Genomic DNA, 72040 nt, shown 5'->3' on the forward strand with positions numbered 1-72040 from the left:
TAATTGTCTTCATCAACTCACAGTAAACCACATCAATAATTATGAAATATTCGTTACTGTAACTTATAATACCCCTTCGAAAGCTGTGTAGCTACCAGCAAAGCGAGGGTCATTGGACACGTGTTTGACAACCACAGCGAGCCTATGAGAAGCCAAAGGACAACCCATGTGTAAGTTAAGCATAAAAAAACTAGCAGACAGACCATTTCCTTTTAACCAATTTTATTGTGAAACTTGCAAAATATATGACGCTGGCCTTAGTTTGAATTCTCAAGTAACGATCGCCCCCATCTATTTTTATATATGTTTCATATATTTCACTTTCTCCATGTGCTCAGCAACAGTGGAACATATGTATTTCGTTAGAGGAAACTTCTTAGGAGTCTCTAGACTAATCATTTTCAAAGCCACTCTGAATTCCTGGTCTCTAATCATTATTCTGTCTGATAAAATGACCTAGCAACCACTATATACTTTAGTTACTAACCGGCACTGGTTTTGATAACAATATCTTTTTTCTTTTTCTTTTTTCATTTTCTTTCTTTCTTTTTGTTATTTTTATTTTGTACACACCATAATTGATATTTTTATTTTCACATGTATAGTTGCTGCATGTGGTTGGTGTTGGAGAAATAATTTGTTAATATAATTGTTTAAGTAAATTAAAGAACAAAATTTGAATGTTGCAGATACTGATTAATGTGATCTTGGCAACTTTTGATTATATTAAGTTATCCCTAACACTAAGATCAAGTACTTCTGATCAGAAATTTACCTTCAAGATCTGATGGTGCATTGAGAGTTACAAGTCATTATTATTTTCAAACCCCATCTGCTTAATTTCCACATACATACGTACCATTGCTTGGTTTCAGCTTTATGGGAAATTCATGCGTTATGTCAATTTCAATTCCACAATATTTCACGCAAAGTGACAATTAATATATAGCTCCTAGCTAGTAAAGTGTAACCAATGACATACCCAATTCCCAAATGACAGCGACAGAGGGTGGTTCTAAATTTTTATTTCATATAAATAACATAAATGGATTCTAGATGTCCGAGTTTTATTATCAAAAATAAAAAATAAAAAGATGCCCGAGTTTTTGAATTCTCGCTTTTACTTGAGTGTTTGGAAATAGGGTCAACATAAATTAAGATGCATTTTTCTTATTCAAAGTTACACATGTATTATTCTCTCTAAAATTAAAGAAAAAAGTTACATATGTATAACACCTAGAAAGACATACGTGGTAGTTTGCATGGCAAGCAATCATATATGTCCATATTGTGGTTAGGATGGTCGTAGAAGTGGTTAAATGTCAACATTTAGTCACAGAAAATTAGATTAGATACCATTCATTCTCTCTGAGAAGACAGACTCCCACCTATATATTTAGACACCAGAACCTTTTTTTTGGGATTGTCTTTTCTTTTCCACACTTCTTTTCCTCGACATGCCCCATATTCCCCAAAAAGAATGGTGGTAAATAAATAGTTAATAATCATATAATGAATTCTAGTACAGTCTTTGGCAATAATTTGACATGATTTGATTGGATATATCAAATGAAATAAAATCAGCTGTTACTTTTGCAGCTATTCTGACGATGTAAAGTAAATTGCGAGCTCTAAATAATTTTTGGAATGACAAAATTCTTTTCTTTCGTAGGGTAGATTTTCCAAACCATGACTTAAAGCCATGAAAAAACTATCTTTTCAATTAATTTTATATTTAAAATTTTGACCCGTTATTCATCGGAATTCCTAATGGTTCTCAGAAAAGGTGTATAAAATAATCTTGCCTTTAGTAACGATAATTTAGGTGATATGCTATGAAAATAATTTGACACGATATGATTTTTTTTAATTTTTTAATTTTTGAATATTCCTTTGACACGATATGATTGGATAGGTCAAATAGGAGATATCGCATGTTTTACTGTTTTCAAGTTGAGAGTGTAGGTGAAATCTTGTTACAGTGTTTGAAATTGATTTTGGCTGTGACAAAGTATCTCCTCTTACTTGTTCTCTCTCTGAAAATAAAATAAAAAATAAAAAATAAAAAATAAAATAAAATAATGGAGAGAGAGAGAGAAAGATAGGTTGAACCCTTGGAACAGAGAGAGAGAGAGAGAGAGAGAAAGGCGGATTGAACCCCTGACATGGAAGAATTGAGAGCGGTAGGTGCTATTGGGTTAGACATCCATTCTTATTCTCTCTTTTTCAAAAACTTTGTTTATTTATATATTAAAAAAAAAAATTCAATAGGTAAAAGTAGGAGAATCTAAATTTTAAATATCTCTATTAAAATTATCAAAATATGCAAACTAATTAAACTACAATACTTTTAACTCTTTCTTCTACCTGCACTATAAATGAAAATCATGTGATAAAATTTTGACAAAAAACGTAGTCTCTACACACGTGAATTAAGTTGATGAAAAGTTTGATCAAACACAGTTGAAGAGAGTGAACATTTTTCTAATAGTCATTTAACTTTTACTATATCGTGTGATTAATCATCGCTTAATGCTTGCCAGGAACCAATACAATCAGGATAAAAGCTTGCCGTGAGTAACGTACTTTTGCAAAATAGATTGTAATGGTGAGACTGAGACACATGACGACTATGTGTGCCCTATCACATAGTGTGACTGATAATGATACTGAGGACTGAGGAGCATTCATAGCAGCTACCAAGAAGGTGCTCTCTTGGTAGCTTTTTGCCCTTTTCCTTTCTGGAATGGCACATTCTCCTAATTCTTACTTGAACTCTCTTTTCTTTTTTTCTTTTTCTTTAAATCAAAAACCTAGTCCATTGCTACGTACGGCTCACCTTTTTCTTTTCTTTCTAGTTTTGTGTTTTTTAACCCTTCTTTTATCAACTTTTTCATATAGAGATCTCCAAAATGAATGGAGAAACGTTTCAACGGATTAGAGTACTGTCGTATTCATGTTATGGTTTTTGAAATTTGGAATAAGACATTAAATTCTCCCAACTAATTACTCCTATGTAAATTGCTATTAATTTTAATTATTTATTAGGATCTGCCTTCTTCTTTTTGAGAAGGTGGGGGGGGGGGGGGGTGTTCTTTTTTGCTTAGTTTTTGTTTCTCTATTTTTTTTTTGTCAAACAATTAGTTTGGAATTGGTAGGTTAATTTGACTCTACTTACACCAACCAAAGTAACTGAGATTTAATTTGTCCAAAAGCTTTTGCCTCAACCAACACCTCTCCTAGCTCCCCAATTAGGAGAGATCAAGTTCGATCCAAAGGTAGGTTTTCTTTGCAAAACACCTACCTTTGGATGCATATACCAAATGAAGATGCTCAATATTCCTTCGAAAAATTAAAGGATGCCTTAAAAAAAATCATTTGATAAAAGGAAGTAGCTAGTGTATGCCTATTGGGGAAACACTTATATAAAATAAAATAAAATAAAAAGACTAAAGGACAATCAGAGCCCTGAGGATGAAATGGACAAATATACATGATCACATAAGTGCATTATAAATTTCCCATCAGGTGCTTTATAAATTTCAAATTTTTATGCTTAAAATGTGAATGCAGTCATTGTGGAGCATTTCCCATCTGGTGCTCTAAAATGTGTCTTTAGCTATTTTTCATTTTAATGTAACACCAATTGCTAAAAAAACCCCCTCTGTCGGTGCTTTAATGTTGTTGAGATGTTTATATATGTTGTTACAGTAACATCTAAAAACAAATGTCTACTGTAGAAACATCTATATCTTAAACACTATTATTTTATTCTACTCTTATTTATTTTAATATCACAAAAAAAGTATAAAATAAAATAAATTATATTTAAATAAAGTGGTAAAATAATAAAGTATTAGATATATGATGTATTTTTAAGACGGAAATATAAAATAGATGAAGTACTTTTTTGATTTTTTTATCTATTTTTCAGAAATTTTTCCGTACATAAATGCTCTAAATAGTAATTCAAAGAGGTCTAGCCGAGGCTATAAAACCACGTGGCCAGAGCACAAATGGTGACTAGGGTCTACGGAGTGGAAACACAGACTACTATCTAGATAGCAAATTAAGCTGTCCCCTTCAAGCAACAATACACCTAAAAGAAGGATTCCTCACGGCAATTATATATATAAAGTTCTTGCTACATGCAAGGGATATGATATGGTAGATGATATATTGGACATTTGTAACCACCTTTTAAAATAAACATGGATCTATGGATATATGCAACCACCTTCTCTCATAAAGACAAGTGATCTATTTTTATGTGAGAGAGTGGTTATATATTGATTCGCTCTATGTGTTTTAAGTGAATGGAAAAAAATATATTGAGAAAGACAAGATATAAATTTATATATTTACAAAGATGCAAATGTTAATAGTTAGTGTACACTCGGATATACTTATTTTATTGATTGTATTTTTTATTAATTTATATGTCTAAGTCTACCCAACCAAGAACTGTTGGTAGACTGGTACGTGCCAAACCTCTTCCCAATCAGCTCGCCCAAAGACGCACCACTTGTAAGGCTTCCTTCCCCAACACTTAAGTTGTTTGGGTAAGGAAAAACTCACAAGCATGACGTATCTCTTTCTTATTCCAATTATCATGATCTTTGTAGGGTATTCATTCCATATTAAGCATTACATTCCCATGCATCGTACTTCTTTTTTATTCTTTCTCTTTAAAGTTATTTTTCTTCTGATATGCTTGATCGGATTTGTTGTTTTTACCCTGTTTATACTACGTACATGCACTCAATATGTTTGTTCATGTTTCAAGAAAGACATGTGGTCCCAAGACTCTGTCTCTAGCATGGGTGTGGTTTCATAGACCTGCATAAATACTCGAGTCTGTATTAGGGTGTTTCGTCATGGAATTGCCCAATAGGGAGTTTATTAGGAAATTACATGGAAAAAAAAAAGTGTCATGTTTCTAGTTATTTGCTTTGTAATTTTTAAGGGGGTAACAGGGGTTCAAGATTGAAGCTTTTGTCCATTGTACAAGATTGAAGAACTCACTCGAGCGAATTCTAGGGCTCAAATGAGTGAAATTGAAATTCTGGTAAAAAATTTTGGCAATCACTTGCTCCATAGTTTATTGAGGGAAACATTTATGGAATATTACATACTTACCTTCTAGTGCAGATTATGTGGCAACCTCAATACTAAACCCTTCACATATAAAATCCTAATTCTAATCCTAATTTCTAGGGAGGAAGACAAAAGCAAAAAAGTAGAGAGAAAATTTTGAGAGAGATTGCAATTTTCTTCTCAACCTCACCATTAAATATACTTGAAAGTTATTTTTTCCAACCACCTTGATCACCCATATGTGTTTAGGACTTTGATCAATGGAACACATAGATGTTTTTGAATTGGGTCTACATGTGGCAATAATTTGTGAAGCAAATCACATAAAAGGAACAAGGTGGGAATTAGTAGTTGCTAGCAAGAATAAGGAGCTCAGGTATAATGTCTGTTTACATTTATGGCAATGTTGTGTGAGTATAGTTAGGCTTGTCCACAAGTCGGTCCAAATCGGGTTTGTGCCTAACCCAGAACCAACCTGCCAACTTCAGGTGGCAGAGAAGCTGACTCGTTGCCAACCGCTGCAAACCACAGGTCAAGTTGGTTTCAGTTCGGGTCAACAGTGATTTGTTTTGGGTCAAAACCAATGCAGAGCAACAATGGAGATCTCGACTAATCCCATCAACATTTGGCCGAATCTCAATGGATCTCGTCGAGGTTTGGCCTGATTTATTTTGGGTCAAAACCAATGCAGAGCAACAATGGAGATCTCGACTAATCCCATCAACATTTGGCCGAATCTCAATGGATCTCGTCGAGGTTTGGCCTGATTTGGCTGAATTTGTGTTTGGAGAGAAGAGGAGGCCGGTCGGGTTAGTTGGACTCGTTTTTTCATGTGAAGACCCACCAACCGACCTGCCAGTTTCAGTTCCAGAACATGAAGACACACCACCGACCGTTGCCGGCGTTAGCGTCGGATCGGACGGTTTCTAGTTTAGGCTAGGTGGTTTGGGCAGGTGGGTCAGTAGTGGGTTAGACTTGGACACCCCTAAGTATAGTATGTACCACAACAACCTTTTATAATGGATTTGCCTTTTGGGGTTCTACCCCCAAGTGTTTTTACAAGGGTTTTCATTTTGTGAACAAAATCTTCTCTCTCATGGGATTGTGATATTTATGCTTTAGTTGTGATTCAAACATTTTGCCTATTAACTATCTTAACTGATAAGTGGATCAATCGAATTAAAATTGGTAATTAAGCTGTCTGAGGTCTAAATTGTAATTTTCATAACACTGGATTTAACAACATGCCGACTTTGGAATTCGATTATACTATTATATTGTTTAGTGAGAGTGTGAGACGAAAAGATAGATGATGATTTATTCCAAAATTCGCAAAGAAATTACTTCATTTACAAAATTCACCACCTCAATCCGTTTGAATAGATTTGATGGTGGTGGAAAATTCTCGCTTAACCTTACATTCAAATTTAAGGAAAATTGCCTACATATAAGATTTTAACGAAAAAGGAAACTTCCCCAAAGAATAATCATCATAAAAAAAATACAAAGTAATGATGACCCTCACTAGAAGGCGCACTTGGGAGGAAGCCCCAAACATCACTAAAAAAGTAATTACAAAATATTAGAACTAACAACAATTGTTACTGGTAAATTAATGACAAACAACACGACCTCCTAGACTGACATAGACTTCAACTTAATGAATGATTACTTGAGCTTATTCGATGCAAGAATTTGACACAGGACACGCCAATCATGAGGTTTTGGTTGGGTTAATAGTGGAGGAAGTATTGGAATTTGGAAGCCATGAAGACCGAATGGTTTTGATACCAAATTGACACGCATGATTTGATTGAATAAATATTTTACTAACATTTTGGAGTACTGTTGTATACATTTGTATTTATAGATTGGAGAATACAAAATAAGATTTACATTACAAAAGTTCCAAAAATGCTAATGATTAAATATAAATACACAAGGGTTTGATCAATAAGAAGAAAGGAGATTCGCACGAGTTTGATCCACAATCCTGTGAGAGATAGAAATTCACTGTTAAATAATTTCAACAATTCTTATCTGCTTAAATTTTAGAGGGTGATAGCAATTTATTATGATAGTAAACTAGATGGTTTTGAATTTAAAGTTTTAAACCTTTACTCTAACTAGTACCTCCATTTTACACACACACACGTGTATAAATAAAGTCTTTACTCTAGGTTTTATAAGTAAAAGTCTTCACTTTACAACTTCCATTTTGAAAAAAATAAAAACTACATATATAACATGTATCAAGTAATTATTATTCTCAGGATACAATAACGTGATGCTTTCTTCTCTCACATTTATAATATATTTAAGTAGTTAAATTTATGATGGGATTCCTCATTAATGTGAGGAGGGGAAAAAAAAAAAGTATATATGGTTGATCCAATAAAGTATCTGGTGGAATCCTTACCATAAAAAAAAAAATAAAAAAAGATTATGGCATTTGTTTATATAAGGAAAATAACGCAGCCATACAATAGTATTGGTGATAAACTCAATGAATTTCCTATAAAATTGAAAGTCGTTGGTTGAAGCGAAAACATCGATCTGTGTTCCACAAGAGTTCAAAATCCATGCTTGTTGTTTTCTATTTCCCCATCTGAGAGCTGCTAATTGTTGTTAATTGAGTACCGATATACATTCATACTGTGACATCATCAGACAACGCAACATAAATAACGGCTTTGTTTCTAGCTTTAACGTGTATTGCATGTTGTAGGAGTTATTCATGAGATCTAATTTTATTTGGTTTTTATGTTCTAGATGCTTTGCCCTGTCAAGTGCTACACAAAATACTTGGCCTACAAAATTATCATCACGTACTTGTCAGTTGGTAACCATTGACCCAGTTCATTTCTTACGTAATAAAAAATTGAACACACATTTACTTCTTCATACTTGGAACAGATATTTACCGTTTTTAAAGAAACCAAGATTACAAGATCTAGTTGGGTGTAGACGAAGATGATGAAATTGAATTATGAAGAGAAAATGACTAATGAAAGCTACAATGCAACTTTGCTCTTTGAAATAGTTTAAACCATGAAGAGGAATATGTAATTTCACTAAGTTAATAATTAAACATATAATACTAAGAATCCTGTAACTCAATTAATTGACAACTTTCATGGTGTTTTTAACAAAAATATCTAAAATTCAAATCTACCATCTCTCAACTACCAAATTATCATATCTTTGCTTTATGGTTTTGTTTTCATCTTTACTTTACAAGAGAGAGCAGTCCAAATATATTTCTGTGAACTTTTCTACTTTAATTTTTAAACTTCTATATATTGAGTTTTGCCATGATGATAGTTTAAAATGCTGCTTCTTTATTGTAAGTTATTCAAGGAAAAATATTAAATTTATGCCCCCAGTTGGAGTGTAGGAGGCTTATAAAAAACTAGATTAAATTAAACTTAAATCATGACCTCAAAACCTTGTACGTTCACCTTTTTTGCAGAATAATAATCTTTTTGCTTTCTGTTCATAAGATTCGTTCCGATCCATTTGAAGGCATTTAATACTAGCATACAGACAGATAATTAATCTTTTCATATAGACAAAAGGCTTTGGAAGGAATATTGTCAAAGCAGCTTTCACAAAAGTGACTAATCTATCAATCTATCATCAGGAAATTATTCAACACTGATTTCTTTTACATTGTCATGCATTTGGAGAACATTTAGATTCAAAGGGCCAGTGGTAATTAAAGCTGAAATGAGTGATGATTCCCTTGGTTAGGTGAGAAAGCTTTCTTAGGTACTCAAAGTTTGACCACAGAATATTTCTGCTCTCTCAAGGTGTTCAAATCCTGCGGTTACTCCTAGATAATAAGTTATACCATGCTCTTTCTATTGTTTTCGGGACTGATGAGAGTTAATGCTGCATTCTATTGCAGACCTCAAAAAAAGGGGGGAATTTTCCTAATGAAAAACGAATCACTTTATGCATGCATTGCACATCATCAAATGGGAATTTCTTCAAATTTTCAAAAGCTTCTAATTTTGCAGGGTATATATGTAGTATACGTATGTGGTAAAATAAATAAACCAATTGTCAGTTGGTTTACACATTTGCCTTTCCTATCTAACACATTAATTGCATGGTAATGGTTTCCCATTTTTTGTTTTATTACATTTGTTTGTTTTCGTTTTTTTTTTTTTTTTGTTTTTAATAAAAAAAGTCAAGTATGAACGAATATTTGATGTTTTTCACCCGCAATTTTATCAGCATGTGGAAAAAATTTTATAATGTTGAAATTTTCTTAAATCGCTTAAATCTCAATCTTTTCTTTTGATAATAACGTCCTACCACGGAGAGAGAGAGAGAGAGAGAGAGAGAGAGAGAGAGAGAGAGAGAGAGGTCACACTTTGTTTCATAATCTTGAAAGCAGAAAAATAGAGTAATAAACGTAAGAAATTTTGTTTTATTACATTTGTTTGTTTTCGTTTTTTTTTTTTTTTTTTTAATAAAAAAAGTCAAGTATGAACGAATATTTGATGTTTTTCACCCGCAATTTTATCAGCATGTGGAAAAATTTTTATAATGTTGAAATTTTCTTAAATCGCTTAAATCTCAATCTTTTCTTTTGATAATAACGTCCTACGAGAGAGAGAGAGAGAGGTCACACTTTGTTTCATAATCTTGAAAGCAGAAAAATAGAGTAATAAACGGAAGAAAAAAAAAATGCTGCGTAATATAATTATTTTACAGTAAGATTTAAGAGTCTTGGAGGAATATTAGATGAATTATTGGAAGTCTCTCTTTGCATTGAACTAGACAGTTCAGTAATATTTACAATAGTTCAATGCTAAGTTGCTAACGTGCAACATTAATGAGACGGGACGGACCAAGCCATGTCCGTTCACATCCTTTCGGCTCATATTATTGTCCTTGATTTCTAATTTTAGCTACTCTTAAAATTTTATGATATTTTGTCTTGTTCTTCATTTCGCTGACAGTGCTAAGTTACCAAAAGTTGGTTAGGTTATTGATTTCAAACTAAAACAAACTCATATGTGAAAAAAAGTAAATCTAAATTTTGCTTTTAAAAAAAAATTACAATACCTTCTCATGCAACAAAGAACAAAGTGAGACAACCATGAGTTCAAAGTTAGCGCTGATTTTAATTGTTAAATTATTAGTTCTACCAAAAGTTTGAAATTTTAAATGAAAAGTAGAGTGGAAAAAACAAAAGTCGAACTCAGAACTTCTTATTTTGATACTATGTTAAATTATCGATTCTCTTAAAAATTTAAGCTATTAAGAAATTGTGAACTTAATCATTTTATCAAATAATTCTAACATAAATCATACTCCAAAGAAAATTAAATAATGCAAATTGTTTTTTGCTTGTGGAAAGAAGCAAATTTAGATAAAAAGAACAACAAAATGAGACAATTTCATGGAAGTTTTCCTGATATATTTATTTACAAGCATCACTATTTAATTTTAAACTTAACAAATCACACTTCACAAGTATAAAATAACCTATGCTGACGTGATGTTCGAGGGTTATTTGTTTCATTATCCTTTTGGCCTTTTATGGTTGGTATGATGCGATGGTAGGGGGCTCCCCTTGGATCTTTATGTGCCTATTGTTCAGATCTTGATTCGATTCTGTCATTTATTTAATCAGTCAATTTGATGGATCCATTCCCCCATTTAATTACTAATTATGCTGTTGAATATGTTATTACATTTATCAGACAACTACATTTTCTAGGAAATTTACACATAATATTGTTTTAATGCTTAAAACTTTGAATTGTATACTTTGAAACTACTAGATGGATCCAAATGGAGAGAGTTTGATTACTAATTCGCAAAGCAAAGTAGTCTCATCAATAGTGGGTGCAAGAGTTATATTTCAATATAATAATAGTAACTTTTGTGGTGCCTCATTCATATTTATAGTTTGAATCTTACATTTCTCTCACACACACACTATATACATTACAAAAAAACTGGTCTACAGCGGCGTTTTAAAAAAATGCGGCTGTAGCTCCTAAAAAATATAATCTTATCAATTATTTTTCTACAAAATATTCAATCTTATCAATTATTTTTTTTTACAAAATATTCATATAAAGCCATTGAATGGTAGGATACATGACAAGGGACAACTATTTGTTGATAAAAACATAAAATGAAATCTATGTTTCTTGGTATTATTGGAATTACAGTGAAATTATTTGCAGATGTTCATCATCAAGACATTAACAACTGTACGCCTTGCATCACAATGTTAATAATACAAATATGCAATACTCATTTTTAGCTACATTTTCTTGTCCCAAGAAATTAAGTCTTAGAGGTACCTTTTCATACACTAATAGTCCGTTTAGATTGAGGGGAGAGAGGGAGAGTAGAGTAGAGTATAGTAAATTGGCCTAAAATTAACTTATTTTCAGGCAACTCTACGCTATACACCTCCACTCTTCCTCTCTCCCTCTCTCCCCCCTCAATTCAAACAGGCTCTACGTGCTTGGATTGATCGAGCAATAGAGTTGCATGATAGTTTAGTAATTTCAAATTATTATTAAAAAAATAAAAAATAAAAACTAATTATTATTATTAATTAGATAATCAATATGCATGCGTGCGTGTAAACAGTAAAGACACTGCTAAGCTTTATGAATAGGACTTTTGAAAGTATTTGCATGTGCCTCATAGCACGACAAAATAAATTATATAAATACTGCCAAACGTTTTAACAGTGTCGTACTTATATTCTACCTATTCGATGATTAAGTTTGGACTATTCCAAACGTTTTAGTACGATTCCTTACTGACAAAAAGGAAAATTTGGTCTCCATTCAAAGAAAAATATTTGCACGCGTAGGCTGTATCCATCTACACATCAATGCATATCTATTTGTTGTATTTATTTATTGGTTAATGCGTAACGTGTTCAAAGTGGCAAATATTTATCTTTAGAGACACTGAAAAATAATCTTTAGGCCCTAGAACATGACAAGATCGATATGTTTTCTACCATCAATTTGGTGTTGCCAACAGATGGCCTAGTTTTTCATGTTTTATATATATAACCTGTAACTGTTACTTGTACAACATATTATTACTTTTTTATCTGCATAAAAACAAAACTACATGGAACGGAATCTCTACTTGCACAAAATTAGATTTGAACTTTGGAGGCCCAACAGAGCCCAAATTATATATGTTCACACAAAATGGAGGGCAAAAGGGTGTTAAAGCTTACCTGTTGACTACCAAAAATTGGTCCAAAATATAAGCTAACTTTGTCTTTGGGGAAATTGTGTTGAAGGATTCACCCACCAAGTTCGAGCCAATAGTTTCTCACAGTTCTCAACTTGAAAATTTTAAGGAGATAGAATAGAACTGTAAGAGATAGCTAACTTTCAGAATCTGTTTCAAGCCTAATGTTAACAATGACCCATGTGTCAATCGTCATGTCATTTGATGCCCACTGCCAACTGCTCAAATTTCCAATTGCAGGGTCATCCTAAATCCCGGACTCCCTAAGGCCCTAACCATCTTCCTGATGTATACCTAATTACTTTTCATATTTCATTTCACCTCAGAACTAATATATATTCATATCCATGTTTGTGTGTTTGTAACCATAAAAGAGGGAAAAAACAATAATATTAATAATCTACTAGCCTCGTCACACACGTACGAAGGCTTTTTTGTGTGGAGCAATTAGAGAAAGACAGGCAAAGATAAAGACAAATGGAAAGAGAAAACAATATAATGAAATTTATTAAAAATAAATAGTATTATATGCTCATGCCTTACTAATTGAGTTTTGAGAGATTGCCTTTGTTTGAAATTAGTGGAAACTTGGGAATAGATGTCCAGGATTGGATTTGGTTTTTAGAATTTGAAGAAGAAAGAAAAAATATGATAAAAATAAAGAGACATATAGAATGAAATAACTGCTTGTTATTGGGAGTATATAGTTGGTGGAAACGTGGGAGTAAATATGTTCAAGAGAACAAAGGAACATAACCTTTTTTTTTATAGGAAAAGCTATTTGTTAGTAAACTGCTTTTTTAAATTTATCCAAAATTTAGGAGCTCCAAAATTAGTAATAATTTTACATGTCTAGCCCTACTATTTAAACTTTCTAAATAAGAGAATTTGAAAGTATTTTGAGCATCAAAAAGTACAAGTCTATATAGGGTATGCCCCTTAATATATATAACCAAAAAGGTTGAGTTTTTTCGTTTTTGTTGATTGTAAGGACACAATTTGGCTCCCAAGCCCAAATGATGTATGAACTTAAGCCCAAAGAGCCTAATACGATAAATTTGTAGAGAGTGAGTTAGAAAACTAGACTTTAGTAAGTTAGATAATAAATAAAGTAGATCCAGATAACAAGAAAATGAAGATAAACTTGTTTAATTTAAAGAAAATCGTCCTCACACAATCCGAGGAGATTAGCTCTTATATATTTCTCTCAAGTTTGATTGCAAATTTAGCTCTTAATTGCTACAGTGTTTTTCTCTTAATTCTCTAATCCCTTTCCTTCAGGGTCTTCTTTCTGTTTTATACTATCTTCCTTCTTTCATCTCTACCCTCCACGTGTAGAGTAGATTGCTGGTGTTGATCCTTGTCCCATCAACACCTTCCTGAAATCTCTGGTAGTAGCTGTAAGGCTAAAAATTACTGTTCAAGTATCACTTCCTCATTAATGCGGCTAGAAAGTTAGCTATTGAGCATTCAATGTGGTAGTAGCAGCTTTCTCTTTAGATATTTTAGGACTTCCCTCTATCTTGCACCTTTGTGATGCTTATCCGTATTAATAGAATCTCCTAGAACGTTACCCTGGATGGCAAACCACCCCTTCGAACCTCAACTTTTCTCAGCCGAGGAGGCATTCATCCTCAAACCACCCTCATGGACCCTTATAAACAAAACTAACCTCTTCACTTACTAACACAGACTCCCCTAATAATGCTCACCCCTCCTCGGACTACTTCATGTACTTGGATTGGGCCCCTGGCTCAATAGATTCATAGATATATTGCTGGGCCCAACATCCCTAAAATAGCCCCTCGAAATTCTCATTTCTGGCTCCTTGGGAAGATATGAGGATTTCAATGTCACTACAATGACCCCGTACCTTATTACACATCATCCCTGTCTGTGCAGGTATCTTTTTAATTACCAAACGCGTGCTCCTAATGCTTCAGCATCCGAGATGTGCCTTCATTAAATTTCTGCAACTCTATGTTCCCCACGTTTTATAGCGCGATGCGGTTCCAACGGTTGAGGATTTTGTTGGAACTCGGGCAGGAATTTTCCCGCTTATCACTCTCTCCTTGATATAAATACTATCCAAACACTTCATTCACCTCACTTTAGCACTCATGCACTGAATTTGCATACTTATTCAATTTACTCGTGCCCTTACACATACCAAGAGCTAGTCCGAGGATAGTTTTCTTCTCCGTGTAAGTCTTTATAAATCTTTCCATTTACTTTCCTTTCTAATTTTCTTTTCTCCGTGTCCTTTTCTCCTCGGCCTCTCTATTTTCTCCTTATCTTCTTAGTCTCTTCAACCCTCCTTCAAGTATGGGTAGATTCGTTTATCTGGTAAACTCTAAGAAGGGTATAGAGAGCTTTAGAGATCAATATAGGATTCCACTAGGAGTGTTCATTAGGTATTGTAAGGAAGGAGAATGGCACAAGAAAAGGCAAGAGAGAGAAGTGGTAATCCCGATAATTGCCTTCATAAAGGGAGGGATGAAAATCCCTATAGGTACCTTCACTAGGGATTACCTTAGGGCTTACAGATTAGCTCCCACCCAATGTGCCTCAAACATGTTTAGGATTCTAGGTAGCGTCAATGCCCTCAATGAGAAAATGGGCTTAGGTTTTACCCATCACGATGTCAACTAGGTCTATAACCTTCAACACCTAAAAGGGAAGGGGTATTACTTAAAAACTAGGTACCCCGAAGTCAGACTTATCTCATGCTTTCCTAATTCTAACAAAGGCATGAACAAGGACTTCCTGATCGTTTTAGGGGAGTGGCACGATGGCCTCCCCTACCCAACGAGAGAGGGGAAACTAGGTGGGGTTAGTAGGTCTAGGTTTATTGCTCTAAAATCACCTTTCATTTTCCTTTAACACACTTTGTATCCGTTTTTCTCTGCCTATATTTGCAATTGAATCTTTCTTTAACTTGCGCCATTCTTTCTAACAAGGTTTTTTGTTTTCCTAATGGTTTTGCAAATAGGTGCGCCGCTGAACCAAACTTCAACCTTGTCAATAAGCAAAGTCTAGACAAAATACTCCAAGCCGAGGTGTTTTTACACAAAGACGGTCAACTACGAGTAGCACACCTGATCCTTGAATACAACCCGCTCTCATCAAGTTTCCAAATGCCGAAGTGCGTAATAAGAGCAAACGATCCTTACCTACACCTAATCAATGTCGCCGCATCGAGCTTCCTCAACCCAAGTCCGATACCAGAAGGTGTTCTGACAGTTAAACCTATCCTTCAATACAAAGCTGAGGACGAAGCCACCCCTTCACAGCCAGTTACAAAAGGGGAAGAAGAAGAAAAGGTGGTTGAAGTACTTGACTCTAAAGACGATTTTGAAGTCTTCAACTGACCTGAGTCTCCAGAGGCTCCCACCAGTGACTTCAATCACCTGCCCTCTACACAAGTGAGCTAGATACAAGAAGACATTTATGTCCCGGAAGCTATGGGCATACAACGCAAACCCAGGACTGGTCTCCTTGATGTTATGGAATCTCAGTCCGGGAGCAAAGCGCCTGAAAAGACTACTCAGGCCAAGCTCCCCCCTCTTCCATCCTCTCTGCCTCCCAGACTAGATCCTGTAAACCTCAAAAGAAAAAGGGATCAAAGAGGTCCTGACATAGTGGAAGGAGGGAAGGGCCCCCTCCCTAAAGAGGCCGAGCACCAAAAGGGAGGTAAACAGGCCAAGGTAGCCCAGACCTTGGTAGATAAAAGAGTTGAGTCTCAGATAGGGGTCCTTGCCTAGATGCCCGCTCTAGTGCTAGACGACGCCCCCTTGCCTGCTGATGCTTCAATCAGAAACTTCTAGTAAGGGAAGGCCGGCTACGTGGCCAATGCGATAGAGTAGGCCCTATTGCTACCTGAAGATATAGTCGATTTAAGGTCATTAAGGAAGCACGAGGCCTTCCTTAGTTTAAAAAGAGACCTCACTCTGGTAAGTCTACTGTCTACTCTCATTTTCTTTTATCATAGTAATAACCTTCTCTTTTTTCTTTTTTCTTTTTCTTTTTTTTATATACTTGTACTTATATTTTGCACTTTTTTTTCTATTCTTTTTTTTAAAAGGTTGTCCAAGTTGCCCACAGAACTGAGGAAATAGTCATTAGCTCTCACAAGGAGATGAAGGAGGAGGAGGGCAGGCGCGTTGCCACCATGAAAGCTTTTGAACTAGCAGAGAAGAAGTCTCAAGACCTTAATGTCAAGCTAGTTGAAACTGATCGAGACAAGAAAAGCGTCGAGGCCGCTCTGGACATGGTGGAGAGGCAGATAGAGGCTCAATGCAAGTAGCTCCGCCAAGTCAAGGACGAGCTCTCTGCCACCAGAAGCTAGATTAAAGTTCTAACAAAGAAGTTGGAGGAGGCAGAGAAGGCCAAGGAGCAGGCTGAGCAGGACGGCTACATCATGGGTGTGGTAGAGACCAAGGAGGCCCTCAGGTTTGAGGTCTCAGAGGTTTGCAGATTCTATTGCCTCCAAGTGTGGAATGAGGGCCTCAACCAAGCTGGGGTTGAGGCCTCCTTTGCCCTTAGGAGAGCAGAGAATGTGTTCTACCTTCCAATCATCCGTGCCTTGGGCTCCAAGGATGACTCGGTCTCTAAGAAGGCAGATAAAGGCAAGGAAAGCCCAAGCAAAGCTCTTCCCACAGCTGACATCTCCTTTGAGGTGGCAGAGCAATCTGAGGACGCTAAAAAGGCAGCAGACACCACCAAAGAAGTGGCCATGAATACCCACCTGCCTCCAAATGCCCCCAAAGAGCCCCCCAAGGAGAAAGAGGTTTCCCATAACATGGAGATCGTGCTGGCAACTCTCCCCATACCCTCCAAGGAAGATCTCAAAGGCAAAGGACCTACATCCACCACGGCAGCCTCCACCCAGCCTCCTAAGACCCAAAAGGATAAGCTTGTAATAAAGATGAAGCCTTAAGCTATCCTCCCTCTTTTTTTAAAAACTGTTGTTTTTGTTTTCAAGATTTGTAATCTATCTAATCCTTTGTAATTAATCTGCCTTTTTTTAAGGCTTAAATTAATGAAAGTTATGAACATTTTCTTTCTTTTTGTGATACTCACACAAGTGTTGATATAGTTTCTATTTTATTTAACACTTAGTGAACATGACAATGGGATACGACCACATTTATTTATCTGCATAAGTGGTAGCATAGTTATCACACCTCACATGATCATCAACATAATATGTAGAACCTACTAAATCCATAATCTCAGCAAAGTGTAACCTTAACCTCAAAAACATACATAATAGTAGAGCATCTATTCATATCAGACTCCCCCTAGTTCTCCACTTATCAGTAGGTCTAAGGAGCTGGGGATGATAATCAATTCTTAAACAAATCATAGATATATTTTCAAATGCTTTAAGTGATACTCATGAGTGTCCATTTGATCATGTCACTACAACAAAGATCTTTGCCATACAACATGGCTAGCTCTGTTTGATACTTAAATATATAATATAAAGCATTAACTTACTCAGGGCATGTGGTCCGAGGAACCAGATATAACTAAGGTTCTGTTTAGTACTTAGAAAAATGACTAAAAAAATATCAATTTACCCAAGGTATGTGGTTCAAGGAGCCAGGCACGACCAATGTTTTGTTTGATACTTAGGAAAATGTCATGAAGTATTAATTTACTCAAAGTAGATAGTCCGATGAACCAAACATAACGAGGTTTTGTTTAACACTTAGTAAAATGATTTAAAATATCAATTTACTCAAGGTATATGGTCCGAGAAGCCAAGCATGACCAAGGTTCTGTTTGATACTCAGAAAAATGATTTGAAATATTAATTTACCCAAAATAGGTGGTCTGAGGAACTAGACATAACTGAGGTTCTGTTTAACACTTAGAAAAATAATTTAAAATATCAATTTACCCAAAGTATGTGGTTCGAGGAGCCAGGCATGACCAATGTTTTATTTGATACTTAGAAAAATGATATAAAGTATTAATTTACCTAAAGTAGGTGGTTCAAGAAACCAAACATAATTGAGGTTTTGTTTAACACTTATAAAAATGATTTAAAAATATCAATTTACCCAAAATATATGGTTTGAGGAGCCAGGCATAGCCAATGTTTTATTTGATACTTAAAAAAAATTATATGAAGTATTAATTTACTCAAAATAGGTGGTCCGAGAAATCAGACATAACTGAGGTTCTGTTTAACACTTAGAAAAATGATTTAAAAATATCAATTTATCTAAGGTATGTGGTCCGAGGAGTCAGACATGACTAAGGTTCTGTTTAATATCTAACTAAGTAAGAGGTGCAAAAATAATATAATAAGTAAAAATTTGGCAGAAAAGAATTTTATTAATAATAATAGATTCACAAGTTATTTACATTCTAGAGGCGTGGTATAACATTTTCATCTAGGTCTTCAAGATAATAAACACCTATTTCAGCCACCGAGGTGATGCAATATGGTCCTTCCTAGTTGGGTCCTAATTTTCCCCATGCTAAGTTCTTTACAATACCCAAAACCTTTCTTAAAACCAAGTCCCTAGGCACTAGCGACCTTAACCTTATATTTGAATCATACCCTTACTTGAGCTTGTGTTGATAGTACGCTAGCTAAACCATCGCATTTTCTTTTCGTTCTTCAATCAAGTCTAAGCTCTTTTCTAACAAGCTATCATTGTTGCTCAGAGTGAAAAAGCTTGTCCTTAATGTTGGGAATCCGATCTCGAGAGGAATTACAGTCTCGGCCCCATAGGTCATTGAAAATAGGGTTTCCCCAGTGGACCTTCGAGGTGTAGTCCGATATGTCCAAAAACCGTCTTGGCCTGTCCATTCCTCTGTGGATATGTTGGGGTGGAATATCTATTTGTTATACCCAGGTTACACCAATTCCTCTTGAATGCTTTGCTATCAAACTGAAGACTATTATCCGAGATAGGCGTACAGGGGATTCTAAACAGAGTGAAAATATTTTTCCAAACAAACCTCTTAGCATCCCTTTTTCCTGATATTTGCTAGTGGTTCAGCTTCAACCAATTTGGTGTAGTAATCCTTGTCGACTAGCAACCATCTCTTATTCCCTGCTGCTTTAGGGAAAGACCCTATAATATCTAAGCCCCATGGAGCAAAAGGCCAAGGGCTGAACAGAGGATTGAGGACACCTTTTCCACCCGTTTTCCCTTTGCATCATCCAAAGAACGTATGACAACTCTTCTACCCATTTTCCTTTTACATCATTTAGCCTCTTCTTAAGCCCACTCACTATGAACTTATTCACAGTCTTAGCTTGCCCATTCCCCTATGGATATATCGAGGTGGAATATCTATTTGTTATGCCTAGGTCACAGCAATACCTCCTGAATGCTTTGCTATCAAACTAAAGATTATTGTCCGAGATGAGCGTACAGGGGGATTCTAAACCGAGTGATAATATTTTTCTAGGTAAATCTCTTAGCATCCCTATTCTTGATATTTGCTAGTGGTTCAGCTTCAACCCATCTGGTGAAATAATATGTGCCGACTAGCAACCATATCTTATTCCTTACTGCTTTAGAGAAAGACCCTACAATATCTAAGCCCCATTGAGCAAAAGGCCAAGGGTTGGACAGAGGATTGAGGACACTTCCTAATTGATGAATGTTTAGGCTAAATCTTTGGCATTGGCCTCATTTCTTCACATACTCTTTTGCCTCCCTCTGCATATTTGGCCACCAATATCCCTGAGTGAAGACCCTGTGAAACAAGGACCTGCCTCTTGTGTGCCTTCCACAAATCCATTCATATAACTCTTCTAGGAGTAGTTCAACTGCTTCAGTGTGTATGCATAGCAAATATGGTCCAAAAAAGAAGCATTTTTACAACTTTGGTCCTCTGACAGCCAAAACTGAAGAGCCTTTCTCCGTACTTTGTCAACCTTGAACTTACCGTTGGGCAAGATGTCCTCTTTAAGGAATAGCACAATAGAGTCCATCCAGTTAGGACCCACCCTAATCTGATGAATATGAACTATTTTTCTCTTTATTTCAGTAGATTTATACAAGTCTTCCACAAGGATCACCCAAGGTAAACTTTGTGCCGAGGAGTTTGCAAGCGTGGCAAGAGAGTTAGCATGTGTATTTCTACTTGTAGGGATTTGCAATAAAATGATATACTCAAATCCTGATTGCAAGTGTCTAACCTGATTCAAATATTCTTGCATTATGAGATCTCTGGCTTCCAACTCTCTCCCTACCTAGACTATAACCAACCTCGAATTTGAAAACATCTCCACTGCATTTCCTTCCATTCTCTAAACCATAGTCTTCCTACCAATAGAGCCTCATACTCGGCCTTATTATTGGTGGCCGAGAAGCCCAACCTTAAGGATTTATCAATAACGATCTTCTCAGGAGAAATTATAACTAGCCCCACCTTAGATCCTCTTTGATTTGCTGCACCATCAACGTGTAATTTCCAAAGTAAAGGCTCTTGTAAGGAGACCGTGCCAACTAATTTTCCATCCATGTTCTGTTTCTCAACTTTTTCTTCTAATGGGGATTCAGCAAACTCGGTAACCAAGTCTATGAGAACTTGACCCTTGATAGAGGTACGAGGCATGTACTTGATATCAAAAGCCCCTAGGATCGTATCCCATTTGGCAATCCTTCCAGTGTAATCAACACTCTGAAGTAGGAATCTAAGCAAAAGTTGGGTTAAAACCACAACTATGTGGGATTGAAAATAGTGAGGAAGCTTACGCGTAACATGCACCGCTTCCAAAATGGCATTTTCCAATGGTAAGTAACGAAACTCGGCCTCATGCATTGATTTGCTCACATAATAAACTAGCCTCTGCATACCACCATCAACCCATACAAGCACAAAGCTCACCACATTAGAAGTCATAGCAATGTAAGCAAACAAAACCTTATCCACCTCAGGTCTGGACATAATGGGTGGTCGAGAAAGATATTCCTTCAACTACTGAAAGGCCAAGACACACTCCTCAGTCCATTAAAATCACTTCCACTTATTTAACAACTGAAAGAAATGTCTACACCTATCTGCTGACTAAGAAATGAATCGGTTTATAGCAACAGTCATCCCTGTCAACTTCTGGACATCTTTGGGATTCTGAGGTGGCTATAAATTGTTAATTTCCCTAATTTGATCAAGATTGACTTCAATTCCACAGTAAGTAACCATGTACCCCAAGAACTTCTCTAATTCGACACCAAAAGAGCACTTAGAAGCATTAAGTCCCAACTTGTGTCTCCTCAAGATCTCAAAGATATTCGTGAGATCATTAACATGCTCAGATTCCAACATGCTCGGATTCCAACTTACTCTTGACCACCATGTCGTCTATATAAATTTTCAATATTTTTCCCTTGTTGTGACTCAAATATCCTAGTCATCATCCTCTGATAAGTAGACCCTGCATTCTTTAGACCAAAGGGCATCACCTTGTAGTGGTAATTCCTAATGGGGGTGACAAAAGCTATCTTCTCCTAATCATCCAAAGCTAAAGGTATCTAATGGTACCCTTGAAAGGCGTCCAGGAAGCTCATCCAATGATGGCCTACAGTGGCATCCACCAACTAGTTAATTCGAGGCATGGGAAAAGGGTTCTTGGGGCAAGCTTTATTTAAATCTATGAAGTCCACGCACACCTGCCACTTCTCATTCTTCTTTTTTACTACCACTGTATTAGCCAACCACTTAGGGTAGAACGCTTCCTTAATAGCCCTAGCTTCCTTAAGTTTGTTCACCTCCTCCTTGATAGTATCAGAATGCTCTTTAGATGAGTGCCAAGGTTGTTACTTCTCAGAGAGGACAGCTGGGTTGACATTCAAATGATAGCAAATGAAATTTGGATCCACCCTAGAAGCTTCATAAGCATTCCATGCGAACACATCAATATTCCTCCTTAGAAATGCTAGCAGCTCTTCCTTCTCACGAAGAGGCAGCTGAGTTCCGACCTAAAAAAACTTCTCCGAATCACCATCTATAACAATTTCTTCCAACTTCTCACACTTTGCTTGTTCTGACACCAAATTCGTAGATAGGACCGAAATCCTTGATTGCTATAAGCCCCTCTCAGCAGAGGCAGATGATTGAACTTTAAACTGATGCATAATTGTAGCCACCAAACACTGTCTAGCCATTAACTGGCTCCCAATCAACTTCTCAACCTGATCCCCGAATGGATACTTCACTTTCAAATGCAAGGTAGAAGAAACAGCCCTCAAGGCATGAAGCCAAGGCCTAGCTACAATGGCAGGGTAAGAGGAGTAAGCATCCACTACAATGAAATCTACCTCTATCACCTTTAAACCTGCTTGAACGAATAGTCTAATCTCGCCCCTTATAATAACAACTTTCCTATCAAAGCCTAACAAAGGTGAATTATAAGCTGCCAAATCCTTAAATTTCAAGTTTAGCCCCTTATACAAGTCAGGGTACATAATCTCTGCATTGCTGCTCTGGTCTACCAACACCTTCTTCACATCATACCCTCATATCCTAAGAGTGACCACTAAAGCATTATCGTATGGCTATATAATTCCAAATTTGTCTTCATCCGAAAAACTCAACGCCGGTCTGATCTTTACTCTAGCTTTCTTTGGCTCAATATTAGAGTTCTCAACAAGTGGCTGAGCTACAAACATCACCTTGGAGGGATGAGAACCAGTTCTCCTAGGAGCAACAAAGATGACATTAATTATGCCCAAAGGGGGCCATGAAGAACCATTCCTCTGAGCCCCCGACCTTGCTTGGTCTCATTGCCCATTAGGCCAATACAAAAACTATTTTAACCTTCCATCTCTAACCAATTACTCCAGATGATTCCACAAAGTTCTATAGTCCTTGGTGGTATGTCATCGTTCCTGGTGGTACTGGCAATGAAGACTTTGGTTATGCCTCATAGGGCCTCCTCCCATCTTGTTTGGCCATTTGAAGTATGGCTCATTCTTGATCTTTTCCAAGACTTGATGTACTAGCTCTCGGAATACCGTGTTAACTACCTGAGGAGCCATAGACCTAGATTGCCCAGTAAAATCCCTTCAGGATCTGTTATTATTGTATCTGTCTGACCTGAAATCCCTCTTATCCTAAGGGATAACCTTAGCATTTCCTTTCCCTTAGTACTGGTCTTCCTTAACCCGCTTGTATTCGTCAATATGGTCCATAAGCTAACGTACACTCCTTACCGGCTTCTTGGTCAAGGACTTTCTCAAATCATGCTCAGCAGGCAGACTAACCTTGAAAGTCCTTATAGCCACGTCATCAAAGTCCCCATCAATCTCATTAAACATCTCCTAGTATTTGTTCGAGTACGTTTTCAGGGTCTCCCTTTCTAGCATGGACATGGACAATAGGGAATCTTAGGGCCGAAGAACCCTATTGCATGTAATAAAACAAGATCCAAACGCCCAAGTAAGCTCCTTAAAGGAATCAATAGAACCTACACCTAAGCCATCAAACCACCTCATCGCCACAAGCCCCAAGTTAGATAGGAATACCTTACACATCAAGGTCTCATTCTTTGAGTGCACTACCATTCTCTGGTTGAAGTGGTTTACATATTCCACAAGGTATGTACGACCATTGTACATGGTAAACGTTGGCTGAGTGAAACGCCGAAGAAGTCTTCCTTCTTCAATCCTGCGTGTGAAAGGTGATTTGGAAATTTGGTTCAATGCTTTACTCATGGCGTCGTTTCCCAGACCTTTCCAAGATGGATTTTTACTTTTGTGCCTATGGTGGTAATCCTCATCACCTAAGAAAGACTCACTAGGGGGAGTCCTTGATCTGGGCCTATAACTGCCATCTCCTTCCTCACTAGAAGAAGAAACAGACCTTGAGGGAGGTTTCCTCCGACATTCGCGACACAACTTCCTCAGCAAATGATCAATCTTTAGTTGCATGTTCCTAGCATTTTCCTCATAAGAGATGTGAGTCCTAGTTTGAGATTGGCTTCTACTAGTATGGGTGGTATGCATACTTCCCTCCCGGTCCCTTCTTCGTTCAAGATGGAGTAAATGATCTTGACGTCGAAACCCTATAGATTCCTCCTGGTGTGGACCTGATCCTACCATATTTAAACATTAAACTCACCACAACACCAGAATTCCCCACAGATGGCGCCAATTGTAAAGACACAATTTGGCTCCCAAGCCCAAAGGATTGATGAACTTAGGCCCAAAGAGCCCAATACAATGAATTTGTAGAAAGTGGGTTGGAAAACTAGGTTTTAGTGAATTAGACAACAAATAAAGTGGACCAGATGACAAGAAAATGAAGATAGACTGATTTAATCTAAAGAAAATCGTCCTCGGCACAATCCGAGAAGATCAATTCTTATATATTTCTCTCAAGTTTGATTACAAGTTCAACTCTTGATTACTATAATGTTTTTCTCTTAACTCTCCGATCTCTTTCCTTCAGGGTCTTCTTTCTGTTTTATACTATCTTCCTTCTTTCATTTCTACCCTCCACATGTAGAGTAGATTGCTGGTGTTGATCCTTGTCCTATCAGTACCTTCCTGAAGTCTCTGGTAGTAGCTATAAGGCTGAAAATTACTGTTCAGGTATCACTTCCTCATTAATGCGGCCAGAGAGTTAGCTACAAAGCATTCAATACGGTTGTAGCAGCTTTCTCTTTAGATATTTTACGACTTCCCTCTATCCTGCACCTCTGTGATACTTATCCATATCAATAGAATCTCCTAGAATGTTGCCCTGGATGGCAGACCACCTTTTCAGACCTCAGCTTTGCTCAATTGAGGAGGTATTTATCCTCAGACCACCCTCATGGACCCTTATGAACAAAACTAACATCTTCACTTACTAACACGGACTCCCCTGATAATGTTCACCCCTTCGTGGACTACTTCATGTCCTCAAATTGGGCATCCGGCCCAATAGATACATAGATATATATTGCTGGGCCCAACACCCCTACATTGACCTTTTAAAATTGTGCCATATAATCTTTAAAGACCCAACAATTGTATATATTAGTATTCTAATATATATTTATAATTAAATATAAATTCTAATTCATATTTAAATATTTCATTAGAATATTAACACATCATATTTTCCTGAAATTGTAGAATAGATAATTTTATATATAAACACAATCTTAATCAATATCTATTAATAACCATCATAATTATCAATTTTATATTTATACAAATAAAATAAATATTCATATTTTATTAATATTTCTTGTGCATTGCATAAATTACCGATTACTTACACTAAAAATCATTTTTCCTCGTGTCCCAAAATAGTCCATCTCCTTCAAAAATGTTTTATTTTAATCTTTAAAATTTTAAGTTTGCGTCAAAAAATGCCTATGCTGTTTTTCTTGTTTTAATTTTGAGTTGAAATTGTTCAACAAAATCTCAGAGATTTTGATAGCAACAAAAAAAGAGAATATGTTGAATATTCAAATACTTTGTTTGTTTTATACATTTGTTTGGAGATAGAGAAAATCAAGGCAAAAGTTAGAACGGATGATAAATGGGTAATGCTAAATAACTGGTTAAGTTAGGTTAGGCTTAGGCCACTGGACTTGGTTTTGAACTAGGTTTAAGCCTAATGGCTTTAAGGGTTTAAATGGGCTTGGGTTATTGGACTAAAAGGTTGATCGGTTTGGGCTGGTGGGTTCTAAAGAAAAATTATTTAGGTTGGGTTTATAAAGAGGAATAGACTGAGTTTTTATATTTCTACACTACAGAATTTTAATATAACTTCAGTATATAAAACTAGATTCATCATAATACTCATTCTTTATTTTTTATTTTTGTTTTTTTTGGTTTGGTGTTATAATGCTTAAAAGTGATATATAAATTAAATAACCATGTTTATTTATTTTTTATTTTTAAAGAATGAGGTAAAGTAATATGGAATAATGTTTAAAAATGAAATAGAGAACTGTAAGAAGTTAAAATCCAATAGAATATTTGAATTTATTGATTAGGATAAGAATTGTGATAAGTAAAAAAAAATTGAGATTTGAACAAAAGAAAAATGATATATGTTAGTGTAGATGGATAGAGATTTGTGATAACTGTATAGAATTTAAATAACAAAAATTTTGGAATGTTTTAAAGAATTTTTTTTTTAAAAAAAAAAACCATAGAAATTTCAGGATAAGAATGAATAGTTTTTATGTGAGGTAATGGATTTTTTTTGGAAGAAGTAATTTTATATATATATTGTAGGGACTCAATTTGGAAAAGCCCTTATAAATCAAAAGGAAATTCATCCCATAAGCCCAAACAATACATTTTTAGAGGGTGGGTTCAAGAATTAGGCTCTAACAAACGGACAACGCCCAAAATAGGACTTCCACCCGTTGAAAGCCGGCACACTAAGGTTACTCATCAAGGTTTCTCCTCGGCGTCGATCCGAGGATCCTGCTCGTGGTCTCTTTTCACTGTTCTGTTGGTTCCCTTTATATAGCCCTCTTTTCACCATCTCTTTCTTCCACCTGTTGATCATCCATGCGCTTCCCTTCTGACCATCCGTCCCATCAGTTGTGTTATCAGTAATCATGTGATTTGTAGTGGCCAAGGTTGCCCTGTTTAGGAGTCACACCTCCATTAGTGCGGTCAGAGGATTAGGTGAGCGCATTTATTGTGGAGGTGACAACCTGTCCTGGGCTTGTTCCCCCACTTGGTGTTGTCCTCGATCCACTGAGAACAGGGTCATCCTCGGCGGGGTCCCTACAGCTCAAGCCTCTATACAACGTCCTCAGGTGATTCTCCATCCTCGGCATGGGCCTTGGGCCGGGTGTAAAATGGGCCGAGGCTATCAAACTTTCAGGCCCCACAATAGCCCCTCAAAATCCTACTGCCCGTATCCTCGGACGGGGAGGAGGGTTTTGATATCCCTAGGCCTTTTTCATGATTCGCCCAACATCATTCGATGTCAGTGTTGGAGTCTTTTTGCCTGCCCAATGGACATTTCTGGCGCCTCAATATTCGGCGCACGTTTGCATTAAATTTTCTACGGCTCCATGTTCCCCACGTCCAACAGTGTGATGGCAATCAATCGGTAGGGATTTCCTGCCTTTATGGGCGGGAAATTTTGCCTGGTTAATTTTAATTGGGAATATAAATACTCATTTGAACCGCTTGATCTCCTTATTTGTACATTCAAGAACTTCGGTGCGCACACTCTGAATCTGGTCCAATCTCCATACTGACCAGTGCCCCTTTTTAGCATAAAGAGTCTGTCCGAGGAGAATCTCCCCATTTATGTAAGTTTCCTTTTCTCTATAGCACAAACTTCTCTCTAATTCCTTTTTCTCTTTTGTTCTCTCTCTTTCGGGTCTTTGAGTCGTTACTAGGGATAGGTAAATTTAAGAAGTTAGTTGAGTCTGAAGAGATGATAGAGAAATTTATTGCTGATTATGGGATACCCTGTAATGTCGGCTTGAGGTATTGTGAGGAAGGAGAGTGGTACACTAAAAGGAACGAGGGCGAAGTTGTGATTCCCATAGTAGCCTTCGTAGAGGGAGGCATGAGAATTCCTATAAGGCCAGTGATAAGCAGTTACCGTAGGCATTTTCGGCTAGCTCCTACCTAGTGCGCCGTTAATATGTTTAGGATACTAGGGTGCGTAGATGTCCTGAATGAGAAGATGGGGTTAAGATTAACCCACCATGATGTGAACTGGTGCTACAATCTTCAGCACTTGAAGGGTAAGTCATACTATATGAAGACAAGGGACGATAGGGTTCGGCTTATCCAGTGCCTCCCCAATTCTAGTAAGGGGTTGACTCAAGATTTTCTCATTGTGTCAGGGGAGTGGCACGACAGTCTCCACTGCCCGACAGTAGAGGGAGAGCCAAGTAGGGTACTTGAAGTAGGAGATGATCTAACTTCTTTTCTTCTTCTTTTTTTGTCATGTATCTTCTTTGTTTGATTGATTATAGAAGTTTTGTTCCTCTTCTTGCAGATCCACACGCCTTCGCGCGTTATTTTCACCTGGTCAACAAGCAGGACCTGAAAGCCATTCTTAGGGTGGAGCTCTTTTTGAACGAGACCGATAATCAGGTCAGAGCTGCCCATAAAATCCTCGAATGTAATTTGGCCCAGAAGTCATTTCCGGTCCCAAAGCATGTTATCAGGGCTCGTGATCCTCAGCTTAGGCAAATCACCGTGGTAGAGGATGGGTTTTCATTTTTCGAAAGAACTTCCATTCCAGAGGGCATCCCGTTGGCAGGTTCTTCCTCATCCCATCAAGCAACACAGGCCGAAGAAGGGAGCTCGGAGAAGGGGGAAGAAATGGTCGAACTAAGCTCATCTGAAGACGAATTTGGTGTATTTGACCGAGCCAATCAGTCTGAGGATCCTTCTGGTGATTTGGGAGACCCCATTTGTCCGAAGCCGATTTTCAGCCCCTAAGGGTTGGTATTCAGACGGAGATGGGTTCCAAGAAACAGCCCCAAACTAGCCTTCTTAACCTGCTTGAGGGCAAGTCTAAGAAAGGTGTGCCGAGGGAGTCACAACCCAAACCCCCTCTACCTTTGCTCAAGCCTTTGCCTACGCAGACCAGGTCGTCCTCCATCCCTCCAATCTTGCACTCTCGGCTTGAGTCCTCTGATCCAAAAAGAAAGAGGCCCTCTACGAGCAAAGACCCAGTAGATGGGGGCAGATCTCACTCTTCTCCCAAGGAAGGTGGAGCCTGCCATCCTTCTAAACAATTAAGGCTTGGTGGTTAGTGTAAATGACAAGAAATCGTTCAGCAGTCCGAGCCTTAGGCCTGGCTGCCCGTTTCCATGCTTCATGGGCAACCTTTAATGGATGATGCTACTCTCTGGGATTTTCGAGGAGGCGAGGGGGCTCGCGTAACCAATGCCCTTGAGAGGTCCCTTCTCTTTCCCGTCGACATGGCTGAGCTTGGGAGCATGAGGCGACAAGAGGTTGCCTACGACCTTAAGAGATACTTGGGCATGGTAGGACCTTTGGTACTTGTCTATTTTGTTTGAATTTTATTGCCTAGCACCTCCCTTCCCCTTAATGGCGTACTTGTTTTGGTTGGCAGGCTATCCAGGCTATTTTCAGGTTAGACGAGGAGGCCAACATCCAAAGTAACGCTCTGGGGAAGGAGCGTGACAAGTTCCTAAAGGCTGCGAGTACCCTTAAGAGATCTGAAGCAGATCTCAAGAAGGTGATTGACAGTTTGGAGGAGATGACAAGGGCTAGAGATAGCGCGGCTTTTGACCTAGCCGCTGCTACGAAACAAGCCGAGGATCAAACAAAGCATTTGCAGGACGTCGAGGGCTAATTGCTGGCTACTCAAGAGGACGTCGCCGACCTAAAGCAAAAGTTGTCCAAGGCGATTGGGGCGAAAGGTATTGCCGAGTACGCTAGGGACGAGGCCGTGAGGGCCAAAAAAGAAGTCGTGTTTGCAAGAATAGACACCGAGTGTTTCGTAGAACAAGCGGAGGAAGAAGCCTTCAATGAGGGGGTGGCTAAAACTGAAGCTACCCTTAAGGCTCAAATTCCTGAAGTGTACAGGCGCTTCTGTTCCCAGACCTGAAATAAAGCCCTCAACCAAGCAGAGGTTAATGCCTCATCCGACCTTAGGAAAGCGGAGAGAGTATATTACCCCCTGCAATTCGCAAGGTTATTCCTGTTACTTCTGAGGCGGAGTCCGCTTTGCCAGCGGCAGATGAAAGTCAAACTAAAACTGCCAAGAACGCATCTTCAGCTGACAGACTTGTCGAGGGGGCTGAACTCCATGAAGCGTCAAAGGGGATGGGAACTGATGGTCAAGAAGTGCCCCAAGGTGTGGTGAAGCCGCCTGTTGATCCCCAAGCCACACTCGTTGTCCTTCAAATCCCTCTTGCCGGGGAAGGATCCTTTGAAGTAGCCCCTTGGAGGCAAGGTCCCGAGGTGTGAGTCAAAGTTGTCCAACAGGCTCCTCAAGACAAGCTGTCCACCGATTTGGGGGAGTAAGCCATCACGTTGGACTACCCTGTTTTGATCGTGTGGACACTCCTATTTGTTTTCTTTTTCATTTCATTTCGCTTTTTTCCTTGGCAACATTGTAACAGAATTACATACTTTCTATTTGAAATACATATTTAGTAGTTCACTTTTAGTTCTTTGATTGATACTCCCTTTTACTTGTTATACTTTAATGTTTCGCTTAATACCTTGGTTCTGTTCTGGACTTAGTTTCGTGAAGCAATTAGCTTTCCCTCAAGTTTGAATCCGAGGACCATACCATAACTCGGTTTTATCTGATGCTTTTGTTCTTCTGCAAGTAACTAGCTTTCCCTTAGGTTTGAGTCCTTGGACCATACCACAACTCGGTTTTATCTGATGCTTAAAATCTTTTTGAAGTAGTTAGTTTCCCTATAGGCTTGAGTCCGAGGACCACGGAAGGCCTTGGTTCTGTCTAACACTTAGAATCTTTTTAATATAGTTAGTTTCCCCATAGGCTTGAGTCCGAGGACCATGCAAGGTCTTGGTTCTGTCTAACACTTAAAATCTTTTTGGAGTAATTAGTTTCCCTATAGGCTTGAGTCCGAGGACCATGCAAGGTCTTGGTTCTATCTAACACTTAGAATCTTTTTGGACTAGTTAGTTTCCCAATAGGCTTGAGTCCGAGGACCATGCAAGGCTTTGGTTTTGTCTAACACTTAGAATCTTTTTGGAGTAGCTAGTTTCCTCATTGGCTTTAGTCCAAGGACCATGCAAGGCCTTGGTTCTGTCTAACACTTAGAATCTTTTTGGAGTAGTTAGTTTCCCCATGGGCTTGAGTCCGAGGACCATGCAAGGCCTTGATTCTGTCTACCACTTAGAATCTTTTTGGAGTAGCTAGTTTCCCCACAGGCTTGAGTCCGAGTACCATGCAAGGCCTTGGTTCTGTCTAACACTTAGAATCTTTTTGAAGTAGCTAGTTTCCCCATAGGCTTGAGTCCGAGGGCCATGCAAGGCCTTGGTTCTGTCTAACACTTAGAATCTTTTTGGAGTAGTTAGTTTTCCCATAGGCTTTAGTCCGAGGGCCATGCAAGGCCTTGGTTCTGTCTAACACTTAGAATCTTTTTGGAGTAGTTAGTTTCCCCATAGGCTTGAGTCTGAGGACCATGCAAGGCCTTGGTTCTGTCTAACACTTAGAATCTTTTTGGAGTAACTAGTTTCCCCATAAGCTTAAGTCCGAGGACCATGCAAGGCCTTGGTTTTGTCTAACACTTCTGTATGGGATGAAGGAGTTTGTTCTCTACGCTTGGAATCTTATTTTTGTCATGATGACGGGCTCGGCCCTGCCTCACTAGAAGTGGGCCATCCTTGGGCCGGATTCTTGACCTCGCGGTGCCCTAGGCAGGGGTGGTTCGGACTTCTAACTTTACATGTGGCAGTAACCCCGCCTTCAGTTTAAGCTTCCGCCTTCCTCAGTTACGAGGCGTCTCCTGACTGTTCGCATTCTGTGCCTGACGTTTCGATGCGTAAGGCGTGCCCTCATTAATATTCTCATGGATTGATGCAGATCCAGCGGTCTACGACCATCTTGGAATTTAATCAGGATTAATGCCGTTGATAACCTTTTCCTCGAATTCTATGTAGATTAATTCCCATCAACCTCCATACTCTATATAAGGCTCTCCGGGGGGAAATGTCCTTCTACACTCCATGAACCCTCTAACGAAATAGAAAACACGTCCCTTCAGCTCTCCGAGCCCCTTCAATAACCCTGCCAGGATTGTGACAAAAGTTTGGAGAAATGGGGCGGCCTTGGATGGGAGTGAGGGCACATAGGCCAAGGGTCCTCCTCCCTCAACCGAGAGTCGTTGTGGCTGTAGCCCACATCGAACTTCCGACGCAGCAGAGTTTGGATGTCATCTCGATGGTGTCATGCATGGCGGTCAGGAGGGAGGTCCCTGAAGTACGTAATGCTATTCCCCAGGGCGCACCCATACCTGCCCTTCAGACTGGCAGTGACTCGCGCCTGGCCTATCCATCGATAGAGGCTCGCAAGGTGACGTCATGTCCGGTGCCCGGGTGTTGCCGTCTCTAACGGCTAACCAAAGTGGGGCTGGGAGAGAATCAAGGGAACATCATGGGGAGGGGTCGTCAGGCGCCCATGCATCTGCTCCTCTCTTCTTGCCGGCACCATCCGCACCGGCCCGGGGGTTGTTGGTAGCCTTAAAACAAGCCTGTCTCAGCCCCCTTCCCTAAAGTTAGTTTTAAAACAGTCTCGTCTGGGCCTCTGTTTGTAGAATTAGGTTTAAAACACGCCTGTTTGAGCTTCTGTTTGTATCTTGTATTTACTTTTCGATTAATAAAACGTTGTGATGTTTGTTTCGTTTTCCTATTCTCTGAATCTTTTACTTTCCTACAATGATCATATCTTGTGCTAAAGCATTATTGTTGGTTGTTACTTCGTTCTATTTTTTTTTTGAAGTCGGGGTACCTTGCGCAAGCCCCCAACGGTGGAAATCACTAGTCGTTGCGCCTGCTAACGCCCTAGTTCTTTCCCACAGATAGCACCAATTGCAGGGACTCAATTTGAAAAAGCCCTTATAAATCAAAAGGAAATTCATCTCATAAGCCCAAACAATACATTTTTAGAGGGTGGGTTCAAGAACTAGGCCCTCACAAACAGACAACGCTCAAAACAGGACTTCCACCCGTTGAAGGCCGGCACACTAAGGTTACTCATCAAGGTTTCTCCTCGGCATCGATCCGAGGATCCTGCTCAAGGTCCCTTTTCACTGTTCTATTGGTTCCCCTTATATAGCCCTATTTTCACCATCTCTTTCTTCCACCTGTTAATCATCCATGTGCTTCTCTTCTGACCGTCCTTCCCATCAGCTGTGTTATCAGTAATCATGTGATTTGTAGTGGCCAAGGTTACCCTATTAAGGAGTCACATCTCCATTAGTGCGGTCAGAGGATTAGGTAAGCGCATTTATTATGGAGGTGACAACCTGTCCTGGGCTTGTTCCCCCACTTGGTATTGTCCTCAGTCCACCGAGGACAGGGTCATCCTCGACGAGGTCCCTACAGCTCAGGCCTTTATACAACGTCCTCGGGCGATTCTCCATCTTCGGCATGGGCCTTGGGCCGGGTGTAAAATGGGCCGAGGCTATCAGACTTTCAGGCCCCACAAATACATTTTTAGAGGGTTGGTTCAAGAACTAGGCCCTAACAAACGGACAACGCCCAAAACAGGACTTCCACCCGTTGAAGGCCGGCACACTAAGGTTACTCATCAAGGTTTCTCCTCGGCATCGATCCAAGGATCCTACTCGAGGTCTCTTTTCACTGTTCTGTTGGTTCCCCTTATATAGCCCTCTTTTCACCATCTCTTTCTTCCACCTGTTGATTATCCATGCGCTTCCCTTCTGACCGTCCGTCCCATCAGCTGTGTTATTAGTAATCATGTGATTTGTAGTGGCCAAGGTTGCCCTGTTCAGGAGTCACATCTCCATTAGTGCGGTTAGAGGATTAAGTGAGCGCATTTATTGTGGAGGTGACAACCTGTCCTGGGCTTGTTCCCCCACTTGGTGTTGTCCTCGGTCTACCAAGGACAGAGTCATCCTCGGTGGGGTCCCTACAGCTCAAGCCTCTATACAATGTCCTCGGGCGATTCTCCATCCTCAGCATGAGCCTTGGGCCAGGTGTAAAATAGGCCGAGGCTATCAGACTTTCAGACCCCACATATATATATATATATATATATATATATATGTAAGTGTTGGATTTGAATCCCCAGCCCAAAAGGTAATTGGATTCAAGCCATAAGGTTTTTCTTTTTTCTTTTTTCTTTTTCATTTTGTACGTGAGATAGTATCACCGTTTCAACATTTTTTGCATTTTTTGTAGGAAAAATCAAACTAAAGGGTATGTTATTTCAAAATTTATATGAGGATATTTTGGTACACCAAAAATTGAAGACGAAATAGGGAAATCCTCTTATTAATAGAATAGATGATTCAATAAAGAAATATAATTAAGTTTTATAACTATGATTATTCTATAACCTTTATTCTTAGAACCAATTTTGAGTGCAAATCAAAACTAAGATAAACAAAATCAAACATGTTGGATAAATCAAAATTAAACAGACTAAGCAAAATGCAATAACTAAAATACCTAGTGAAGCCAGGAACTAGTAAGAAAAAAAAAAGTGTGGAAAAGGGAAAAAATTATGAATTTATTAGAATACACACACTATAGGAGTTACTTGTCTAAAAAGGCCCATCACACGTACAAAACATTCACTTCTATACCAAAAACATAATTATCAAATTATTCTCAACCTAGATCGATATCCATAATTTGTAATAACTGAGATTGCCTTAGTAATTCGGGGTTTTTGATGAAAAGGTTTTCGTCAAGGTTCATATATGACAGCTGATTGCAATGTGAAATCGTAGGTGTCTTTCCTGGTGAAGAAATATATAGAAACATATATTTTTCTCCTTTAACTACTAAAGCAAGACCAAAGGTTTGAAAAGAGATGATGAGTTGAAGAGGAAAAAAGAAAAGGTAAGGGCCCTCACTGGACTCCAGTTGTCGTAGAAGATAATATTGTGAAGAAATATTGAAAAATAAAGAGAAGAACCTATTTGAGAGAAAAAGTGAGATTTGAAAGGCTAAAATAGATGGAGACAAGAAAATTGGATTTTCCCCAACCAAAAAAAAAAAAACATGGGTTGACCTGCGTTACATAGGTGGCCAATTTAACCAACAATCTTTAGTTTCAAAAACTGGTAATTGCTGGATTTTGTAGATAGAAATCCTACTTTAGTTTAATACAAGTGTATATATGTGTGTGAAACTATTTTTTGAAGACTCAAACTACAGCATCCCTTTTTCTCAAAAAAAAAAAAAAAAAAAAATCTTCGGTGCCCTTACCCCCCACCCCATAATTATCAAATTATTCTCAACCTAGATCGATATCCATAATTTGTAATAACTGAGATTGCCTTAGTAATTCGGGGTTTTTGATGAAAAGGTTTTCGTCAAGGTTCATATATGACAGCTGATTGCAATGTGAAATCGTAGGTGTCTTTCCTGGTGAAGAAATATATAGAAACATATATTTTTCTCCTTTAACTACTAAAGCAAGACCAAAGGTTTGAAAAGAGATGATGAGTTGAAGAGGAAAAAAGAAAAGGTAAGGGCCCTCACTGGACTCCAGTTGTCGTAGAAGATAATATTGTGAAGAAATATTGAGAAATAAAGAGAAGAACCTATTTGAGAGAAAAAGTGAGATTTGAAAGGCTAAAATAGATGGAGACAAGAAAATTGGATTTTCCCCCAACCAAAAAAAAAAAAACATGGGTTGACCTGCGTTACATAGGTGGCCAATTTAACCAACAATCTTTAGTTTCAAAAACCGGTAATTGCTGGATTTTGTAGATAGAAATCCTACTTTAGTTTAATACAAGTGTATATATGTGTGTAAAACTACTTTTTAAAGACTCAAACTCCAGCACCCCTTTTTCTCAAAAAAAAAAAATCTTCGGTGCCCTTACCCCCCACCCCCATCCGACAAGAACTTGGACTTGTGGAGTAACTATCACAACAATGATGCACGATGATGATTGTTGGTTTAGACCTATGATCACTAATTCAAACTGAAAATCATGAAATTTTCACATAATCTTCCCCAAATAGGGATGAGTTGACGTTTTTGGCTAGATATCATTTTCCTACAATTTAGGGGGATTTTTGCGGTCCAAAAGATTTTATAAAAGTCTAAAAATTGACCATAACTATCCGAAACATCCGGGATTTATTTGGACATTAGATTAAAATAAAAATCCTAATTGTTCATAGAAGGCATGCTTCTTGTAAAAGAATGTAGGAGGATTTTCTGAAGAATGATTCTTTTTCAGAGAGAAGGGTAAAACTAGGGGTTTTCTAAAATTTTTCCTCTTTCTTTCCCATTATTCTTCTTATATTTTTCCTTGTTTAGAAATTATTCAAGCTTGAAAAAAAATAGGTAACTAGTTCCTAGTTCCTACTTTAGAAATTAAGTCAAGCTTGCAAAGAAATTAGGTAACTAGGCAAACTATACGTAACATCTAAATTTGATTTGAAACTTTTGTTTGTCATGAGTTGGATGATGGAAAGTTATGTTTATGGTGTCTTGTTCAAGCCTTCTTGAATATTTTGAGAATTATATGATTGTTGTTAATGTTGCATGTTAGTTTCAATTTAAATATATATTTTTTGACAATTCAAAAGTTGGGGAGAGGAAATTTGAGTCAATAACATCTTCGTTGAAAACATCAAAATTGTTAGTGAAACAATATGATTGACTCTTAACAATTTCAATTTATAGTTATTATGCAAGATGCCTAGTTTAGGTTTCATATTTAACATATTTAGGCCTAGATTTTTCATTGTTATTCAGTTATATGGATGATTAGAATGAGGGCTTTCTTAGCTTTCTTATATATATATATATATATATATAGAGAGAGAGAGAGAGAGAGAGAGAGAGAGAGAGAGAGAGAGATTTGAGTTCAAGTTATACCTAGCGTAACTTTAAGTAATGTTACACTACTCAATATTTTTTAATTAGATGCAAATATTGACAAATCCACCGTTAGATTACATTATCTTCATATATTCTCCATGCTTACAAAATTTTAAGGTGATCAAAGATTAATAGTCATGTCATCAATCAATTGTTAAAATTCAAGTTTTTGTAGTTTAAAATAATGCATAAAAAATGAGTTTATGGATCAAATGGTAAATAACATCTGATTAATATGAAAATTAGTATACATGTTAAGAACTTATAAAACATGTAATTGAATGGTTAGATTTTCAAAAGATTAATTTAATAACAAGTTATTGAGTGGTCTAACATTAGTTAAAGTTACACCAAGTGTAATTTGAACCCAACTCATATATATATGTGTGTGTGTGTTTTTAGATTAGTACAAACTTTGGGAAATAATAATAATAAATAATAAATAAACAAGGTCTAAATGCAAAAACACCTTCTAGGACTTTAATTATTCCTTTTAACTCTTGAGATTTTTATATTCACCAAATTGACCCATGTGATTAACTTTTGTTAGCTTTTTTAGATGAAAATAAATCACATGATCATTACATGAGCAGAGTTACAAATCTGTTAGGGCATGAATCTTCTTAATGTAGTCACATGATGGTCACATAATTTTTCAGTCAAAAATTGTTAAAATTTTTAAAATATACTATAAATTATGGTCAACTTTTGAATTTGGCAAAGGGGGATATAATTGATACCCCATTTTGAAATTGTTGTTTAACCTTACATTATCGGCAAAAACATAATTTTACAATGAAAGGGCAAAATCAACATTTTAACCGTTGGATAAATAAGATCTTAAGTAAAAACAAAATCATAAGTCTTAACAATCAAAACGAAATATCTAGTTCTTATGTTAGACCTTCAGATTAAAAGATCACGCCATCACTACTTTTCAATGGTTAATATACATTCTTATGATTAGGAATAGCTACATGTAATTATCAGTGATTAATTATGATTGATTCTTATAATTGGTTTGAGCCTAGCTATGATATTATAAATTTTTTTTTGGAGAAACTATGATAGCATAATTCTAACAGAATTAATTTGTCATAATTAAAGCTTCATCCGGTTGCTACCAAAAATTAAATTCATGAAACAATTATGAACATTAGAAAAGAATTTATTTACTTTTCACATGCATAGCTGATGGCACTATCTGAAACAGTAATACTAATAATATAACCCAAGGGGAAAATAAATAAATAAAAAAGCTAGAAAAAGCAGAGAAATGAAAGTTGTCTTTTTTTTTTTTGCACTATGTATCTAAACCATACTTCTCCGACGATCCCTTCCAACTACTGGACACGCTCCACTGGTCGGAGTTAGCCGCCGACGGGACCCCGTTTCCGCACTTCGCCACCGTCCGTACGCTCTCTATCAACGCCTCAGTGCGAGACTCCTGTGACAAAATCTCAGACAACTGCTCAGGGCTAATCACCAGCTTCACCTTCCACACCCCACTGCTATTATACCTAGGTACAACTTCTGGGTCCGAGAACCGCTTCATGATCCCTTGGTTATCGCATGAAGACATGCGGTACGGCGTGGTTACATTGATAGACGAAGAAGAAGACATGTTGTTGTTGATGGATGTGTCAGATTGCTTGGCGTTGGTGTTGTTGGGTTTGTACGGGTTGAGAGGGAGGAGATAGTATAGTTGTCCCACATGGAGTTCTTCGTTGTGGAGAAGTGGCTGTGCAAAGAGGTCTCGGCTTCGGAATATGGCGTGGCCTGGGAACTCGTTTGTTATGCACTCTACGGTGATGGGTGCGTAGAGTTCCATGATGCCACCACTTGAGGTTATTACCTTCACCATCTCTTCCATTCCTCCAAACCCTTTAAACACACAATTCCCCATTGATAATTGAACAAAGCTTGCTATAACACTTGAGGTTATTACCTTCACCATCTCTTCCATTCCTCCAAACCCTTTAAACACACAATTCCCCATTGATAATTGAACAAAGCTTGCTATACTTTCTCCAAAGAAAGATGGTGGATGGATTAAAAGAAAGACTCAAAGACTGATATTACATGGAATATTAGAAGATTGTTTTGAGAACATAAATTATGAGGTAACTGTGAGAAGGGTATTTCTTGGGGGTTTCTTGTGAGGCCATGACCAGCCGACACAAGTATCCCTTTCCTTGCAATCTAAAACTCCATCACGGGGTTTTTTAAGATGTTATGGCCCCACCTTTTCTATACTAGGATGCATGGTACATGGACCGTTGGATACTCACAATCACAACAAATTTGAGGGGGGTGGCAACCTATGGATATGGTAATAGGAAATAGGCATCAACGCGCCCATGAGTGAGAATCAGGGGACTCAAACCAAGACCAAAATTTTTATAGGCCTAAAGCATTGCCGCTAGACTATTTATCGATTTGGTTGATGTAATATATTATGACTGATACAACCTTTTTTTTATTTTTTTTATTTATTTACGAGTGAATAACTTTTAATTCAAGTGAAAACTAATATAATAAAACAACAAACATACAATATTATCTAGAATTATTATTGACATTATTTTTATTATAAACCAATTATAATAGATTATTTTAAATTTTTTAAAAAAATTAAAATTAAGAAGTATATTACGTATTTAAATATATGATTTACAATCATAGTTTTCATTTATGCACCATTGTTTTAATAAGATGTAAGTTGAAGTTAAAGGTGATATATGAGTCATTTTAAAACTACAACATTTATTACACATTATTATAACTATCTTACGTGACACTTATAATTGATTGTATATTATTTTTATATAAAGCCATCAATTTTTTTATTTTTTTTACCACTCAAAATCTAACACCTCACATTTGTCGTAAAATAAATTGTGATCTTATTATATGACTTCGAATTTCTACTTTTGTAGGTACAGTGCATTGGTCAACGATTTTGGAGGACAGATGACAATTTGACCATACTGGTGTGGATCATGATGGACATGGGGTTGATGGCAATTGGCAACATCATGTGTCCACAACTTTTTTTTTGTCTTTGCTTTAAAAAGTGGACCCACTTTTTGGGCGACTCTCGCTTAAAAAGAAGGGATAAATTGGACTTTTACGGGTTGGTGGGGCCTACCATTGATTTCGATGTGTGTATCCGTAATCGTGTGCCAGAAGAGAAGAGCTATAAGCCTACAATAGACAAGACAATAGTTCATGGCACACGACGCCGTTTATTTAACCCATCTGGAAACCCAATATTGAGTTTAGAGTTCTGTATTCAGACCCGGTTTGGATAGCACGTTTAGCTGCAGCACGTTTTCAGTTTCATGTTTTCTCCTTTTTTTTTTTTTTTGCCGGCTTTTTTGACTTTGGGGGATAAAATTTACTGCGCATGTACTGTGCGCGTGCACTGTTCATGTACTGTTTACGCACTGTTCATGCAATATTTAATATTAAAAGTGGATCCCATAATACTATTCACACATTTAAAAATTATTTTGCTATAGTGTTTTCAGCAACAATCAGTTTTTATCAACTTTCAGCAACAATAAGTGCTATCCAAACAGACCCTCAGTGTATCGGACAAGGAGAGAATAGTACAGGAGAGAGATACTAAGGGGCCTCTTTGCTCATCTTACTCAAACTCACATTTTCATATTTTAAATAACATTATACACTTTTTCATTCACACGTATTTTAAAAAATTATAAAAAATTACAAAAATCTCATCTCAAACTACTCTACCAAACACTCATTGATTAATCTCAACAATAATACAACACGCTCAATTTCACAATTTATTAATTTATGCAATAGTAAGTGATGAATCAAAAATTGTGAGTCCATGTAAACAAAAGTAGACAAAAAGTTATAACCATTTACAGTCACACACATTAACATATTGTGAAATTGAGTGTAGAATTAAATGTGTCCCTAAAGTTATCCAACCTAATGACAATGAAAGCTCAACAATTTCCAGCTTTGTCCCATTTCTTTAGATACCAAATCCGGGGATTAGGCAATAATCAATAATGTCCTTTCTCCGGCCCATATGCAGGGCATAACCTACGACCTTGGGGTCACTATACCCCACTGAGCAGATGGATCAGGTAACTTGTCCAAATTCTTAGCAAATCATGGGGCAATTACAATATAATTCAGTGCTAGCAATAATTGAGAGTCTTTATTTTGTAGAGAGAAAAAAAAAAAAACTATATATTCCACACCGAACACAAGCTTCATTGATTTTGGTACTTCACATGTTTGATATATTTGTATGGGAATTCTTATTAACGTATTGTGTATATGTATGAACTATGAAACACTCTAGGTATACATATTGCAGTCTCCTTATTATGAGGCCCCCACCGTCACTTAGTGCTTTCGGTGACACTCAAGTTTATTTTGAATCCATGTTCTTTGTTTGTAATGATGTTTTGATCAGAAAAATACATAAAAATAGTTTCGGGACGGCTGGACCTAGTTAGCACGGGGTGAAGAGGAAGATATTTGTTAACAACAATAGAACTCTAGATTACCGTTTGAGACTTTGAGTACATGACAAGAGGGTTAAAAGAAAAACATTAACATATTGTGAAATTGAGTGTAGAATTAAATGTGTCCCTAAAGTTATCCAACCTAATGACAATGAAAGCTCAACAATTTCCAGCTTTGTCCCATTTCTTTAGATACCAAATCCGGGGATTAGGCAATAATCAATAATGTCTTTTCTCCGGCCCATATGCAGGGCATAACCTACGACCTTGGGGTCACTATACCCCACTGAGCAGATGGATCAGGTAACTTGTCCAAATTCTTAGCAAATCATGGGGCAATTACAATATAATTCAGTGCTAGCAATAATTGAGAGTCTTTATTTTGTAGAGAGAAAAAAAAAAAAACTATATATTCCACACCGAACACAAGCTTCATTGATTTTGGTACTTCACATGTTTGATATATTTGTATGGGAATTCTTATTAACGTATTGTGTATATGTATGAACTATGAAACACTCTAGGTATACATATTGCAGTCTCCTTATTATGAGGCCCCCACCGTCACTTAGTGCTTTCGGTGACACTCAAGTTTATTTTGAATCCATGTTCTTTGTTTGTAATGATGTTTTGATCAGAAAAATACATAAAAATAGTTTCGGGACGGCTGGACCTAGTTAGCACGGGGTGAAGAGGAAGATATTTGTTAACAACAATAGAACTCTAGATTACCGTTTGAGACTTTGAGTACATGACAAGAGGGTTAAAAGAAATCTATATTTCATGATTACATTGGCGTTTTAAGCATCATTTCCTACGAGATGGTGCTTTCAACTCAGTACAACGTCAAATTAGACACCATTCATTATGTCTATTTTAGGCTGTAAAAATAAAGTTGAGCAAAAAGGATAATGCTAAAAACACAACAATAACAACAAAAATCATAATCTTTTTTTTTTTTTTCCATAAAGTGTTGATAAAGTTTGTTAGGATTAAAACAATATTATTTTAACATTATTTTATTACTCATATCACTTTTATTATACACTAATCACGTAAGTCATGTTAGTAATTATGAAAAATATCATAAAATTTGTATGCTCATTTTGTGATAGTTTTCTCTAACCCTAATGAACACTGTAATAAGTTGATCCATGATGGATTGGATTTTCATCTATTCCCATGACCACTATCGGTTTGAACCATGGCCTTTCGCTATAATTTTAAAATTCTAGGTCGAATGAAGAAGAAGCCTTTTGCAACCGCTTAGAAGTTTTATATTAAACGTAATGCCTCTAAAATCTACAAAGGGGCTAGGTCGTGGAAGTTATGTGTAACACAAACCTAATGGGCGACATAGTATGATTTGGTTGTCTAAGATTCGAAACACTACTTTTTATGTTTGACCAGAGATTGACCCGAGAAAGAAGATCAAGAAGCAAAGTTTCGGCCAAGTGCAACTAATAATAAAATAATTTTTTTAAAAAAAATCTGCTAATTATATATAGATGGAAAAAGCAAAACTGGGCAAGAAGATCAAGAAGCAAAGTTTCGGCCAAGTGCAACTAATAATAAAATAAATTTTTTTAAAAAAAAGAATCTGCTAATTATATATAGATGGAAAAAGAAAAACTGTGCACCTTGCTACAAAAGATGCTGTTTCATTAAATTATATATTATTATATATGGTAATAATAGTGCATATATATGTTGGAATATCACCTTCATAAAGATTTTTTTTTTTTTTTAAGGGACTTTGGAAAGAAGAAGAAGAAAAGTGGGCAAGTGCAACTACTTAAAAATTTGTTGTTAATCATATATAGATGGGAAAAGCATAAAAGTACACCTTGTCAAAAAATTATCATTTCCTGAAGCTAAAGATGAGAAATAAGCGTGAATTTATATTCTTTCGCACTACTTTTTCACACACTTATATACAATATTTACAATTATATGTATTGAAATATACATTTTAAAAGTGAAAGGTAATGTTCACATTTAAAACATAAAAAGTAAATATATAGAAAATATATTGAATAAGTTATGTGAAATAATCATTACTCATGTAGTCATGTTATGATTTTCACTCTTGAAAAAAAATAAATAAAAACATTTTTAAAAAAGAAAGAGGCTTGAAAAGAAGGAAAGAGGCTAGAAAAGAAGAAGTCAAAAATGAGTTTGGCAAATTATTAAATAGCATGGCCGTTCCCATCCCGAACTATTGCGTGTCGTCTCCCTCACTCGGCCCATGTTTCACATATTTTAATATCACCATCATGAACCTGTTTGAAATACATGAAGATCCAAAAACCAAAACAAATATATGCGGATATGATAATTTTGAAGAAGTCTACGTAATTACAATCTTAGAAAGTGGGACCATAAATATCACCTTCATAAAGATTTTTTTTTTTTTTTAAGGGACTTTGGAAAGAAGAAGAAGAAAAGTGGGCAAGTGCAACTACTTAAAAATTTGTTGTTAATCATATATAGATGGGAAAAGCATAAAAGTACACCTTGTCAAAAAATTATCATTTCCTGAAGCTAAAGATGAGAAATAAGCATGAATTTATATTCTTTCGCACTACTTTTTCACACACTTATATACAATATTTACAATTATATGTATCGAAATATACATTTTAAAAGTGAAAGGTAATGTTCACATTTAAAACATGAAAAGTAAATATATAGAAAATATATTGAATAAGTTATGTGAAGTAATCATTACTCATGTAGTCATGTTATGATTTTCACTCTTGAAAAAAAAATAAATGAAAACATTTTTAAAAAAGAAAGAGGCTTGAAAAGAAGGAAAGAGGCTGGAAAAGAAGAAGTCAAAATGAGTTTGGCAAATTCTTAAATAGCATGGCCGTTCCCATCCCGAACTATTGCGTGTCGTCTCCCTCACTCGGCCCATGTTTCACATATTTTAATATCACCATCATGAACCTGTTTGAAATACATGAAGATCCAAAAACCAAAACAAATATATGCGGATATGATAATTTTGAAGAAGTCTACGTAATTACAATCTTAGAAAGTGGGACCATCTTTAAATGCATGAGATTAGATATGTCTTAAAATGGCTGCTTGTTTATCTCTAAAAATATCCGTCTCCTATTTTAAATTAATTAAACAAAATATGACTGGTTGTATATTCATGCATTAACAAGAACAAAATCAGATGATGGTTTTGTGATTGTGAGTAATCTTAAGAGAAATAATATATAAATAAATTTTTTTTTTATATGGACTACGAACTATATATTTAAAAATTTAGATATTTAAAAAAAAAAATTAAAAACCATGTACTAGAAACCACATATCAAATACTCGAAATTCTGGGTCTGTTTGGTAAGAAATTTTAAGTAACGTTGTTTAAGTTTTGTGAAAATATATGTAAGTAAAAAAATATGTGTTGTGGTATTTAAATAACAAATTTTTTTTTTATAGGAATTTTTTTTTTAACACTGTTACCAAACCGGCTCTATTTTCATGCAGCTGATTGGCAAGCATTTTGTCACATTGGTATACGTCAACCTTAATGGCTAAACCATGTATTTCTTGTGGGCCGCATGTGTATTTATTACGGTGTTGGTTTACGTAGCGTTTTCAATTTCCTATAAAAAATATTTCCAAAATTAATGGTTAATATATATACAAGGCCGGAGCTATTGTTAGACGTGGGGGTCAATGGCCCCTAAGATTTTTTTATTTATTTAAAATTAGTATATATATAATATATTATTTTTAGAAATTTGATTCAATAAAATTGCACTTTGCCCCCTCAATAATATTATTGAATTTTATAAATATATATAAAAAAAAATTAGTCCAACAACAAAAATGAAGGCCAAAAAAATTTCCAAAACAAACACAAAAAAAAGAAAAAAAAAATCAAAGCCAATTCTAACTAAAAGGGGATTTCTAAGCCAACTTACAGCAATACACACATATAATAAAAGGGAAAAAGAAGGGGATTTCTAAGCCACTAAAAAAAAAAAATCTAACTTACAGCAAAAGAACTCAGAACTGAGGAGTTGGGCAGCGACACTACAGCAAAACAGTAGTGCAGCAAAAGCAATGGCAGACTAGTGCATCACACCTAACGCCACTAGCCACCACCAATCCACTGCAGCAATTAGCACCGCCTAAACCAGGTAACATTTTATCCCTCTCTCATATCTGAATCTCTAGTGCTTGATTAGTTGGTTGATTAACATAGATTTAATCAAATGTGTTGACAGTGTTGTGAAGAAAATTAAAAGAGAGGCAAAGCTAAGAAACTCCACTACATCCGAAAATAGAAGAAGAGATTAGAAAGAAAGAGTCAAAGACAGAGAGAGGTAGACTCTGACTCCATCTTTGATCTTTCTCTTTCAATCTTTAATAAGGCCTAAAGTTATACTTTTTTTTTTTTTAATAATAAATGGTGGTCAAGTGGTGTCTTGTCTCTAGTCCAGTGATTAACAACTGTGAACTATGTAAAACAACACGATGTCCATCATTGGAAGCTCTACATAGAGTTCAGGTGGTTCCGTGACCACCTATGTATAATTTTTAAAAATTTATAGGTTTTTTTATCCTTAAAAAAGTTTTGTGACAACCCTAAATNTTTTTTTTTTTTTTTTTTTTGAGAATGTGCCCAAACTCAATTGAGTGTGTTAGAAAGCACAAAACTTATTACAACTTGTTTATAACCCTTGAATACGCACAAATGCAATAAAAAAAAAAGAGCCAATTAATATATATATATATATATATATATAAATAAGGATTTACTAACGTGTGTCCTTAGGGTATACATTAGTAAACCACTTTAGGTAATTTTTTATATAAAAAAAATGAAAAATTAATTTACTGTTTTGACAGCGTTTTCAATTTCCTATAAAAAAATATTTCCAAAATTAATGGTTAATATATATACAAGGCCGGAGCTATTGTTAGACGTGGGGGTCAATGGCCCCTAAGATTTTTTTTATTTATTTTAAATTTAGTATATATATAATATATTATTTTTAGAAATTTGATTCAATAAAATTGCACTTTGCCCCCCTCAATAATATTATTGATATTTTTAAAAGTTATAAAAAAAAAAATTAGTCCAACAACAAAAATGAAGGCCAAAAAAATTTCCAAAACAAACACAAAAAAAAAAAAAAAAAAATCAAAGCCGATTCTAACTAAAAGGGGATTTCTAAGCCAACTTACAGCAATACACACATATAATAAAAGGGAAAAAGAAGGGGATTTCTAAGCCACTGAAAAAAAAAATCTAACTTACAGCAAAAGAACTCAGAACTGAGGAGTTGGGCAGCGGCACTGCAGCAAAACAGTAGTGTAGCAAAAGCAAAGGCAGACTAGTGCATCACACCTAACGCCACTAGCCACCCCCAATCCACCGCAGCAATTAGCACCGCCCAAACCAGGTAACATTTTATCCCTCTCTCATATCTGAATCTCTAGTGCTTGATTAGTTGGTTGATTAACATAGATTTAATCAAATGTGTTGACAGTGTTGTGAAGAAAATTGAAAGAGAGGCAAAGCTAAGAAACTCCACTACATCCGAAAATAGAAGAAGAGATTAGAAAGAAAGAGTCAAAGAGAGACAAAGGTAGACTCTGACTCCATCTTTGATCTTTCTCTTTCAATCTTTAATAAGGCCTAAAGTTATACTTTTTTTTTTTTAATAATAAATGGTGGTCAGGTGGTGTCTTGTCTCTAGTCTAGTGATTAACAACTGTGAACTATGTAAAACAACACGATGTCCATCATTGGAAGCTCTACATAGAGTTCAGGTGGTTCCTTGACCACCTATGCATAAATTTTAAAAATTTATAGTTTTTTTATCCTTAAAAAAGTTTTGTGACAACCCTAAATTTTTTTTTGGCCCAACATAACTAAACTTTAGATAAAATTTGGAAATAAACTTGGTTGTAAACTAAGGTTACAACTCCATTCAATATTTTTTTATTGGTTGTGAATTTTAACAAATCCACCATTTAATTACATTTTCTTCTTATATCCTCCATATTTGCAAAATTTCAAGAAAATCAAAGATCAATAACTATGTTATCAATCAAATGTTTAAATTTTGAATTTTTGTAGTTTAAAATTATACATAAAAAATAAGTTTATGATCAAATAGTAAATGACATCCGATTAACATAAAACTTGACATGTGTTTTAAAAACATAGAAAACATACAATTCAACAATTAGATTTGCAAAAAATGTAGCAATGTTAATTTGTTTAGTGAGAGTTATTGTAGCCTTGTGCTACAACTTAGTTTATAGCCAAATTTTATCCTTAAACTTTAGTCCCCTTAACAATATATTAGGTCCTTACATAAAATAAAATAAAAAGTCCAAGAAAATTTTTATTTAACTAAAATTTTAAAAAAGATGTAGTTTGCAATATTGATAACGAGACTATCTTGTAACAATTTTAAAATAAGAAAATTCGTAGAAGGAAATTATAAAACTTTATATGTTTGCATGTGAGTGTGTGTGTGTGTGTGTGTGTGTTTTGTCGTCAATATATGAAGTTCTCTTTTATTATATTTTATACAATTTAAGTTTCTTAATGACCAACCTCAAAAATATTTCTGGAGACATCACTGATGCCCATGTGATGCTCTAACAGTTCTGTGCATTTTATTGTAGATTTGTAGTTTTGTTTGTTATTGTTTTTATCTATTAATGTCTTTTAAAAAATTAAAGAGATTTTTTTAGGTAAATAATTAAAGAGATTATTTGCAACTTTAAAATTTATTGGTTATTTATTGACCGCTTGTGTGTATAGTGATTGTCTATTGTGAGTAATGATTATAGATTATTGACCATATAATGACTTGATAATTTCAAATTATATTTTATTTACAGATTATGAAAAAGTTAACTACCATATTTGATTTTTTTCAAAAGAAAAGCTTCAAATGATTTAGAAGCTAATACTAGTGGTGCAACATTGCCAACTACTCATGTTGAGGAAAATCCTAATGTCCCATTTTCATAAATAATTACATTGTAATATCTTAAAAAACAATTGATGGTTTATTAAATGAATGTTTATTTGGAGTTTCATTTTTTTTTTTTTTTAATACTTCTATTCCCTTAACTCCAAGTCCTGGCTCTGTCCATGTATATATATATATATATATATATAATGTGTGTGTAGAAGGTTGGTGAAACTTTTCCATCTAATAAGCAATCAGCTATATACATTCATCCAATCAAAAAAATAAAATTAAAAAAGTTATACATTCATAGTATTGCATTTTTTAAAATTGAATTAAATTTTTTTTTAAAAAAATTAAATGCATGAATTTGTACGTAAATATAATTGACATAAAATTAAAATATAATTGCAATGACAATTGGCATGAATTGGAGTCACTGAAGTCTGAAAATGTAAAGACAATTGGCATCAAACTATAGTTTTGTAAGGACGCATTTTGATTCCCAAGCCCAAAAATGAAAAGGATAAAGGCTCAAAGAACCCAATACAATGAATTTTAGAGAGTGAGCTAGAAACTGGACTTCAATGAATTAGACAACAATCACAGTAGGTTAAATGATGCTAGAAAATAAGAATAAAAAATTTTAGGCAAGGAAAATCCTCATCGATAAAGTCCGAGAAAAGCAATTCTTATATATTTCTCTTAGACTTAAGGACAATTGTAGTTCTTAAGTGTACAATGTTTTTTCTTTCTTCTCTAGATCCTCTAATCCCCCTCCATAATGGAGGTTTTTTTTTCTTTATATTTCCCTTCTTTACTTCATCTTAGCACTCCACGTGTGGATCAAATTGCTGGTTTTGATCTTTGTCCCATTAGTCCTTTCCTGAAATCTTTATGGGTAACTATAAGGTTGAATGTTACTGTTCAGGTATCACCTCCACATTAATGCAGCTAGAGAGTTAGCTGCAAAGCATTCAATGTAAAGATAGTAGCTTTCCTCTAGATATTTCTCAGCTTTCTTTTGTTTTATTCCCTTTTAGTGCTTATCCTTACCTGTATGGTCATCTGGTGTGTTGTTCTTGATGAAAGTTCGGACCTTTGACCTTTACTCTGCTTAGCCGAGGAGGTGTTTCTCCTCGAACTACACTCTCAATCCTTTATGATCAGACTTCTTCCATAACCCACCAATTTGTATGTCCTTGTTAGTGTTTGCTTGTCCTCGAATGACTTAATGTCCTTGGACACGGCCCATGGCCCAATATCCATCTCTGGGCCCTTTGTCCCTACAATAACCCCTCGAAATCTCACTCTTTTGCTCCTCAGGAAAAATGTGGATTTCAATATTCTAGTAATTATTTTGCTCTACTCCTTCGTAATCTCTTTCTATGCAGGAGTCTTTTCAACTGCCTAAAGGCACACTCTTGACGTTTCGGCATTCGGGAAGCATTTGCATTTGTTTCTTACAGCGCCATGTTCTCCACATTCTGCCGAATGATGAAGATCCTACGGTGGAAAATTTTATGGGGACATGGGCGGGAATTATCCCGCTTACTTTTCCCCCTCATATATATGTTACTTGAAACTTTCAATTGTTTTAGTTTTTGCATCTTCAACTCTCAAGAACTAGTCCAAGGAGCTCTTCATCCCTTCCGTAAGTCACCCGTAGCACTTTTCTTCTTAAATTTAGAACCATTTTCTCCTTAGCCCTCCTAATCTAACCTCATCTCCCTAACACCTCCAGTCCTTTTTCATATGGGTAGGTTACTCACTTAGTAGAGACCCCAAAGGGCGTAGAGAGCTTTAAAGCTCAATACCGCATCCCACCTGGGGTTTCCATTAGGTATTGTCGCCGAGGGGAATGGCTTACCTTGAGGCAGGAGGGAGAAGTGGTAATCCCTATAATTGCCTTTATAGAGGGGGGATGAGAATCCCTATCGGTAAAGTAATTAGGGATTATCTTATCGCTCATAAGCTCTCTCCCATTCAGTGCGCCCCCAATATGTTTAAGATTTTAGGTAGTGTAAATGCCCTCAATGAGAGGATGAATGTGAACCTTACCCACCACGATGTTAACTAGGTTTATAACCATCATAAGCTCACGGGCCAAGGGTACTACCTAAAAACTAGAGTCCCTACGGTCAAACTTATATCGTGTCTCCCTAAGTCTAACAAGGGTATGGACAAAGATTTTTTAATTATCTTAGAGGAATGGCATGATGGGCTTCATTGCCCGACACGAGAAGAGACACCAAGTGGGGTGTTAAGGTCTAGGTCTTTTATTAAAACATTATCCATTTTCTTACTAACACCTTCTATCCTCATTTCTATCATTTTTACTTGCAAATTAGCTTTTGTTTTACTCATATTGTTTTTTGACAGTGTTTTTGCTTTTAATGAATTTGTAGATAAGTATTTTGCCATTCCGAACTTCAATCTTGTCAACGAGCCTGATTTGACGAGGATACTTAAGTCCGAGATCTTCATGCACACTGACGGATAGTTGAGAAAGGCACACCTCATCCTTGCCTACAACCCCATATCGTCCAGCCTTCAGACACCCAAGTACGTGATTAAAGTGAGAGACCCCTATTTGAACTAAATCAACATTGCAGTACCAGGCTTTCTTGTCGGTCATGCTACTGAAGGTGTACAACAAGTGGAACTACCCCTCTAGTGCACTATCAAGGAAGATGTAACTCCTTCCCAACCAACTCTTAAGGAAGCAGAACAAGTAGTTGAAGTCTCAGACTCCGAGGACGAGTTTAAGGTCTTCAATCAGTATTAACTTCTAGAATCTCCAGTTGCTAACTTCAGATACCTTCCTCTAGCCTAAGTAAGCAATGTCCAGGAAGCCCCAAGTGCACCTGATGCGATGGTGCTTCAACACAAAACCAAGACGAGCCTTCTAGAGCTCTTAGAGTCCCATACAGGGGGCAACACACCCAAGGTGGCCATCTAGACCAAACCCTTTACTCCTCCACCTTCCCAAGCTTCTCAGCCTGACCTTGTTGACAAGAAAAGAAAGCAAGACCAGAAGGGCAAGGAGGTTGTGGAGGAAGGAAAGTGTCTTCCTGCCAGAGAAGCTGAGCCCCAGAAGGGGTCCAAAGTGGCCAGGATTGTTCAGACAAGGTCCTCAAGCGAAGGATCCGTTTTGGAGAGGGGGTGTGATCGTCACACCAAGGTTCAAGCTTGGAACTCCCCTTTAATGTTGAATGAATCTTCCCTCCCTATGGATTCTTCTATTAGGGATTTCCAACAAGGCAAGGCTGGGTATGTAGCCAATGCCCTAAAGTAGCCCCTCTTACTGCCTGATGACATGGCCGACCTTAGGACCATGAAGAAACACGAGGTGTTTCTTACCTTGAAAAGAGACCTCGCTCTAGTAAGCGTTTTTACCAATTTTTAGTTTATTATTATTAGTATCATTCTTTTTTTATTACTTAGTGTTTTTATTGTTTTCTGTCATTACTCATATATATATATTTAAGGCTGTTCAAGCTGTGCATATGGCTGAGGAATTGGTGAACAACTCTCACAAACAAATGAAAGAGGAGGAAGAGAGGCGGATGGTTGCTGTGGAAGTCTTCTCCTTAGCCGAGAAGAGAATCCAAGAGTTGAACACGAAACTGACCGAGGCTGACCTAGAGAGGAAAAGTGTCGAGGTTGCCTTACATGGGGCTAAAAAGCAGGCAGAGAGTCAACGTAGGCAACTCCGTTAGACTGAAGACCATCTATTTGTAGCCAGGGAACAAATAAAGGTTTTAAAGAAAAAACTGGAAGAGGTGGAAAAAGTTGTGGAAAAAGCCGACCAGGATGGTTACGACATCAAGGTGGCAGAAACTGAGGAAACCCTCAAGGCTGAGGTCTCTGGGGTTTGTAGGACTTACTGCTTTCAAGTATGGAATGAGGCCCTCAACCAAGCTAGAGTGGAGGCCTTCTCTACCTTAAGGAGAGCAGAGAATGTCTACTACCCTCCAGCCATCCCAACGTCAGGCTCCAAAGCTAAAACTGCCCCTAAAGACTCAGAGCCCAGCAAGGATGTACCTACCAAGGCTCTTCCTCCCCCTAACAGTCCTAAAGAGGTACAGCAAGCTGATGCCACTAAAAAAGAGAAAGAAATGGCCAAGGAAGTAGCCCCCGAGGTCATAAAACCTCTAGTTGTACCCAAGGATTCTCTTAAGGAAAAGGGGCCTTCCAGAGTCGAGAGATTGTTCTGGCAACTTTCCCCATCCTTGCCAAGGGTGGCTCTAAGGGCAAAGGGTCAGCTTCTTCAGCAGCTGGGCCTGAAAAATCTGCCAGGGCTTCATCCAAAGACAACCCTCCTCCTCAATCCAAGTAGTACCTAGGCCACATTTTTAGTAGTTTTTTTGTTTTTGTTTTTTTTAATTTTATTTTTTTTACATGTAATTGTTGTTTACATTTCTGGAATTGTACTTACTTTGGTTTTTCCAAAGCTTTACTTAATGGAAAATATCAAATTTCTTTTTACTTCCCTGTGTTTATGAAATATTAGATATAATTTCTTTTCCACTCTGTACTTAAGTGACATAAGCATGATATATAATTTCCTTTAATTCAAGATATACCTTCATCCCTGACCTTAACAATTATTTATACAAGTGGTAGTATAATTGCTATGTTCTATGCAATCAACAATATAACAGGTTAACTGCTCCAAGTCCACAACCTTTAATAAAGTGTAATTTAACTTCAAAAACATACCTTTTGTATCTGAGATAAGTGGTTCATATGATTAGATGTGCCTTATGTTTTCCTTCTCAATTTCAAACAATGGCAAAACATCTACTTATCCAAGTCTTCACACATACATCTACCTAGTATCAGATCAAGATAATTGTAGGTGTTAATTTATCCATAGTTCATGGCCCAAGGAGCCAAACATCACTAAGGTTTTGTTTAACACCTAGAGAGATACTAAGCAGTGCTAATTTACCCAAGGTATGTTGTCCAAGGAGCCAGACATGACAGAGGTTTTGTTTCACACTTGAATATTTGCTAAGGAGTATTAATTTACCCAAGGTATATAGTTCGAGGAGTTAGGCATGACTAAGGTTCTGTTTAATACTTAAACAAATAATAAAGAGTATTAATTTACCCAAGGTATATGGTTCGAGAAGCCATGCATGACCAAGGTTCTGTTTAATACTTAAACAAATAATAAAGAGCATTAATTTACCCAATGTATGTGGTCCGAGGAGCCAGGCATGACCAATGTATTGTTTAATACTTAAACAAATAATAAAAAGTATTAATTGACCCAAAGTATGTGGTCTGAAAAGTCAGATATAACTAAGATTCTATTTAATACTTAAACAAATAATGTACACAACACATAATGTAATAAATAGAAACATGGCATAGTTTCCTTTCATTAATAATAATACCTTCGTATGTTATTTACATTCTAAGAATGTGGTACAACATTTTCATATATCTTCTAGGAAATAAGCACATATACCAACTACCAAGTTGATGCGGTATGGACCTTCCTAGTTGGGCCCCCCATTTTCCCCATGCTGGGTTCTTTGCAGTACCCACGACCTTCCTTAGTACTAAGCCTCTAGGTGCTAATGGCCTTAGCTTCACACTTGTGTCATACCCTTGCTTGCTTCACACTTGTGTCATACCCTTGCTTGAGCTTTTGTTAATAGTATGCTAACTAACCATGGCAGATTCTCTTCGCTCCTCAATTAAATCTAGACTTTTTTCTAATAGGTTGTCATTGTTATCTGGAATGAACAAGCTCATCCTCAGCGTTGGAAAACCAGTCTCTAGAGGGATCACAGTCTCGGACCCATAAGTCATTGAAACTGGTGTTTTCCCAATTGACCGATGAGGGGTAGTCTGATATGTCCAGAGAACATGCAGTAGCTCTTCCACTTATGTCCATTCACTATAAGCTTGTTAACAGCCATGGCTTGTCCGTTCCCATACGAATAGGTTGGAGTTAAATATCTGCGCCTAATACCCAATTCATAGCAATACCTCCTAAAAGTCTTACTATCAAACTGAAGCCCATTATTCGAGGAGGGTGTGAGGAATCCCAAATCGAGTGACAATGTTCTTCCATACATACTTCTTTACGTCCACATCCTTTATATTGGCTAGTGGCTCAGCTTCCACCCACTTTGTAAAGTAATCAATGTTGACCAAAAGCCATCTTCTGTTTCCTACTGCCTTAAGGAGTGGTCCTATAATATCCAAGTCCCACTGAGCAAAAGGTCATGGGCTAGACAAAGGATTAAGGGCACCTCTTGATTGATGAATGTTTGGAGCAAATCTCTGACATTGGTCACATTTCTTCACATGCTCCTGTGCCTCTTTCTATATACTTGGCCACCAATACCCTTGAGTAAGGCCCGTGGGATAGTGATTTGCCCTCTGTTTGGCTTTTACAAATGCCTTCATGTAATTCCTCCAAAAGTGGCTCTATTGCTTCGGGATGGACACATAACAAGTATGGTCTAGAAAAAGGACGTCTGTACAACTTCTACTCCTCAAACAACCAAAAACGAGGAGCTTTCCTTCGTACTTTATCTACCTCTCCCTTTTCCTCAGGCAGAGTACCTTGCTTGAGGAACAGAACTATGGAATCCATCTAACTAGGCCCTACTCTAATCTGATGTATCTGGACCTTCTCCTTCTTCACCTCGATGGGCTTATACAAATCTTCAACCAGTATAACCCGATGTAAATCTTGCGTCGAGGAAGTTGCCAAAGTAACCAGAGAGTCAGCATGTGTATTCCTGCTCCTCAGAATTTGCTGCAAAGTGAAAGATTCAAAGCCTGATTGCAAGTGCCTAGCTTAGCTCAAATACTCTTGCATTCTTAAATCCTGAGATTCCAACTCTCCATTTACTTGGCCCACAACTAACCTCGAACCCGAGAACACATCCACTGAATTCCCTCCAATTTTTTGGACCATAGCCATCCCTATCAACGAAGCTTCATACTTAGTCTCATCATTCATGGTCGAGAAACCAAGGATTTCTCAATAGTAAATTTTTTTGAGGACACTGCTACTAACCAAGGTTTTCAGACTCGGACCGTTCATTGAACCGTAAAAGGGAGAGGTTCAAGGTTTTTAAGATCGAACCGAGGTCGAACTGGGGTTGAACCATGATGACGTCATAATTAATTTAATAATTATTTTAAATACAAATAAAAATAATAAATTAGTAAAAATAGAAAAATTAACTAAAATAATCTGAATAAATACTTTTTTAAATGCATTTTTTATATCACTACTTTTATTATAATGTTTCAAAATCCAACTTAATAATAATAATAATAATAATAATAATGATGATGATGATAAACAATTCACGTTGGGAGGGGCAATGAGTTAGAAACTTTCAAACTCATTTTTGTCATCATTCACTTCTCCATCATGTCACACGTGCTAGGCTCATTCACTTCTCCATCATGTCACGTTGGGAGGGGCAATGAGTCAGAATGAGATGGAAATTTTCCAAGGCTTTGTCATGTCACACGTGCTAGGCTCACCAAACTAAAAGGCAAAAATAAAGTTGAAAAAAGTCATCTACTTTAAACTGAAGGCAGGACTCAAGAGACCATGAAGAATGAAAGAAGCAGTGAAGAAACAAAGAGGAAGAAGGAGTTGCGTTGTCTGCAAACAAGATCCGAGCAAAATCTCCCCCAAAACATCAATTTAGCGAACAAGATCTGCTACTTTCGGCTTTTAGCGAACAAGATAACCCTTTCGACGATGAAAGATTCAAAACTTCCGGCAAGTTTTCAGTGAATATTTTCAAACAAAAAGCCCAGGTATAACCGGAAAACCCATGCACAGTCTAAAATGTCCATTTCATTGCCTTTTTTTTTTTTTTTCAAGGTTCAGATACAAATGGAAGTAGGGAACCGTGAGAAGCGGTCCAGTCATGATTCTCAAAACCGTAAGGGCCAACCGTGGTTCGCACGGGTCCCGAATTTTTTCCCATAGAGCGGTTCTTGAGGCTAAAAGAACCACAAAAATGAGCGGTTTGAGGTTTTTTCGGTCAGACCATACGATCCGGTTCAGGTTTCAAAACCTTGCTACTAACCCCACTCTAGATCCTTTTTGGTTAACGACACCATTAACGTACAATTTCCAAGATAAGCGCCCTGTAAGGAGACTGTTCCAACCTATTTTCCTCCTAAGTTCTGCTTCTCACCCCCCATTTCCAGCGAAGATTCAGAAAATTCAGCCACCATATCTACAAGAACTTGACCCTTAATAAAGGTTTGAGGCATATACTTGATGTCAAAAGCCCCTAAAATTGTTCCCCATTTGGCTATTCTCCCTATATAATCAGCTTTCCAAAGTAGTGATTAAAGAGGAAGTTAGATTAAAACCACAACTGTATGGGCTTGGAAGTAATGAGGGAGTTTCCGTGTAGTATGTACCATTGCCAAGATAGCCTTCTTCAGAGGCAGATAACAAACCTCTGCCTCGTGCAAAGACTTGCTCACATAATAAACTGGTCGTTGTACTCCATTGTCCACCCTTATCAATACTAAGCTCACCGCATGAAAGGCTATAGCAATATAGGCAAAAAGAACCTCTTTCTTTTCAGGCCTGGATATAATAGGTGGCCAAGAAAGATATTCTTTCAACTACTGAAAGGCCAAGGCACACTCTTCAGTCCACTCAAATCCCTTCCACTTATGCAACAATTAGAAGAAAGGTCTACACCTATCTGCTGACTAAGAGATGAATCGGGTCAAGATAGCAGTCATTCCTGTTAACTTCTGGACTTCTGTGGGATTCTGAAGAGGCTGCAGGTTGTCAATTGCCTTAATTTGATCGGAGTTGACTTCAATTCCATGATGAGTGACCATGACCCAAAAATTTGTCCGAACTAATGCCAAAAGAACACTTAGAAGCATTAAGGCGTAGTTTATGCTTTCTCAGTATTTCAAAAATATTTCCGAGGTCATTCATATGTTCGGACTCTACTTTGCTCTTCACTACCATATCATCTATGTAGACTTCAATGTTTTTGCCAAGTTGAGGCTCAAACATCCTAGTCATCATCCTCTGATATGTAGATCCTGCGTTCTTTAGTCCAAAGGGCATCACTTTGTATTGGTAATTCCCAGTGGGCGTAACAAAAGTAGTCTTCTCCTGATCATCCAAAACTAATGGTATTTTATGATACCCTTGAAAGGTGTCCGAAAAGCTCATCTGAGGATGACCCATAATTGCATCCACCAATTGGTATATCTAAAACATCAAGAAAGGGTCTTTTGGGCAAGCTTTGTTCAAATCAGTGAAGTCTACACATATTCACCACTTCCCTTTCTTCTTCTTTACCACCACTATATTAGCCAACCATTTAGGGTAAAACACCTCTTTTATTGCCTCTGTCCATTTAAGTTTGATCACCTCCCCATTGACAACATCAGAATGTTCCTTAGAAGAGCACCAGGGTGGTTGCTTTGTAGGAGCGATAGATGGATTAACATTTAAGTGATGGCAAATAAAATTTTGATCCACCCTAAGAGTTTCATAAGCACTCCACACAAACATGTCAACATTCTTCCTGAGGAAGACACCTAGTTCTTCCTTCTCTCGAGGAGGTAATTGCACTCATACTTGGAAAAACTTCTCCTCATCATCATCAATAACAATTTTTTCCAATTCTTCACACTTTTCCCCTTCTACCATCACATTCATGGACAAGACTATTCTCCTTAATTGCTATAAATCCCTTCTCTATAGAGGCCGAGAACTCACCTCCAATCTGATACTTAATTGCAGCTACTAAACACTGTCTAGCCATAGATTAACTTCCAATTAGCTCCTCAACTTAATCCCCTGATGGATACTTCACCTTTAAGTGCAAGTGGAAGAAACAGCCTCCATGGCATAAAGCCAAGGTTTTTCCATAATAGCAATGTAGGGGAAGTAGGCATCTACCACAATGAAGTTCCCTTCCACAAATTCCGACCCTGCTTGAACAGGTTATTTGATTTGGCCTTTCGAATAGACTATTTTCCCATCAAACCCTATTAGAGGAGAGTTAGAGTAGGCCAAGTTCTCAGGCTTCAGCTTCCACCCCTTAAATGATCAAGGTAAATGATCTTTGCACCGCTGCCGTGATCTATCAAAACCCTCTTCACATCATACCCTCCAATCTTGTAGGTAACCACCAGCACATCATCATGTGGCTGCAGGGTTCCCACCTTATACTCATTGGAAAAGCTCAAGGCTAGTTAGACTTTCATTCTACTCCTCTTAGGGTCAGGGATCAGAACCTCTGCAAATGGCTGATCTATAGATATCACCCTGGATGGATGAGAACCAGTCCTACCTAGGGTAGCAAGAATGACGCTAATTGTTCCCAAAGGTCGTCTTGAAGAAGCATCTTTCTGAGCTCCCGACCATGCCTGACTGCCTTGTCCACTGGGCTGATACAAGAATTTCTTTAACTTCCCAATCTTAACCAGCTGCTCCAGATGATTCCATAAAGTTTTACACTCTTCTATAGTATGTCCTCGATCTTGGTGGTACTGGCAATGAAGACTTTAATTACGCTTTGTAGGATCTTCGCCCATCTTATTGGGCCACCTGAAGTATGACTCATTCTTTACTTTCTCCAAAATTTGGTGTACAGGCTCGCTGAACACAGTGCTGACTACTTGGGCAGTAGCAGACCTAGAGTGCCCAGCAAAATCTCTCTTGGATCGATTGTTATTGTACCTCTCCGACCTAAAATCCCTTCGGTCCTAAGGAACTACCTTGGCATTCCCCTTTTCTTGTTATTAGTCCTCCTCTACCCATTTGTACTCATCAATTGGATCCATGAGCTAGCGTATACTCCTAACGGGCTTCCTCATCAAAGACTTCCTCAAATCGTGCTCGGCAGGCAGGCCGACCTTGAAAGTCTTTATAGCCACATCATCAAAATTCCTATCTATCTCATTAAACATTTCCCAGTACCTGTCAGAATACGTCTTCAAGGTTTCTTCCTCTCGCATAGTCATGGACAACAGAGATAGAGAATCCAAAGGCTAAGGAACCATATTGCAAGTAACAAAGCAAGCCCTAAATACTCTAGCATGCTCTTTAAAGTAGTTAATCGAACCTTCCTTCAACCCATCAAATCATGCAGTCCCAGGCTGGATGGGAACACCTTGCACATCAAGGCTTCATTCTTTGACTGAACAGGCATTCTTTAGTTGAAGTGGCCGACATGCTTCATAGGGTCTGTTCTAACATTTACATGGTAAACATTAGCTGAGTAAATTTCCGAGGAAGTTTTCCTCCTTCAATCCTACGTGTAAAAGATGACTTAGAATTTAGTACAAAGCCCTGCTCATAGCATCATTACCTAGGCCCCTGTGAGATGGACTTTTACTTCTCCACCTATAATGGCGATCCTCATCGCAAGAAAAAGACTCACTAGGAGGTGTCCTTGATCTTGGCCTATAGCTATCATCCCTATCATCATTAGAAGAAGGCTCTAAACTTGAAGGAGTCCCTCTCCATAGCTTACGGCGTAACTTTCTCCGTAAATGGTCTATCTCTAACTTCATGTTCCTGGTATGCTTTCTATGAGACACGTGACTCCCACTTCTAGACTGGCTCTTACTAGTGTGAGTGGTATGTATACTGACTTCACAGTCCCTTCTTCGTTCAAGATTGAGGAACTGGTCTTGACGTTGGGACTCAACAGACTCTTCCCGGTTTGGTCTTGAACCTACCATGGCTAAATGTTAAATTCACAAAAGTTTAAGATTTCTCACAGATGACGCCAATTGTAAGGACACATTTTGGTTCCCAAGTCCAAAAATGAAAAGGAAAAAGGCCCAAAAAGTCCAATACAATAAATTTGTAGAAAGTAGGTTAGAACTTGGATTTCAATAAGTTGGACAACAATAATAGTAGGTTAAATGATGCTAGAAAATAAGAATAAATGGTTTTAGGCCAGGAAAATCCTCCTCAGCAAAGTCCAAGGAAAGCAGTTCTTATATATTTCTCTTAGATTCAAGGACAATTACAGTTCTTGAGTGTATAGTGTTTTTTCTTTCTTCTCCAGATTCTTTGATCCCCCTCTGTAATGGGGTTTTTCTTTTTTATATTTCCCTTCTTTATTTCATCTCAGCCCTCCACGCGTAGATCAAATTGCTGGTTATGATCTTTGTCTGATCAACCCCTTCCTGAAGTCTTTATAGGTAGCTGTAAGGCTGAATGTTACTGTTCAGGTATCACCTCCATATTAATGTGGCCAGAGAGTTAGGTGTAGAGCGTTCAATGCGGAGGTACCAGCTTTCCCCTAGATATTTCTTAGCTTTCTTTGTCTTATCCCCTTTTAGTGCTTATCCTTACCAGTATGATCGTCTGGTGTGTTGTTCTTGATAAAAGGTCGGACCTTTGACCTCTACTCTACTTAACCGAGGAGTTGTTTCTCCTCGAACTACACTCTCAATCCTTTATGATCAGACTTCTTCCATAGCCCACCAATATGTATGTCTTCGTTAGTGTCTGCTTGTCCTCGGACGACATAATGTCCTTGGACACAGCCCATGGCCCAATATCCATCTCTGGGCCCTTTATCCCTACAAGTTTAATTAGGGCACTAGATACAAAATTAAGACACTAGATACAAAATTAAAGTGCAATTAAAATCTAATTTGAATTTTTAATTTAGTTTTCACTTTAATGTATTATCTATAATATATAATTTTTGCTAAAAATTTTATTACCACTTTGTTAGAAAATAAAATGGTGGTTGTTAAGCAAAAATGGAATCGTTGTAGCCACTATTGCCACAGGATCTTTGTGCGCAGGTTTTTTAAAAAGAGAAAGAGAGAGGATGTCCGAAATTCTTTACCTAATTAAATCTAGACAAGTGCTGGTATGCAATTCACCTCCAACATACCTCAAATAATAATTACTGGTAACCTCAAATTTTTGTGATATTTTTTTAAAGAATCTGTAGCCTCAAATAAATTGGTAGTATGCCAGGAGAGTCACACTTTGTCATGGTGATTGTGCAAATTTTTCGTTGGAGAGTATGTTCATCTTTAAAGAGTTTTCATAAAGTCTATGAATACAATAGAATTTCACAATATTTTTACAACATATTTGCTTTGAGTTGTAGTAGATTTGGAATAATTTTGTTTTAAGTAAAAATGCAAAACCCACCCATAAAGTTTTATTAAAATTCATTTCATGTATAGTTTGCTTTTGTTCAATTAAATCGCCCCAAAGTTCTACAATTGATAACAAACACAAGCACCGTATCATCAATATCTAGTATCTTGACAATCTTCCAATCCTTTTTCAGAAAAGATCTAGTATCTAAGGCTGTGTTTGGTTCATGTAAAATGTTTTCCGGAAAATAAATATTTTCTGGAAATGCTATTTTCGAGAAAGGAAAATATTTTCAAGTGTTTTGTTGCATTTAAAAAAATGTTTTGAAAAATATTTTTTGGTGTTTGGCTATATTCTTGAAAATACTATAGAAAACACATTTTCTACTTGTTGCTCACATTTTCTCACATTTTCTCAGCTTCCAAACAAATATATAATATCATTTCTTAGTCCACAAACACAAAAGAAACAAAACCAAAGAAAAAAAAAATCATCAAATTTGGTCAAATTGAGGAAAGAAGGAAGAGAGAGAGGCGACTGGGTTTGAAGGCAAAGGCGAAGGCGTGTGGGTCGGCGCAGTGTTGCGATCTTTGCTTGAGGCGAAGGCGTGTGGGTTTAAAGGTGAAGGCGAAGGCGAAGGCGTGTAAGGCGACTGGGTTCAATCTTTGCTTGATCATTACAGTGCGATCGGCACAGTGCGACTTGCCGGTGGACAGATCAGTTCAAGGGTGGGTCAACGGAGTAGGATGGGTTGGTGAGGATGAGGATAAGGGATGGGTTGATCAGTTCGTGGGTTCGTGGCGCGATCTCGCCGGTGGACAAGGTGGGTCGATCAGTTCGTGGGTTCGTGGCATGATCTCACCGTCACGTGGAGGGGACGAGGACAGCGATTTGATTTTCCAACGCTCTCTCTCTCTCTCTCTCTCTCTCTCTCTCTCTCTCTATTTGCGCGTCTAGGTCCTTTCTCTCTCTCTTTCTCTCTTTGTGCGTCTCCAAAAATGATTTGAAGGTAAAACAGAAGCTGAAAATATTTTTCAGATCAAAGGGGCTATTTTACGGTCAAAGTAAATGATTTTCCGGAAAATTCTATTTTACATGCACAACCAAACACACGGTTTCATGTAAAAGGATTTCTTGAAATCGTTTTCACTCTAAACAAATGCAGCCTAAATTTCAAACAAAGCAACAGTTAACCCAGCAAAAAAAAAAAAAAAGCAACAATTACATCCTTATATCCAATGTGTGTGTGAGAGAGAGAGAGAGAGAGAGACTATTCAGTGGTTGGAGCACAGGAGAGTCAATGGGGTGACTTGAGGCCGAGGCGGGTAACAGAAATCAACTTACCCAACACATGGCATAAATCTCTTATTTTTTTACGCTTTCAGAGGTTCTATGATGACCCAAATGGTTAGGTCTTTGCCGGAAACTCCAATGTTCTCTCTAAGATAGGTTCCACTTATAGTTACAACAGCAACAAAAAAAATGTCTTTTTTTATTTATTGGGTTTTTATTTTTATATTTTAGATTAAGATTAAAATTATTATTTTATTTATTAAAATATTAGAAAGAACCAAAATGGTGCCGTTTTGGGTGTTTTTAACGAAGGAATGTAACGAATTCTAACCAAAGATTTTGATTGAATAATTTTGAAATTTAGAGAACAAAAATAAAGTAGAAACCTTAAATGAATTCTAATAAAATTAAGAGGGTGGATTTTTTTTTTTTTTCCCTTTAATTTACTTTGATTTATGGTGGGTTGACACTTTTAACTTCTTGTGATATTATATTGTGGGATAGAACTCAAGATTCAAGAGTCGTAGCCTTCCCAAAGTTACAAACTTTGAATAGTCTTAAAGTTTCGAGCGTTCTGACATCTGTTTAATAATTGTGTTAACTGGACATGATCTAATGTGGACACCTCTCCACATTTGACCGTATCCTGAATGTAGGATTATGATTTTGGAATGCTTTAAGCAATAGTTTTTCTCCAATGAGAATAGGAAATTGAGAATAGAGAATGAAAATAGACTTCACATTTATCGCTACAATTACAATAGTTTTTTCTACAAACACGAATTTTTGAAGTAGTTAATTATGATTAGTAGATGACCCTTCACAAACTGGTGCAAATGCTAACATTCTGTCTTTGTATATAGAATATTTATATTATATTCTAGCGTGTAACATATTGTAGATCACAGATGGAGTGTCCCCTAATTTTTTAAAGGCCATAAAAAATAATAAAATAAAAGAAAATTTTAAAGTATTTATATTATGTTACTTTATTTATTTTTGTACCATTTTCTTTTAATATACTATATGTTACACTTGACTTTTTACAATATCAGTGATCTTTTAAAGGTTATAAAAAAAATTATAGATCTAAAATCTAAACGTTAGTAATTTAGTTCAATAAAATTACACTTGATCTCTTAGCAATATAAATGATCTTTTTTAGAAACTATATTAAAAAAAAAAAAAAGTATAGATATAAAATCTAAAACAAAATTAACAAGCTCAAAAAAATTAGTTCAACAACAAAAATTACTAATAGCAAAATTTTTAAAAAGAAATTAAGCTCAATCGACTAATTTTATCCAAAAAATAAAAATAATTTATTCATTAAAAATTTTTAAATAGAATAATTTTCTCTCGCCCAATCACTTATATATGCTATAGAAGTTTTCGTATTAATTTTTTTTTTTTTATAAAGTTCTCGTATTAATTAAGTGTGTGTTGGTTTTTTGTTTTGTTTTTTATTTTTTTTTGAAAAATTCTAATGCCACAAATTAGTGTATACCATCACCTCTCTATCAATCACAACTCACCATATGAACGGATTAGGCACAAAATTATGCACTAGTTTGTGGCTCTAGATAAACACTTTTTTCCTCCTTCGTTGGAAGTTGGAACTACATTGGTGTTTGTGCTACCAAAAAAAATAATAGAAAAACAAACGGTTCTTTCAGATCAAAGGTTGACTTTTCTTTTTAGGGTGATCAAAGGTTGACTTGACTTGGTCCAAGTTCCACAGTTTGATTAAGGCATCTTTGGGCTGCTGGATCAAATAAGAGGCTCGAATCTGTCAGAATACCTTCTTCGATAGGAAGAATAAATTTGTGAGACCAATGGGCTTATAATCCAGCATCATCCCCCTCCTCTCCATAAAAAAATAGAATAAATTCCAAGTATAAGTTAGGCCCAAATATAAATAAACAATGTTTGCTACAAAATTAAATGTAGCATATGATTACTACCTTACTTAATATTATTAAAATTACTACATATTTTAAAAAATCAAACCATTTAATGGCATATTCTTTACGCTCTTAATACACATGCTAAATTTTGTGCCAATCGGATATTATTTACTATATAATTTATAAGCTTATATTTTATGTATAATTTTAAACTACAAAAACTTGCAATTTAAATAATTCATTAATAACATAACTATTGATCTTTAATTTTATATAAAATTTTCAAGCATGAAGAATATAAGAAGAAAATGTAATCCAATGGTAGATTTGTCAAAATTCACCTCTAATAAAAAAATATTGAGTAAAGTTGTAATCTTAAGTTACAACCAATTTTGTAGCTAAACTTTGTCCAATTTCAATTGAGCGTGTGAATGGACAAAACTTATTACAATTCAAAATGTGCAATTAAAAATATGACAAAATTTGGTTACAAACTTAGTTATATATAGTAGCTAGTAGCTACTACTCTACACAATATCCTTTTATTAAATGTGAATTTTCACAATTCCACTATTGGATTATATTTTCTTTCTATATCTTCCATGCTTGCAAAATTTTCAAAATATCAAATATCAATAACTGTGGGACCAATCAAATGATTAAATTTCATGTTTTTATAGTATATATAAAAAATAAGTCTACGGATTGAATAATAAACAAAATTTGATTGACATGAAATTCGACATGCATATTAAGGACATAAAGAGCATGCAATTTGAAGTTGGATTTTAAAAATGACAAATTTTAGTTACAAAATTGGTTGTAGCCTTAATGTTTGGATACAAATGATTTCTGCATCTACGTTTCTCTTTTTTGATTTCCTCTTCTTTTTTTTTTTTTTTTTGGCTTTTGCACGCATTTCCGAAGACAAAGGCTACCACTGTGCATGAACAGCAGCCAAAAATTTTGAATTTTTAACCCTTATTCATCATATCAGTGGGTTCCGTTTACTGTTCAAGGGATTCACAAACTTCACTTTTCAGTAACTTTTTCATTAAAAATGAGTCTCACAACACGATTCACACATTTAAAAATTATTTTGCTACATTGTTTTCGGTTTTCAGTTTTCAGTTGTATCTAAACGGACAATTAAGCTAAAATTTTACTCAATAAAATAAACATTACTACATATTTTAAAAATCTAACCGTTTAATTGCATATTCTTTACAATCTTAATATATATATATATATATATATATAATTTTGTGTTAATCAAATATTATTTACAATATACTCAATCGACTAATTTTATCCAAAAAATAAAAATAATTTATTCATTAAAAAATTTTAAATAAAATAATTTTCTCTCACCCAATCACTTATATATGCTATAGAAGTTTTCGCATTAATTTTTTTATTATTATTATTTATAAAGTTCTCGTATTAATTAAGTGTATGTTGGTTTTTTGTTTTGTTTTTTATTTTTTCCCGAAAAATTCTAATGCCACAAATTAGTGTACATCATCACCTCTCTATCAATCACAACTCGCCATATAGACGGATTATGCACAAAGTTATGCACTAGTTTGTGGCTCTAAAGATACTCTTTTTTCCCCCTTCGTTGGAAGTTGGAACTATATTGGTGTTTGTGCTACCAAAAAAAATAATAGAAAAACAAACGGTTCTTTCAGATCAAAGGTTGACTTTTTTTTTAGGGTGATCAAAGGTTGACTTGACTTGGTCCAAGTTCCACAGTTTGATTAAGGCATCTTTGGGCTGCTGGATCAAATAAGAGGCTCGAATCTGTCAGAATACCTTCTTCGATAGGTAGAATAAATTTGTGAGACCAATGGGCTTATAATCCAGCATCATCCCCCTCCTCTCCATAAAAAAATAGAATAAATTCCAAGTATAAGTTAGGCCCAAATATAAATAAACAATGTTTGCTACAAAATTAAATGTAGCATATGATTACTACCTTACTTAATATTATTAAAATTACTACATATTTTAAAAATCGAACCATTTAATAGCATATTCTTTATGCTCTTAATACATATGCTAAATTTTATGCCAATCGGATATTATTTACTATATAATTTATAAGCTTATATTTTATGTATAATTTTAAACTATAAAAACTTGCAATTTAAATAATTCATTAATGACATAACTATTGATCTTTAATTTTATATAAAATTTTTAAGCATTGAGAATATAAGAAGAAAATGTAATCCAATAGTGGATTTGTCAAAATTTACCTCTAATAAAAAGATATTGAGTAAAGTTGTAATCTTAAGTTACAACCAATTTTGTAGCTAAACTTTGTCCAATTTCAATTGAGCGTGTAAATGGACAAAACTTATTACAATTCAAAAGGTGCAATTAAAAATATGACAAAATTTGGTTACAAACTTAGTTATATATAGTAGCTAGTAGCTACTACTCTACCCAATATCCTTTTATTAAATGTGAATTTTCACAAATCTACTATTGGATTATATTTTCTTTCTATATCTTCCATGTTTGCAAAATTTTCAAAATATCAAATATCAATAACTGTGGGACCAATCAAATGATTAAATTTCATGTTTTTATAGTATATATTAAAAAATAAGTCTACGAATTGAATAATAAACAAAATTTGATTGACATGAAATTCGACATGCATATTAAGGACATAAAGAACATGCAATTTGAAGTTGGATTTTAAAAAGGACGAAATTTAGCTATAAAATTGGTTGTAGCCTTAGTATATGTTTGGATACAAATGATTTTTGCGTCTACGTTTCTCTTTTGCGATTTCCTCTTCTTTTTTTTTTTAATTTTATATATATATATATAATATTATGTGTTAATCAAATATTATTTACATATATATAAGTTTATATTCTATGCATAATTTTAAACTACAAAAACTTACAATTTAAAAAATTTATTGATGATATAACTATTGATCTTTAATTTTTTTAAAATTTTGCAAGTATGAAGGATATAAAAACAAGTTGTAATCCAATGGTTGATTTGGCAAAATTCACCTCCAATAAAAAAAATATTGAGTAAAGTTGTAGCCCAATTTTGTAGCTAAACTTTGTCATTTTAAAAATATGTAATCATATTAATTTTTTTAGTGTGAATTGTAGTTATTAGCTACAACCAAGTTAATTTATAGTCAAAATTTTCCTTAAAAATAACCCACAAGTGTGTGAAACTTTTCTACCTCATAAGTAATATAAACTATATGTATTTATATTATTAAAAAAAATTAGTCCTAAGTTTTTTATTTTTATTTTTTGAGTTTAATTACATGAATTTGTATGTAAATATAGTTGACACAATTAAAGTATAATTGCAATGGCTCTTGGCATGAAATTGGAGTGCAATGAAGATCTAAACAAGTTGTAATCCAATGGTTGATTTGGCAAAATTTACCTCCAATAAAAAAAATATTGAGTAAGGTTGTAACACAATTTTATAGCTAAACTTTGTCCTTTTAAAAATATGTAATCATATTAATTTTTTTAGTGTGAATTGTAGTTATTAGCTACAACCAAGTTAATTTAAAGTCAAATTTGTCCTTAAAAATAACCCACAAGTGTGTGAAACTTTTCTACCTCATAAGTAATATAAACTATATGTATTTATATTATTAAAAAAAATTAGACCTAAGTTTTTTATTTTTATTTTTTGAGTTTAATTACATGAATTTGTATGTAAATATAGTTGACACAATTAAAGTATAATTGCAATGGCTCTTGGCATGAAATTGGAGTGCAATGAAGATCTAAACAAGTTGTAATCCAATGGTTGATTTGGCAAAATTTACCTCCAATAAAAAAAATATTGAGTAAGGTTGTAACACAATTTTATAGCTAAACTTTGTCCTTTTAAAAATATGTAATCATATTAATTTTTTTAGTGTGAATTGTAGTTATTAGCTACGACCAAGTTAATTTATAGTCAAACTTTGTCCTTAAAAATAACCCACAAGTGTGTGAAACTTTTCTACCTCATAAGTAATATAAACTATATCTATTTATATTATTAAAAAAAATTAGATCTAAGTTTTTTATTTTTATTTTTTGAGTTTAATTACATGAATTTGTATGTAAATATAGTTGACACAATTAAAGTACAATTGCAATGGCTCTTGGCATGAAATTGGAGTGCAATGAAGATCTAAACACTCTTGGCATCAAACTATAGCTTAATTAAGAGAACACTTGGCAACAAGTTGGAGTGAAATTAGAATTAAATTTAGATTCTTAACTAAGCTTTCACTAATATATTAAAGGTTACATTAACAAATGCCCTTAATTAGAGCAATTGTTAATAAACCATTTTATGAATGTTTTGACACCACTTTCTTAGAAAATATAAAAAACTATCAAAAAATTAATTACTTTTTTCTTTACACATAAATTTTTTTTTAAATATTTTATAAACCTATGCCCTTAGAAAATTCGTTAACTTTTCCCATATATTAATATCAACATTATGCCGAAAGTTTATTAAATATTAGTTATTACCACTTTGTTAGAAAATAGAATTGTTATTTTTAGCAAAAATAGAATGGTTGTTATCACAGGATTTTTGTCTGCGTAGTTTTGTTATTTGTATTTTTTTTTAAATAAATAAAGGTGTTAAAAGTTCTTCAAATCACTTAAATTCTCAACGGTTGCTGATATGCAATATCCAACTCCCAAATAAATAGTTAGTAATAGCCTCAAAAAATTGGTTGTATGCTGTTTAGGAGAGCCGTGTTTCGTAGTTGTGATTGAGCTTGTTTTTGTTAGAGATTATGATTCATCAGTCCCGTAAAAGTATGCAATTACGATAAAATCATACAATATTCAAAACAAATTTATTTTGAGCTATAATAGGTCTAGGTGTACTTTCATTTTAATTTATAGTAAATTGACACTTCCAACTTGTTTTGAAATTATATATTGTAAAATTTTGTTGTGGGAGTAAAACTCAAGCCCTAACCCTTCCAAAGTGACTAATTTTGACCTCTCATAAGGGTTTGAGCCATTTGGGTTGGCTTGTGTTTGATTCTTGTGCTAATTAGTGATTATACATGATTGGATGTGGACACATATCCACACTTGACTAAGTCATGAATGCTGGATGTGAACACATTTCCACGCTACAATTACATTATTTCTTTTCCAGTAATATTTTTTCTCACTAGTGGTCGATTGTCATCGAAAGAGACTACTTTGGTCGCTAGCTGTAGTGGTGACTCGATGAATTTCTTTTTAGAGAGGTTCTTAAAAAATTTAAATTTAATAAAATTTAATAAAAAATTAAATATATCAAGTTATAAAAAAAATGCAAATATATGATAGTTCATTATCAGTTTTTATTATTTATTGTCAATGTGGCTAGGTCTGATCATTTTATTTTGTTAAGTTTGTATAACATTTATTTATTTTTATGCAGTTGTCATTATTTTTACAAAAATATTTAAAACTAAAATGACAAAATACAACCCACTGACATTATATTATTTATTAACTTATACATCCATATTCATTTATATATATTACACTAAGTGTCTACTTAACCAATTAAATATTTGAACAATTTCTAACTTTACTATTTTTTTTTCTTCAATTACATACTAACATAAATAAGACACTAAATGTCTAATTGTTGTTTAATTTTAAGTTGTACTTATCTATGATTATGGTGTGCAAGATTTTAACCAATGTACGCAAAAATATTTTTAAGCATAAAATAAACTAATAAAATACACACACACACACACACACACACACACACACAAGCCTCTGAGCACGCTTCAATTTTTTTTTTTTTTTTTGTAAATGTTAATAATTTGCATCTATTATAATTTTTTCGCCTTTTGAAAGGTTGTAAACAGTACACTTCCTTCTTTGATCGGAAGGATTGTGATCAACTCTAAGGATGGTTAACTCTTGCTAAAGGTCCTAACCTCTTTTGGTTTCCTTGATTTCCTTTTGAAGGTTGTAAACAGTATTTCTTTGTTTGGTCCTATTGTAGATTCTAATCAAGGGTTCTTGAAATTAGGTTCAGGTTTGGTGGTTTCCCTAACTAAGGTTCTTTTGAATTCACTAAGCTTTTGAGCTTTGATGACTGGGTCTTCGATCTGTTCTATGAGATCTAAGAGGGGCTCTTCTTGCCTAGAGGGGACATTGATAGTTTTGTTCCTACAACAACTATCCGTGCAAAGTATGGGTTCATATGGGCCACTAGAGGTGCTAAAAGAAACTCTAAAGGGTTCAGAGGATGACTAGTAGATCTATTGGATCTCACTGCTAGAGGACTCACTATTAGAGTGGTCAAGTTCTAGGAGCTTAAAGATCTCATCTTTATTGGTTTGGTCACTAAATATATATATATATATATATATAGTGTGACAGCTAGAGGCGGCACTTGTTATTCACGGGTTCAAACCCACACACACACACACACACACACACACATATATATATATATATATATATATATTTTCACTTTTCTATATATAAAAGAGGATTTTCTTCTTTCAACTGGATTTTTATATAGTTAAAAAACCATTATTAATGAAGGACAACTTCATTTAGAAATAGAGTCATAAAGGTTAAATAACAAATTTCATTTTGAATTCAAAAAGAAAACTCCTAAAATTTAGGATTTTTTTCCCTTCACATTCAAAAAATAATTATAGTTACTGTTTATCTTTAAAGTTTATTCTTTTTATTTGTTTGAAAAATAAAAAAAATATTTTTAAATTATATTAAATAAAATTATTAACATTTACCCAAAAAAATATAATTGTCTCTGAGCGCGTGCTCAGAGGGTAACATAATGAAAGTTGAATTTTACATGTATAGTGTATTATTGTATTAAAATTATTAAGATAATTTTTTTTAATTCTCTATTTGTTTAAGTGTTAATATTTTCTAAAAAAATAAGTCATTTTTCAACAATTATTTTTTATAAAACTATATTTTTTCCTTTATTTGGTAACAACCATAACTAAGTTGGAAAACAATCTTCTAACTTTCTTTATTTAGATTGATGTGAGATAAAATTGTTTTCCAAAAAAAAAAATTAGTGGAAAACAATCTCTGAAAAATAATTTATACTTTTTTTAGTAGACCAAATTATTTTTTCTTTTACTTATTTTTTTTATGCCACCAAATACTATAAAATGTGGAAAACTATTTTTACACAAAGTTTTCCATAAAAACAAACAAAGCGAAAGTACAATTCTATTACCAAAATCTTAAGAAGTGTTTTCAAAAAACAAAAAAGAAGTAAACTCTATTACCAAAATAAATTTAATAAATTCAAAAGAAATTTCATTATTTTATCTTATTCTAATAACTTATCATAATTTTTTATTTTAACAAA

General features: G+C 35.7%; 1 protein-coding gene across 1 annotated transcript; it reads right to left on the reverse strand.

The window, feature by feature from the left end:
- Positions 1-38002: 38002 nt before the first annotated feature.
- Positions 38003-38781, reverse strand: LOC112029462 (uncharacterized). The gene has a single exon (XM_024062147.2). The coding sequence runs from the start codon at positions 38759-38761 to the stop codon at positions 38159-38161; it is 603 nt and encodes a 200-aa protein (XP_023917915.2). The 5' UTR covers positions 38762-38781; the 3' UTR covers positions 38003-38158.
- Between the last annotated feature and the right edge of the window lie 33259 nt (positions 38782-72040).

This window comes from Quercus suber, unplaced genomic scaffold, assembly GCF_002906115.3.
Source record: "Quercus suber isolate HL8 unplaced genomic scaffold, Cork oak 2.0 scaffold_934, whole genome shotgun sequence".
Taxonomy (NCBI): domain Eukaryota; kingdom Viridiplantae; phylum Streptophyta; class Magnoliopsida; order Fagales; family Fagaceae; genus Quercus; species Quercus suber.

Bases quoted from the DNA above. Each gene is read 5' to 3' on its own strand.
- LOC112029462 (XM_024062147.2), bottom strand. From the start codon at position 38,761: ATGGGGAATTGTGTGTTTAAAGGGTTTGGAGGAATGGAAGAGATGGTG.